The 54,859-nt window shown below is 37.6% G+C and overlaps 1 protein-coding gene and 1 non-coding gene across 2 annotated transcripts; both read left to right on the top strand.

Moving 5' to 3' along the window:
• Window positions 1-1,367: 1,367 nt before the first annotated feature.
• LOC128286789 (zinc finger BED domain-containing protein DAYSLEEPER-like) lies at window positions 1,368-29,778 on the top strand. Its single transcript, XM_053024503.1, has 2 exons — window positions 1,368-1,893; window positions 28,865-29,778. Exons 1-2 carry the CDS (start codon window positions 1,368-1,370, stop codon window positions 29,776-29,778), a joined length of 1,440 nt encoding a protein of 479 aa, XP_052880463.1.
• Window positions 29,779-45,057: 15,279 nt separating this feature from the next.
• On the top strand, window positions 45,058-45,164 carry LOC128287734 (small nucleolar RNA R71). The gene has a single exon (XR_008278434.1). It is a non-coding gene; the product is annotated as a small nucleolar RNA R71 (small nucleolar RNA).
• The last annotated feature ends 9,695 nt before the right edge of the window (window positions 45,165-54,859 follow it).

Genomic DNA, 54,859 nt, shown 5'->3' with positions numbered 1-54,859 from the left:
TTAAAAAACGGGTCGGGCCTCGGGTAAGATTTTTTTGGCCCGGGCCTGGCCCGGCTCGGCCTGAATTTTATATTAAATTATTTTTTAATTTTAACTTTAAGTCTTTTAACTTTATTCTTCTTCTTTTTTCACTTTCATTTTATCATGCTGCTGCATTCCTCCCCTTTTTCCCATTTCTAAAACCCAAATCCCACTCACCTCACCACCACCTCCACCGATCCACCCAAATCCCGGTTTTACATCCACCACCTCCACTAGCCTTAAGCTCATCGACTTAGCTTCTTCATTTTGCTACTTCATTTGCGTCTCAGTAGCCTTTTCTTTACGGTAAGCTTTTTCCTCTTCTTCACTGCTGTATCTTCTTCTTGCAGGTTTTTGACAGTGCATCTTCTTCATACTGTAATTATTTTGGTGCTCTCTTTCTTATAGTTCTTATATTTTCTCACCCGCACCACCCGACAAAAATGAAAATGAAGAAAAATTAATTTGGTTTGGCGAAAAGGCATGGGAGTTAGGCATTTGTCTAAGAATAGCGAACATGACCCAGTCAAAGTACACATTACATTACTATTTTTGCACTTTCACATTTTATTCTTTAGTTAATGGCATGGATCAATGTTAGGATTTTCTTTTGGTGTTAAACCTAACTTAATTCGTTTGGGGTTATAATTCAATCCACCTAACTAATAATAAAAAAAAAACATTTTATTGAAAATGCCTATTTCTTTTCTAAAAATAAATTCACCTTTTTTTTCTTAATTTACTCCAAATATGAATATGTATTTAAATAAAATGTTTTATTTATTTTAAGAGTACCTTCAATTTAGAAGTTGAAAATTAAGCAAACCCCATTAAGATTTTAATAAATGTAGTATTTTAATTTAAATAACATGTGGTGGGGAAATTATTTTAATAACATGTAGATATGTGGTGGGCGAAAATTATAAATGGTAAATTAAATAGAGAAAAGCGAAAAGGGAAAATTAGTCACAGAAGCCATGTGTTAACATATTTTCTTGACTTGTGAAATAAACATGCTCTGTTCACATATTTTCTTTGCTTGTGAAATGAGGGTAGCATTCGTATGCTTTTAACGTGCAAATCATGGCTTTTCTTTAAATGGGGATATTTTTTTATAATTATTTTGAGTGTACTAAATGTATTAGTTTGTAACTTGGGTACTGTCTTTCACATTTATCCACTTCCTACATACATAGATGTGCTTTCTCTTAACTACCTAATTACAATTACCATTAATTTAATTGCCCTAAATTATTTAAATTGTATCATAATTATTAAATATTTTTAGTATGAAAATTAATAATCTTTTGATTTATTTGGATTTTAGGACTTGAGTTTTTATGACTATGGCTAGTTCGAACACTCCTATACCTGTGGACGATGGGTTTAATGAGTATGAAAGTGCTGTCAAACGTCAAACGTCTACCACTTCAAAGGTGTGGGATGAAATGACAAAACTTGAATGCGAGAACAAAAATGAATTGAAGGCACAATATAATCACTGTAAGACTGTCTTCTCTGCTAAATCTTCTAGCGGAACCTCTCATTTAAGACGTCATTTAAATAGTTGTTTGAAAAAAGCTAATAAGGACATCACTCAATACACCATAGCTAATCAACCATCATTAAGAGGTGTTCCATTTATAAAAAACTACAAGTTTGATGCTAATGAGTGTCGTCAAGCTGTTTCTATTTTTCTTGTGTGTGGCAAGCATTCATTTAGGACAGTTGATGAAACAGGATTTAGGCACATGATGAGAATTTCTAGTCCTAATTTTAAGAATATAAGTAGACATACAGCTGCTAAGGATGTCCTAATGTATTATGCAAAAGAGAGAGATTGTGTTAAAGAAGAGTTGGCTAAAGCACCTGGTTTAATTTGTCTAACTTCCGATAATTGGAACTCGGAGCATACTTGTGACAGCCCTAAAGTGACCCTAGTCGGAAAGCGGTTTCGGAACCGCTAAACCGAGTCACCAAATTATTTGAATATGATATTTATTGTCTAAAATATGTGATTATGAATGTGTGAAAGTTTTAAGCTTTGATTTAGTAAATTGCATGTAAATTTAGTCAATAGGACTTATGTGTGACACTTCTGAAATGTGATAGGCTAATCTATAAGGATCTAATAGTGCATGTAATCAAAAGGGAGGACTTGCATGTCAATTTTCCCCCCTAATTAGTAGTGGTCGGCCATGAGCATGAGGGTGGACAAAATGTTATGGCTAAAACATGTCATAAACATGTGGGTTGATGCTTTATGTTAGGAATAATAAAATAAAGAGCATGGGCAATAAAATATTAGTGTTAGTAGGAGGAGAAACAAAAAAAAAAAAGAATGTGTGTGGTTGTTCCCGCCCCCCCCCATTGCCGTGAGTTGAAGAAAAGAAAACAAAGAAAAAAAAGTGTCCATCCTTTTTCATTTCTTTTGGCCAAAAGTTCTAAGGAAGAAGGAAGGAGCTCTTGCTTCATGATCGGCTTGGAAGAGGATTAGGAAGAGGTTTGGCCATACTTGTATCTAGGTTAAGGTATGTTTGATGTTGTGCCATGAGATTCATGCATGTTTTTAGTAGTTAGCTTGAGTTCTAACTAGCCCATGGTTCAAATCTTTACTATGTCATGGAGATGATATTCGGCTAAGGTGGATTTGTGTTGATGTCAATTGCATGCTAAAAGTGAAGCTTTGTAATGATGCATGTGATGGTGGATTGATGACTCTTGAATCTTCTTTTTAGCATTTTTGAGTGAGACATTAAGTTCTTTGTTTAACCATGACCAAAATTGAAATGGTATGGTGTTGTGATACATTCGCCATGGTGGGAAGTAGAAGAGAAATATGGTTGTTGTTCACGTTATTTGGATGAGAAATGGTAGTAAGGTGAAGTGCAAATGTTAGTGTTTGATTTACTAGTGTATATATGTGTATTGGCCAAGTTTTGAACTTGAAACAAAATGATGTTTAGTCAATACAAGTGACCATACTTGTAGAATGTATTAAGTGTTGCAATCGGCCTCAACATAGACATGCATGTTCGCCACATGAATGAGTACATAAGTTGATGTGTATGTTCGGCCATAGGTAAGCATATTGATGGCTTTATCTTGACTTAGAAAATTCGCTAAGGGAATATTAGCTAATATGTTGAATTCGATTCGTGATTTCGTACATATGTGACTCTAATGTCTAATGTATATATGGGCTAAGTACCTTGAGCTTCTCTTTTGATGTTCGAATGAATTGTATTAAATTGCTTAATGTGATTAAAAATGCGTATGACCATTTTGTATTTGAGCTAAAGGTGGCCATATGACCCATCAAATTCATTGTCATGTTCGGCCATAAGCTAGCATAATGAGACTTTAATAAGTTAAATTTGTTTGAATTAGCTCAAGAGCTTAGAGGACCAAAGTTGGATAAGGGAAAGGAAAAAGTGATCGAATAGCCGCCGAAATCGTTCGACAACATCCGAGGTAAGTTTTCGAGTAATGGAGCTTAGATTATGATTCGATTAGATTATGTCTTAAGTAAATCAAAATCATGCTCTTTGTATGTGGCTATTGAGCCAAATTTGTAAGTGTGATAAGTGTTTTGTGTTTGAGCTTTGGTAATGAAAATGAAATATGGATGTGTCATGATTTATTGATATATGTGCATGGTTATTCGAATGATATCCGGCTAAGTCCCAAGGCTTTTGTGCTAGGTGACTATAACCGGACTAAGATCCGAAGGCATTCGTATGCGAGTTGCTATATCCGGCTAAGACCAAGGCATTTGTGCTAGTGATTATACCCGGCTAAAACCCAAGGCATTTGTGCTAGCGACTATATCTGGGCTAAGTCTCGAAGGCATTTATGCTAGTGACCAAATCCGGGCTAAGACCCGAAGGCCTTGTGCAAGTAGTTATATCCGGCTAAATCCCAAAGATTTCTTGAGTTTGGGAATGAGCGATCTGCTGGAATAATTTCAATTAATACGCTCGTAAAATCTCAACAACGAGGTATGTGTTGTACATGCATTGGATTAATTGATTCCTCTTAAATAGCATTCGCCGATCGATTAAGGAGCTTAGGTTTTGGTTAAGTTGATCCCTTATGTATGAATATAAGGGTTGGAAATGTGAAGTAGGACTGATTTTTGAGATTATATGTGTATATGAAATTATCCGTTTAGCTATATGAATGCTATACTTCAGTTGAGCCTAATTCCATTGCTCAAAACTTACTAAGCATTAAATGCTTACTCCGTTCTTTGAATCTCTTTTTATAGATTTTGGTTAAATCACCATCGGACTCGGGAGTGTCAAAGTCGAAGTCGCCCACACTATCAAAGCCCCTTTTGGTACACTTTTGGTTGAACCTTGAAATGGCATGCATAGGACTACCCGTTTTGTTGTTGGTCATGGACCCTTTGGTTTTGTGTAAATTTGGATAGCCATGCGAAAATGGCTTATATACACTTTGAGCTTAGTATTATAATCGTCTTGTATGATGTTTATTAAGAGGTATGGAAATGTTTGGGAACGATTAGCCGTTGGAATGGTTAATCATGATCATATTTTGTGCTATATATGCTAAAAGGCTAATTGAATCATGGAAACTATGTAATAGGTAAAGTCTACCTTAAAAATAGATCTTGACAAGATGCGATGGCGTGAATGTGAAAAATCACTAAAAATAGTAGGAATGGAATTAAATAGTGAATAAATTATGTAATCGAACCTTGATGAATCTATTTTCATAGGAAAGTAACTAAACGATCCTATGAATAGTATATTATGAGATATTTAAGTTTTTAAAAAGGGCGAGAATGGTTTCGGATTCCTGTTCGACTTTGGAAATTTATTATAAATTAACCAGAGATAATTAAAAGTCATGCCATATATGTATATATTCCTTTGTCTAGTTTCCATAGAAACAAACGGCATCAATATTGAAGCCCCAGATAGGGAGATATCTAGGTCGCAATGCGGGAAGGTCGGGGTAGTCGAGCCTGTAATGGGGAGACTTTAACTAATAAACTGTACTAATTGGCTCGACCAAAATTCTAGAAAAAATTTGTAGATGGATATATGAGTCTAGTTTCAGGGAAAAATTACGAAACTGATTTTCGAGTTTTGGAACTCAAGATATGATTTTAAGGTGACAGTGGCGCGCAGCTTAGTCACCGTCTGAAATTTTAAAATGGACTATGAAAATAAGTGAATTAAGTCTCATTAACCCCTCGTGTCCGACTCGGAAGCGGTCTCGCACGGGTGTTACAATTAAATTGGTATCGAGCTACGGTTTAGTCGATTCTAGGACTACCGTAATACGTGTGGGTCTAGCTATACATGCCATTTTGTGATTATTTGATAGTGTGGTGATTTCTGACATTTGCAAATGTGTTTATTTATAGTAATGGATCCCGATCCCGATCGAGTGGTAGCTGATGATCTTGAGAGTGTACGGCTGTTCCACAACCTCCATTCCCGACTAATACCACCCCCGCACCTACAATACCTCCGGTAACTGACCAAATAAGGTCGAATAAGCCCTAGTTGATGAATCAAAACACGGCTCTTGAATTTAAAGCTACGGACAGCGATGATGCCAAGCAAGCGGAATTTTGGTTGGACAACACTATCCGGGTACTCAATGAGCTATCTTGCACACCTGATGAGTGCCTAAAGTGTACTATCTCCTTGCTACGTGATTACGCCTACTATTGGTGGAATCGTTGACTTTTGTTGTGCCCGAGAGCAAGTAACTTGGGAGTTTTTCCAAACCGAGTTTGAAAGAAGTATATCGATCGAGATTCATTGATCAAAAGCGGAAGGAATTTCTTGAACTTAAATAAGGTTCCATGTCGGTTCACCGACTATGAACGAAAATTTGTAAGGCTTAGCCAGACGCGTGCGGAATGCATTTCTTGAAGTCGTGATGTGTAAGCGTTTGAGGATGGGTGAATGATGATATAAAGTTGTATGTTGGCATTTTGGAAATCGAGAATTTGTGGCACTTATCGGCGGGCTTGCAAAGCCGAGGAGCTCAGTATGGAGAAAAGAAAAGCTGAGGTGGAAGCAAAGGAGTTTCGTAAGAGGTCTTCGGGGAAGCCCTTCCCACAGTCATCGAAGAAATTTAGAGATGGCTTAGGCCGATCTAGAGACACTTCGGGCTTATCTAGACGAGATCGCGATCGACACCCTCTGAGTGCACGAGTCACTTCGGTCGCCAGTGTTGGAAATGATCGTCGAGACAGAACGGAGTGTTAGTATTGTGGTAAATGGCACTCGGGGAGTTGTAGATTCCATGACCGCTCCTGTTACAAGTGCGGGTTAGTTGACCACTTCATTAAAGATTGCCCGAGGTTGTCTGAACAGAATGCAAATCAGAGTGGGAAACTGGGTGCTACCACTGCTCGAGGTAGACCATCTAGAAATACGGGCAATGCTAGTAGTGGTCAGAGAGGATCTAGGGATGCTACGACCAGATCTGAGGCTTATGCTCCTGCTAGAGCTTATGCTATACACGCACGCGAGGATGCTTCCTCGCCAGACGTTATTACCGGTACTTTTACTCTCTTTGATTCTAATGTGATTGCTTTGATTGACCCCAGTTCTACTCATTCTTATATATGTGAAACCTTAGCATCCAGTAAGACTTTACCTATTGAGTCTATTGAGTTCGTAATTCGGTGTCAAATCCCTTGGGTCGTTCGTGCTTGTCGACAAAGTGTGTAAGAAATGTCCCTAGTAATTGAGGTTCTGTTTTCCGCGGACTTGATGCTTTTTCCGTTTGATGAATTTGATGTTATCCTCGGTTTAGATTGGTTGACCGTGCATGATACGGTTGTGAATTACAAAAGCAAGACTATTGATTTGAGGTGCGCAAATAACGAGATAATCCGAGTTGAGTCTACGGACTTAAAGGGGTTGCCAGCTGTAATATCATCAATGTTGGCCCAGAAATATGTAAGAAAGGGTGCGAAGCATACCTTGCGTATGTACTTGATGACAAAGAGTTAGAAAAGAAACCCGAATCTGCTGGGTGGTTTGTGAATACCGGATTTTTTCCCGAGGAATTACCGGTTTACCACCGTTCGGGAGGTAGAGTTTGGTATTGAGCTTGTACACGGGACTACGCCGATTTCGATAGCTCCGTATCGTATGGCACCAACCGAGTTAAAAGAGTTGAAAGCTTCGGTTGCAAGAATTGACTGATAGAGGTTTCGCTCGACCAAGTTTCTCTCCTTGGGGTGCACCAGTATTGTTTGTGAAAAAGAAGGACGGAACCATGAGGTTGTGCATCGACTATCGTCAGCTGAATAAGGTGACAATAAAGAATAAATATCCGATGCCACGTATTGACAATTTGTTTGATCAACTAAAGGGAGCCTCAGTGTTTTCGAAGATAGATTTGAGGTCGGGTTATTACCAGTTGCGAGTTCGAGATTCGGATATAACCAAAACTGCTTTCAGAACGAGATACGGCCACTACGAGTTCTTAGTGATGCTGTTTGGGCTCACTAATGCCCCTGCGGTATTTATGGATTTGATGAATCGGATCTTTAGACAGTATTTGGACCGGTTCATAGTTGTGTTTATTGATGACATTTTGGTCTATTCAAGAGATGAGACCGAACATGCTGAGCACCTGAGATTAGTGTTACAAATTTTACGGGATAAGCAGTTATATGCTAAGTTCAGTAAGTGTGAGTTCTGGTTAAGAGAGGTGAGCTTCTTGGGCCATGTGGTATCCGTATCGGGCATTCGAGTTGATCCGAGCAAAATTTTAGCCATACTTAACTGGAAGCCTCCGAGAAATATTACTGAGGTTCGGAGCTTTTTGGGACTTGCCGGTTACTATCGACGGTTTGTAAAAGGTTTCTCGATGATAGCCACACCAATGATGAAGCTACTTCAAAAAGATGTTAAGTTCGAATGGACGGAAAAATGTCAGAAAAGTTTTGATCAACTAAAAACTTATTTGACTGAAGCTCCAATTCTAGTGCAGCCCGAATCAGGCAAAGAGTTCGTCATTTATAGTGATGCATCCCTACTTGGGTTGGGTTGCGTATTGATGCAAGAAGGTCGAGTTGTGGCCTATGCGTCGAGATAATTAAAGCCACATGAGAAAAATTATCCGACCCATGATCTCGAACTAGCTGTCATCGTATTCGCTTTGAAAATATGGCGACACTACTTATTTGGTGAGAAGTGCCATGTATTTTCGGATCACAAAAGTCTCAAATATTTGATGACTCAAAGAGACTTGAATCTGCGACAAAGGCGTTGGCTTGAGTTGTTGAAAGATTATGAACTTGTCATTGACTATCACCCGGGAAAGGCTAATGTGGTTGCGGATGCCTTCAACGTAAATCACTTTGTTTGCTTCTGACGATGAATGTACACTTGTCTGTTCTATCCGATAATGTGTTAGTGGTGGAATTAAAGGCCAAACCATTGTTGATCCATCAAATTCGTGAAGCTCAGAAAGTCGATGATGAATTGGTTGCAAAACGGGCTGAATGTGTTCCGAATATGGAATCAGAGGTTCAAATTGATGATGACGATTGTTTGAGGTTCAGAAGTCGTTTGTGTGTTCCAAGAAATTCAGAACTCATTTCGATGATTCTGAACGAAGCTCATTGTAGCCGAATGTCAATTCACCCGGGGAGTACAAAAATGTACAACGATCTGAGACGTCAGTTTTGGTGGCATGGCATGAAACGAGACATTTCCAATTTTGTCTCGAAGTGTTTAATATGTCAGCAAGTGAAGGCAGAACATCAAGTGCCTACGGGTTTTGTAACACCCCTAACTCGTGACCGACGCCGGTGTCGGACACGAGGGGTTAACAAGACAAATCCTCTTAAAGTACCGACCAATTTGGCAATTCTGGACAGGCTGGAAAAATGCGTCACCGTCGCCTTAAAAATCATATCTCGAGTTCCAAAACTCGGAAACTGGTTTCGTAAATTTTCCCTGAATTTAGACTCATATACCCATCCATGGATTTATTTTTAGAATTTTTGGTTGGGCCAATTGGTACAGTTTATTAGTTAAAGTCACCCATGTAACAGGGATCGACTGCTCTGACCTCCGCGCGTTACAACTTGAATATCTTTCTGTACAGGGCTTTAATACTGGTGCCGTTTATTTCTAATGAAACTAGACTCAAAATGGAATCTTTACATATAAGGCATGACTCCTAATTCTTTCTGGATAATTTATGGTAAATTTTCAAAGTCGCGACAGGGGACCCAGAAATCGTTCTGGCCCTGTCTCACGAGAACTTTAATATCTCCCAGTATACTGCTCATATGGTCGTTTCGTTTCGTCCATATAAAAATAGATTCATCAAGGATCAGTTCCATAATTTATTCACTATTTAATTCTACTTCTACTATTTTTAGTGATTTTTCAATCTCATCTCACTGCTGCTGTCCGCAACAGTTACTGCAGTAGACTATGCCAATTTCATGAATTTTTCCTTGGCCTTAATCATCCATCATACATGACACAAATTATGGCCACCTTAACAAAATTTGAGTTTCTAAGACTCGTGGCTAAAGGTTCTAGCATCCCACTCGACGACCACATAGGCCATTTTCACATGGCTTAAAGTTTACAACCCACAATTCGACAAAATATAATAGCCTATACATGCCAAATGTTCTTCAACAACAAAAACAATACCACAAGATTTCAGCGGTGTGATGACTTCAACGACGGTTCCGAGCACGCAACAATACAAGTCCAAGAGACCTAAAATGGGTGACAAGAAAACACCGAGTGAGTTTACAACTCAGTAAGTCATAAGCATTCGTCAATCCATCGATAAAGTTACTACTACATGTACAACAAATGAGGCTAGGTACTCGTCCATATCGAATCTATACCATAATACCTCGGACCTTTCGGTCCAATCTCGCACCAATCCATACATCCACATTTCATATTCTACACAACAAGATAATCAAGCATTTTACACATTAACTCATTTTCCAGCACAACCATACAATTTCAATCATCACATAGATTTAAGGCTTACCAAATTCAACCCCAAGCATGAACGTATTACCTATTCGTCATGAGCTCAAGGTACTTACCCGATCCGCTGTCCATACTCAACTCGATGGAGACACACCCTCCATATAATTGTTCGATCGGAGATATTTATATATATACATAGAGTACGCACACAGTGCTTAATACTCGATTTCGCACACTTAGTGCCATGCGATTTAAGCCCGCACACATAGTGCCATGCCCTTCGAGCTCGCACACTTAGTGCCATATATTTCCAGCATGCACACTTAGTGCCATATATTTCCAGCACGCACACTTAGTGCCAATCTCGTCACCGCACACACGTATTGCCCAAGACACTTAGTGCCGAAAGCAAACTTTCTACACATTTCACTATTTCTTTTACATTCAACAATTGTCATCACTCCATACACATACATTTTCATTTATATATATATATCATCCCATTAAACACAATTGCATAAATTTTACAATCATTTAAGCAATATCAAATACGTGCTTAATGACTTACCTCGTGTTGGGTAAAATAGTTCCAAGTCGGCTACTCGATGACCTTCGTCTTTCCCTTGCTTGATTCTCCTTCTTTAACTCCTTGAGCTTAATCAATAAATCACTAGTTTAACCATCTTGCTAAACATTCATAATTCAACTACACATGCATATGTATGCTTGTATATTCGCAACCATTCTTACTAATCGCCCATTTGGTCGATTACACACCTAACCGAATATGCACCAAAAACTTGATTCAACATTACCTACATACTCACTTTAATGGCGAATATATATATATGTACAATGTCAACTAACATCTTTTAATCACCTAATTTCATCTCATGAACATTTAATCAAATTTTCCCAATCTAGCATATATTTTCACATCCATTTGTAACATCATGTACAAACACATATACACATATATCAAAACACAAATTTTTACCTATCATGCAACAAGCATAAATCGCACTTATGAGCATGCCATGGCGAATACATCCCACACCATCCCCTTTCAATTTTTGGTCATGGTTAAACAAAGAAAACTCCATGTCTTACTCAAGAATGCTAAAAGAAATTTCAAGAGTAGTCAATCCATCATTACATGTATCATCAACAAGCTTCACATTTAGCATGCAATGGCTTTAACACAATATCAACCTTGGCCAAATACCATTTCCATGGCATAACAAGGATTTGAACCATGGGCTAACATGAACATCAAGTTAGCAACTAAAACATGCATGAATCTCATGACACAACCTCAAACATACCTTAATCTTGACACAAGTATGACCAAATCTCCTTCTAGTTCTCTTCTAAACCAAGCATGAAGCAAAAATCCTTCCTTTTTCCCTTAGTATTTTCAGCCAAGATTTTGAGAATGGATGAACAATTTTTTTCCTTTCTTTTTCCTCTACTCACGGCAACAAAGGGGGGGGGCATCCATGCTCATTTTTTTTTTCATTTCTTTATTTTTTCTACATAATCCACTAACTAAACATGTTGGAAACATGTTCCCTTGCCCATATTCTTGTCATGGCCGGCCACTCACCTTAGGAAGTGGGTTATTTGACATGCAAGGACAACTATTTTCCCACATGTATTAATAGGCCACCTTACAATTGCCTAGCACATTTCTAAATTTTCTCACATAAGTCCTATTTGATAAAAATTCACTTACTATTAACAAAATCCAAACACGAAATTTTCACACATGCATATATACATATAATGAGCATCAATTATGATGGTTAATTATTATTATAACTCGGTTTGGTGGTCCCGAACCACTTTCCGACTAGGGTCGATTTAGGGATGTCACAACTCTCCCCACTTAGAAATTTTCGTCCCCGAAAATCTTACCGTAAATAGGCTCGGTATCGCTCTTTCATAGAGTCCTCAAGTTCCCAAGTGGCTTCTTCCATTCCGTGTTTATGCCACAACACCTTCACTAACGGGATTTTCCTATTATGCAACTCTTTTACTTCACGCCTCATAATGCGAACCGGTTCCTCTTCATAGCTCAAATTAGGTGAATCTCAATCTCGAGATGGAGCAATTACGTGCGATGGATCGAGACCTATATCGTCAAGCATCGAGACATGAAAACGTTGTGAATCCTTTCGAGCTCGGGGCAAAATTAATCGATATGCGATCGCCCAACTCGTTCGGATACTTCATATGGCCCGATAAATCTCGGACTCAATTTGCCCTTACGACCAAATCTAAGCACCTTCTTCCAAGGTGAAACTTTGAGAAAGACCTTGTCTCCAACCCGATATTCAATATCTTTTCTTTTCAAATCCGCATACGACTTTTGGCGATCCGGGCGACTTTCAAACTTTCACGAATTACTCGAACTTTTTGCTCGGCATCCTTAACCAAATCAACCTCAAGAATTTACCTTCACTAAGTTCGATTCGAATAATGGGGTACGGCATTTACGACCGTATAAAGCCTCGTAAGGCGCCATCTTAATACTTGATTGAAAGCTATTGTTGTAGGCGAATTCAATCAAAGGTAAATACCGCTCCCATGAACCACTAAACTCAAGGATGCAACATCTCAACATATCCTCGAGTATTTGAATTATCCGTTCGGATTGACCATCGGTTTGGGGATGAAAAGCGGTGCTAAAATGCGACTTGGTACCCAAAGCATCTTGCAATTTCTTCCAAAATCGCGACGTAAATCTTGGGTCTCTATCCGACACGATAGAAATAGGCACCCGTGTAATCTCACAATCTGAGAAACGTACAATTCCGCTAATTTGTCCATTGAAAAATCCGTGCGTCGGGGATAAAGTGAGCCGACTTAGTTAGTCTATCGACAACGACCCAAATCGCATCCTTCTTACTCATCGACAATGGCGGTCCGGATACAAAGTCCATTGTGACTCGATCCCATTTCCATTCGGGTATCATGATCGGTGAAGTAATCCCGATGGCACTTGATGTTCCGCTTTCACTTGTTGACATATCGGACACCTTGAAACAAATTGAAATGTCTCGTTTCATACCGGCCACCAAAATTGGCGTTTGGTCATTGTACATTTTAGTACTACCCGGTGGATTGACATTCGACTACAATGGGCTTCATTTAGAATTATCGAAATAAGTTCAATTCTTTGGAACACACGACGACTTCCGAACCTCAAACAATCGTCATCATCAATTTGAAACTCGATTCCTTGTTCGAACACACTCACCCGCTTTGCAAGCAACTCCTCATCAACTTTACGAGCTTCCGAATTTGATGAGCCAATAATGGTTTGGCCTTCAATTCGCTACTAACACATTGTCGGGTAGAATAGACAAGTGCACATTCATCGTCAGAAAAAAGCAAACAAAGGATTTCAGACTTAAGGCATCCACAACCACATTGGCCTTTCCCGGTGATAATCAATAACGAGTTCATAATCTTTTAACAACTCGAGCCATCGTCTTTGTCGCAGATTTAAGTCTCTTTGAGTCATCAAATATTTGAGACTTTTGTGATCCGAATACACTTGGCACTTCCCACCAAATAAGTAATGTCGCCATATCTTTAAGGCGAATACGATGGCAGCCAATTCGAGGTCATGGGTTGGATAATTTTTCTCATGTGGCTTTAATTGTCTCGACGCATAGGCCACAACTCGACCTTCTTGCATCAATACGCAACCTAACCCAAGTAGGGAGGCATCACTATAGATGACAAACTCTTTGCCGATTCGGCCGTACTAGAACCGGAGCTTTCGTCAAATGGGTTTTCAATTGGTGAAACTTTTCGACACTTTTCCGTCCATTCAAATTTGACATCTTTACGAAGCGGTTTGTCATGGGTGTGGCTATCATCGAGAATCCTTTCACAAACCGTCGGTAGTAACCGCAAGCCCCAAAAGCTCCTAACTTCGGTAACATTCCTTGGAGGTTTCCAATTGACTATGGTCGAAATTTTGTTCAGTCCACCGACACACCGATCACGGACACCACGTGCCCCAAAAGCTAACCTCTTTCAACCAAAATTCACATTTATGAACTTTGCGTATAATCGCTTATCTCGTAAGATTTGCAACACTAGCCTCGGTGTTCAAGATGTTCGGCCATCTTCGAATAGACCAAAATGTCATCGATAAATACAACTACGAACCGATCCAAGTATGGCCTGAAAATTCTATTCATTAAATCCATAAACACCGCAGGGCATTAGTGAGCCCAAACGGCATCACCAAGAATTCGTAGTGACCGTACCTCGTTCTAAAAGCGGTTTTGGGTATGTCCGATTCTCGGACCTCAACCGATAGTACCCGACCTCAAATCTATCTTTGAAAACACCGAGGCTCCTTTAATTGATCAAACAAATCGTCAATTCGTGGCAATGGATATTTATTCTTTATCGTCACTTTATTGAGTTGACGATAGTCGATGCACAACCTCATGGTTCCGTCCTTCTTCTTCACAAACAATACAAAGGCCCATGGAGAAAAACTCGGTCGAGCGAAACCTCTATCCGTCAATTCTTGCAATTGAACCTTCAATTCCTTTAATTCCGTTAATGCCATACGATCACGGGGCTATTGAAATCGGCGTAGTACCGGTACAACTTCGATGCCAATTCCACTTCTCGAACCGGTGGCAATCCGGTAACTCCTCGTGAAAACATCTGAATACTCACAAACCATTGGTACCGATTCGAGTTTCCTTTCCGTCTCTTTACTCCCAAACACATACGCAAGGTATGTTTCACACCCTTTTCACATATCTTTGAGCGGTCATAGAAGATATTATTCTTGGCACTCCTTTTAAATCGAGAGACTCGACTCGGACTACCTCATTATTTGCACTCCTCAAATTAATGGTTTTCCTTTGCGATCCACCATGCATCATGTACGGTCACCAATCCATACCAAGAATAACATCGAATTCATGAAATGGTAGAAGCATCAGATCGGCCGGAAAACAGGATTCTCGAATTATTAGGGGGCATCTCTTGCACACTTTATCAACAAGCACGTATTGACCCAAAGGGTTTGACACTCGAATTACGAACTCAAGAGACTCAACGGTAGAGTCTTCTTGGATGCTAAGGTTTCACATACATATGAGTGAGTAGAGCCGGTCAATCAATGCAATCACAATAGTATCAAAGAGAGTAAAAGTACCGGTGATAACGTCGGGGAGGATGCCTCCTCTCGTGCGCGGATGGCATATGCTCTAGCAGGAGCACGGGTCTCGGATCGGACGGCCGTATTAGAGGCTCCTCTCTGATTACCACCCCTACCTTCAGAGATTCTCGGGGGCCTACCTCCAGCCGTCGTTCCACTAGGTCTTGCACCTTGCGTCTTATTCCTCTCATCTAGCTCCGTGCAATCTCTAATGAAGTGGTCCTTCGAACCGTATCCATAACAGCCCTATTAACAGACTTACCCCAACATTCACCTAGGTGTCGTCTTCCACATTGGGGCATTCAGGTCTCTCTTGACGATTATTGCCCACACTAGCTACTGAAGTAGCTCGGAGTCCGTCAATGGTCGGGCTCTAATGGAAATTCCGCAGTCTTCCTCGACTTCTTGGTGTCCTCCACGAACCTCTTTACAGCCGAGAACGGAGCTTTACTCGTCGATCTTTTACGGTAATCTCTTGCTTCAAATTCAGCCTTCTTCTTCTCCTCCCAAGTTCTTCCGCCTTGCGTGCTCGTTCGACTAGTGTCACGAACTCCTTTATCTCCAAAATTCCCACTAGTAACTTTAACTCTTCATCAATCCTTCTTCAAATCTTTTGCACATCGCAACCTCATCAGCCACACACTCCAGAGCATACCGACTAAGTCTTACGAACTCATGTTCAGATTTAGATCTGATCATCCGCCTTGCTTGAGTTCCAAGAATTCCTTACGCTTCGATCGATGAACCGTTGACTAATGTATTTCTTTCCAAATTGGATTGGAAGAAATCCCAAGTAACTCGTTCATTTGGGACTATGGAAATTAAAGTCCTCCACCAATAGTAAGTGAGTCTCATAACAAGGATATAGCACACTTAAGACATTCGTCGGTGTGCATGGCGATCATCTAACACTCTAATGGTGTTATCGAGCGAACTCGGCCTTTTCGGCATCATCAAGAACTATGGCCTTGAACTCCTCGGCCCCACGCTTCCTAATCAAGTCCACAGTGGTTTACTCACCTCACAGGATCGAGAATCGGAGGCATTGCGGGATCTTGGGGTGGAGTATTTAAATTGGAATGGTTGGACAGCCGGGTTGGTTCGGGCATATTGCGCGACCCACTCATTCATCATAGTGAAGAAGGCTTGTTTCGCCCTTCATTTTGATTATTCGCGGATGACCGAGGCTCAACAGCGGTGTCCCTTGCGCAGAGCAGCCGCTACACTTTCAACGTCATCCGCCAAGGGTCTCTCTACCCGGGTTCCATCGCTAATCAAAACAAAAATTTCAACCGTCGAAGTCATCACATTATTAAGCACTATCAATTTGGCATGTATAGCTAGACTCACACGCGCTATGGTAGTCCTAGAACCGACTAAACTATAGCTCTGATACTAATAAAATTGTAACACCCCTAACTCGTGACCGACGCCGGTGTCGGACACGAGGGGTTAACAAGACAAATCCTCTTAAAGTACCGACCAATTTGGCAATTCTGGACAGGCTGGAAAACTGCGTCACCGTCGCCTTAAAAATCATATCTCGAGTTCCAAAACTCGGAAACTGGTTTCGTAAATTTTCCCTGAATTTAGACTCATATACCCATCCATGGATTTATTTTTAGAATTTTTGGTTGGGCCAATTGGTACAGTTTATTAGTTAAAGTCACCCATGTAACAGGGATCGACTGCTCTGACCTCCGCGCGTTACAACTTGAATATCTTTCTGTACAGGGCTTTAATACTGGTGCCGTTTGTTTCTAATGAAACTAAACTCAAAATGGAATCTGTACATATAAGGCATGACTCCTAATTCTTTCTGGATAATTTATGGTAAATTTTCAAAGTCGCGACAGGGGACCCAGAAATCGTTCTGGCCCTGTCTCACGAGAACTTTAATATCTCCCAGTATACTGCTCATATGGTCGTTTCGTTTCATCCATATAAAAATAGATTCATCAAGGATCAGTTCCATAATTTATTCACTATTTAATTCTACTTCTACTATTTTTAGTGATTTTTCAATCTCATCTCACTGCTGCTGTCCGCAACAGTTACTGCAGTAGACTATGCCAATTTCATGAATTTTTCCTTGGCCTTAATCATCCATCATACATGACACAAATTATGGCCACCTTAACAAAATTTGAGTTTCTAAGACTCGTGGCTAAAGGTTCTAGCATCCCACTCGACGACCACATAGGCCATTTTCACATGGCTTAAAGTTTACAACCCACAATTCGACAAAATATAATAGCCTATACATGCCAAATGTTCTTCAACAACAAAAACAATACCACAAGATTTCAGCCGTGTGATGACTTCAACGACGGTTCCGAGCACGCAACAATACGAGTCCAAGAGACCTAAAATGGGTGACAAGAAAACACCGAGTGAGTTTACAACTCAGTAAGTCATAAGCATTCGTCAATCCACTGATAAAGTTACTACTACATGTACAACAAATGAGGCTAGGTACTCGTCCATATCGAATCTATACCATAATACCTCGGACCTTTCGGTCCAATCTCGTACCAATCCATACATCCACATTTCATATTCTACACAACAAGATAATCGAAGCATTTTTACACATTAACTCATTTTCCAGCACAACCATACAATTTCAATCATCACATAGATTTAAGGCTTACCAAATTCAACCCCAAGCATGAACGTATTACCTATTCGTCATGAGCTCAAGGTACTTACCCGATCCGCTGTCCATACTCAACTCGATGGAGACACACCCTCCATATAATTGTTCGATCGGAGATATTTATATATATACATAGAGTACGCACACACGATGCTTAATACTCGATTTCGCACACTTAGTGCCATGCGATTTAAGCCCGCACACATAGTGCCATGCCCTTCGAGCTCGCACACTTAGTGCCATATATTTCCAGCATGCACACTTAGTGCCATATATTTCCAGCACGCACACTTAGTGCCAATCTAAATCACCGTACACACGTATTGCCCGACACTTAGTGCCGAAAGCAAACTTTCTACACATTTCACTATTTCTTTTACATTCAACAATTGTCATCACTCCATACACATACATTTTCATTTATATATATATATCATCCCATTAAACACAATTGCATAAATTTTACAATCATTTAAGCAATATCAAATACGTGCTTAATGACTTACCTCGTGTTGGGTAAAATAGTTCCAAGTCGGCTACTCGATGACCTTCGTCTTTCCCTTGCTTGATTCTCCTTCTTTAACTCCTTGAGCTTAATCAATAAATCACTAGTTTAACCATCTTGCTAAACATTCATAATTCAACTACACATGCATATGTATGCTTGTATATTCGGCAACCATTCTTACTAATCGCCCATTTGGTCGATTATACACCTAACCGAATATGCACCAAAACTTGATTCAACATTACCTACATACTCACTTTAATGGCGAATATATATATATGTACAATGTCAACTAACATCTTTTAATCACCTAATTTCATCTCATGAACATTTAATCAAATTTTCCCAATCTAGCATATATTTTCACATCCATTTGTAACATCATGTACAAACACATATACACATATATCAAAACACAAATTTTTACCTATCATGCAACAAGCATAAATCGCACTTATGAGCATGCCATGGCGAATACATCCCACACCATCCCCTTTCAATTTTTGGTCATGGTTAAACAAAGAAAACTCCATGTCTTACTCAAGAATGCTAAAAGAAATTTCAAGAGTAGTCAATCCATCATTACATGTATCATCAACAAGCTTCACATTTAGCATGCAATGGCTTTAACACAATATCAACCTTGGCCAAATACCATTTCCATGGCATAACAAGGATTTGAACCATGGGCTAACATGAACATCAAGTTAGCAACTAAAACATGCATGAATCTCATGACACAACCTCAAACATACCTTAATCTTGACACAAGTATGACCAAATCTCCTTCTAGTTCTCTTCTAAACCAAGCATGAAGCAAAAATCCTTCCTTTTTCCCTTAGTATTTTCAGCCAAGATTTTGAGAATGGATGAACAATTTTTTTCCTTTCTTTTCCTCTACTCACGGCAACAAAGGGGGGCATCCATGCTCATTTTTTTTCATTTCTTTATTTTTTCTACATAATCCACTAACTAAACATGTTGGAAACATGTTCCCTTGCCCATATTCTTGTCATGGCCGCCACTCACCTTAGGAAGTGGGTTATTTGACATGCAAGGACAACTATTTTCCCACATGTATTAATAGGCCACCTTACAATTGCCTAGCACATTTCTAAATTTTCTCACATAAGTCCTATTTGATAAAAATTCACTTACTATTAACAAAATCCAAACACGAAATTTTCACACATGCATATATACATATAATGAGCATCAATTATGATGGTTAATTATTATTATGACTCGGTTTGGTGGTCCCGAAACCACTTTCCGACTAGGGTCGATTTAGGGATGTCACAGGTTTACTTCAGCCGATCATGATACCTGAATGGAAATGGGATAGAATCACGATGGATTTTGTGTCTGGGTTGCCATTGTCGACAAGTAAGAAAGATGCGATTTGGATTGTTGTTGATAGACTGATCTAAGTCGGCTCATTTTATCCCCGTACGTACGGATTTTTCATTGGATAAACTAGCTGAATTGTATGTTTCTCAGATTGTGAGATTACACGGGGTACCGATTTCTATTGTGTCGGATAGAGATCCGAGATTCACCTCGCGATTTTGGAAGAAATTGCAAGAAGCTTTGGGTACCAAGCTGTATTTTAGCACCGCTTTTCATCCACAAACCGATGGTCAATCCGAGCGGATAATTCAGATACTTGAGGATATGTTGAGATGTTGCATCCTCGAGTTTAGTGGTTCATGGGAACGGTATTTACCTTTGATTGAATTCGCTTACAACAATAGTTTTCAATCAAGTATTAAGATGGCGCTTTACGAGGCTTTGTACGAGCGTAAATGCCGTACACCATTGTTTTGGACCGAGCTCGATGAAAGTAAAATTTTGGAATTGATTTGATTAAAGATGCCGAATGAAAGTAAAAGTAATCCGTGAAAGTCGAAAGGCGACCACGATCGTCGAAATCGTATGCGGATTTGAAACGAAAGGACGTTGAATATCGTGGGAGATAAAGTGTTTCTTAAAGTTTCACCTTGGAAAAGATACTCGATTTGGCCTTAAGGGCAAGTTGAGTCCGAGATTCATTGGGCCGTCATTTAAATCTCCGAACGAGTTGGTCCATTCGAAATAGATTGATTTTGCCCCGAACTTGAAAAGATTCACGACGTCTTTCATGTTTCGATGCTTCGACGTTATAGATCTGATCCGTCACACGTAATTAATCCATCAGAGGTTGAAATTCAATCCGACATGAGTTATGAAGAAGAGCCGATCGTATCCTAGCTCGTGAAGTGAAAGAGTTATGAAACAAAAAGGTTCCTTTAGTAAAAGTGTTATGGCTCAAACACGGGATAGAAGAAGCTACTTGGGAACCCGAGAACTCTATGAAAGAGCGATACCCCAACCTATTTACCGGTAAGATTTTTGGGGACGAAAATTTCTTAAGTGGGGGAGAGTTGTGACAGCCCTAAAGTGACCCTAGTCGAAAAGCGGTTTCGGGACCGCTAAACCGAGTCACCAAATTATTTGAATATGATATTTATTGTCTAAAATATGTGATTATGAATGTGTGAAAGTTTTAAGCTTTGATTTAGTAAATTGCATGTGAATTTAGTCAATAGGACTTATGTGTGACACTTCTGAAATGTGATAGGCTAATCTATAAGGATCTAATAGTGCATGTAATCAAAAGGGAGGACTTGCATGTCAATTTTCCCCCCGAATTAGTAGTGGTCGGCCATGAGCATGAGGGTGGACAAAATGTTATGGCTAAAACATGTCATAAACATGTGGGTTGATGCTTTATGTTAGGAATAATAAAATAAAGAGCATGGGCAATAAAATATTAGTGTTAGTAGGAGGAGAAACAAAAAAAAGAATGTGTGTGGTTGTTCCCCCATTGCCGTGAGTTGAAGAAAAGAAAACAAAGAAAAAAAAAGTGTCCATCCTTTTTCATTTCTTTTGGCCGAAAGTTCTAAGGAAGAAGGAAGGAGCTCTTGCTTCATGATCGGCTTGGAAGAGGATTAGGAAGAGGTTTGGCCATACTTGTATCTAGGTTAAGGTATGTTTGATGTTGTGCCATGAGATTCATGCATGTTTTTAGTAGTTAGCTTGAGTTCTAACTAGCCCATGGTTCAAATCTTTACTATGTCATGGAGACGATATTCGGCTAAGGTGGATTTGTGTTGATGTCAATTTCATGCTAAAAGTGAAGCTTTGTAATGATGCATGTGATGGTGGATTGATGACTCTTGAATCTTCTTTTTAGCATTTTTGAGTGAGACATTAAGTTCTTTGTTTAACCATGACCAAAATTGAAATGGTATGGTGTTGTGATACATTCGGCCATGGTGGGAAGTAGAAGAGAAATATGGTTGTTGTTCACGTTATTTGGATGAGAAATGGTAGTAAGGTGAAGTGCAAATGTTAGTGTTTGATTTACTAGTGTATATATGTGTATTGGCCAAGTTTTGAACTTGAAACAAAATGGTGTTTAGTCAATACAAGTGACCATACTTGTAGAATGTATTAAGTGTTGCAATCGGCCTCAACATAGACATGCATGTTCGGCCACATGAATGAGTACATAAGTTGATGTGTATGTTCGGCCATAGGTAAGCATATTGATGGCTTTATCTTGACTTAGAAAATTCGGCTAAGGGGAATATTAGCTAATATGTTGAATTCGATTCATGATTTCGTACATATGTGACTCTAATGTCTAATGTATATATGGGCTAAGTACCTTGAGCTTTCTTTTGATGTTCGAATGAATTGTATTAAATTGCTTAATGTGATTAAAAATGCGATGACCATTTTGTATTTGAGCTAAAGGTGGCCATATGACCCATCAAATTCATTGTCATGTTCGCCATAAGCTAGCATAATGAGACTTTAATAAGTTAAATTTGTTTGAATTAGCTCAAGAGCTTAGAGGACCAAAGTTGGATAAGGGAAAGGAAAAGTGATCGAATAGTCGCCAAATCGCTCGACAACATCCGAGGTAAGTTTTGAGTAATGGAGCTTAGATTATGATTCGATTAGATTATGTCTTAAGTAAATCAAAATCATGCTCTTTGTATGTGGCTATTGAGCCGAAATTTGTAAGTGTGATAAGTGTTTTGTGTTTGAGCTTTGGTAATGAAAATGAAATATGGATGTGTCATGATTTATTGATATATGTGCATGGTTATTCGAATGATATCCTGCTAAGTCCCAAGGCTTTTGTGCTAGGTGACTATAACTGACTAAGATCCAAAGGCATTCGTGTGAGTTGCTATATCCTGCTAAGACCAAGGCATTTGTGCTAGTGATTATACCCTGCTAAAACCCAAGGCATTTGTGCTAATGACTATATCCTGCTAAGTCCAGAAGGCATTTATGCTAGTGACCACATCCGGCTAAGACCAAGGCCTTGTGCAAGTAGTTATATCCGCTAAATCCTCAAGATTTCTTGAGTTTGGGAATGAGCGATCTGCTGAATAATTTCAATTAATACCTCGTAAAATCTCAACAACGAGGTATGTGTTGTACATGCATTGGATTAATTGATTCCTCTTAAATAGCATTCGCCGCTTGATTAAGGAGCTTAGGTTTTGGTTAAGTTAATCCCTTATGTATGAATATAAGGGTTGGAAATGTGAAGTAGGACTGATTTTTGAGATTATATGTGTATATGAAATTATCCGTTTAGCTATATGAATGCTATACTTGATTGAGCCTAATTCCATTGCTCAAAACTTACTAAGCATTAAATGCTTACTCCGTTCTTTGAATCTCTTTTTATAGATTTTGGTTCGTCACCATCGGACTCGGAGTGTCAAGTCAAGTCGCCCACACTATCAAAGCCCCTTTTGGTACACTTTTGGTTGAACCTTGAAATGGCATGTATAGGACTACCCGCTTTGTTGTTGGTCATGGACCCTTTGGTTTTGTGTAAATTTGGATAGCCATGCGAAAATGGCTTATATACACTTTGAGCTTAGTATTATAATCGTCTTGTATGATGTTCATTAAGAGGTATGGAAATGTTTGGGAACGATTAGCGTTGGAATGGTTAATCATGATCATATTTTGTGCTATATATGCTAAAGGGCTAATTGAATCATGGAAACTATGTAATACGTAAAGTCTACCTTAAAAATAGATCTTGACAAGAGATGGCGTGAATGTGAAAAATCACTAAAAATAGTAGGAATGGAATTAAATAGTGAATAAATGATGTAATCGAACCTTGATGAATCTATTTTCATAGGAAAGTAACTAAACGATCCTATGAACAAGATATTATGAGATATTTAAGTTTTCGAGAAACAGGGCCAGAACGGTTTCTGGATTCCCTTTTCCGACTTTGGAAATTTATTATAAATTAACCAGAGTGTGACAGCCCAAAATTGACCCTAGTCGGGAAGTGGTTTCGGGACCACCAAACTGAGGTATAAAAATAATCTAATATTCATTTTGATGCCTATAATATGTGTTAATTGTGTGTGACATTTTGATGTTTTGATTTAGGGTTTTAAATGTGAATTTCACTAAAAAGGACCTAGTAGTAAACTTTAAAAATAAGATAGGAAATGTGTGATGACTAGTTGATCATGCATGCAAAATGAGGGGTTTGCATGTCAAATTTCCTAAACTAAAGCCTAGTGGCGGCCATGACAAAGATTATGGGCAAAACATGTCATAGACATGTTTTGTTGGTGCATCATGGGAGGAAGTAATAAAATAAAAAGTTAGTAATAAGAAATGAAAAAAAAAAAAGATCATCATTCATGTTCTTGCTAGCCGAAACTAGGAAGGAAAAAGAGAGAAAGAAAAGCTTCATTCTTGGGTTCTTCTTGGCCGTTTTGAAAGGAGAAAGGTTGAAGATATTCGGCCATACTTGCATCTAAGTTAAGGTATGTTTGATGATGTTCCATGAGATGCATGCATGTTTTAGTTGTTAGCTTGAGCTCTACCTAGCCCCATGGTCTAAATCTTGCTATGTGATAGAGATGATACTCGGCCATGGATGTATCATTCTTTCTTGGTGTTGATGTTATGTTGATGAGATATTAAGTGATTTTTGAAAACCATGTTGAAATTTGATTAAGTGGGGTGAGTATGGTTTTCGGCTATAAAAGATTAATAAGGGTGATAGTTGTGTTTCATGCTAAACTTAGATAAATAATGGTAGTTTGCTTACATCTTGATATCTATGAGTTCCTTTCTTGGTTCTACCATAGACCCACGAAGTATATGTTTATGTGGTGTTGTTGGAGATTATGATAGAAGCTAATGAGTGAGAGTTTGATAGATACTATGAGGTTAAACTTCATGAGATTGTAAGCTTGTAAGTTGGATAATGAAATCCATGCTTTGTGAAGGTAAATGGTGTGGAAGGAGCATTCAGCCATGATGAAAATATATGAGATAGTTATAATCAACTTGAGATTCGGCCCTTGCACCTACATGTATATATGTTGCACATGATGTATTGGTATGACATATATACTATCTCAAGGTATATATTTGCATATGATGATGTTTCGGTTATGAAATAAATGATGGATGCGTATTGAGTTACAATATGGAATGCGTTAGTTAGTAAAATGTATGCTGTTTTTGTGTGGTATTAAGTGTATAATTGGCCTCAACATGGACATGCATATTCGCCACATGAAGGGGGGTGGTGTGCATGCATTCGGTTAGAGGCAAGCATATTGATGCCTATTCTTGGCTTGGAAAATTCGGCTAAGGAGAGTACTAACTAATGTGTTGAATTCGATTCGTGATTTCGTACACATGTGACTCTAATGTCTAATGTATATAAGGGCTAAGTACCTTGAGCTTCACTTTGATGTTTGAATGAATTGTATTGAATTGCTTGTTGTGATTAAAATTGTGCATGACCATTGTGTATTTGAGCTAAAGGATGGCCATATGACCATTTAAACTCCTTGTCATATACTGCCATAAGCTATCATAATGAGATTTTAATAAGTTAAATTTGTGTGAATTAGCTCAAGAGCTTAGAGGACCACAGTTGGATAAGGGAAAGGAAAAAGTGATCGAATAGCCGTCGAAATCGCTCGACAACATCCGAGGTAAGTCTTGAGTAATGACCCTACTTGAATTATATTGAAATGATTTGTCATATTATGGCGGACAATAGAATGTGCGTAGGGACTAAGTTATAAAGTCAATTGAAATCATGCTCTTTGTGTGTGGCTATTGAGCCGAAATTGGAAAGGTTTGATAAATATTTTGTGTTTGAGCCTTAGTAACGAGAATGAAATATGGATGTGTCGTGATTATTGATATATGTGTATATGAGCATTTGAATGATACCCTGCTAAGTCCGAAGGCATTTATGCTAGTGATTATATCCGGCTAAGACCAAGGCATTCGTATGAAGTTGTTATATCCGGCTAAGACCCAAAGGCATTTGTGCAAGTTACTAAATCCGGTTAAGACCAAGGCAATTGTGCTTGTGGTTATATCCGGCTAATTTCCGAAGAGACTCGGTTTGAAGGTGAGCATTTTGGTGCTGTAATAAATTCAATTAATACGCTCGAAAAACCCATACGATAAGGTATGCTTACATGTGCATCGGAAAAGTCGATCCGTTTGAAATAGTATTCGTTCAATTGACTAACGAACTTTCGGCTCTTAGATAGGTTGATACCTTGTGTGTATATGTTGATGAAGTGTGAAGTAAGTATGATTATGAGAATGTGTATTAATAAAGTGATTCATTTAGCTATGTGAATGTAATACTTTAGTCAAAGCTGATTTCTTTACTTGAGACTTACTAAGCATTAAAATGCTTACCCGCTGCTTTGGCTCTCTGTTTTATAGATTTTGCTCGTTAGCTATCGGATTCGGGATCATCAAGTCAAGTCATCCACACTATCAAATCCCCTTTTGGTACAAATTTTGGTTGAACTTTTAAATGGCATGTATAGGACTACTTTTTCGTTTGTTGGTCATAGACCCCTTTGATTTTGTATAAATTTGGATAGCCATGCGAAAATGGCTTATATACACTTTGGCATGGTATCATAATCATTTTGTATGTTGTTCATTAAGAGGTATGGAAATGTTTGGAAATGATTAGCCATTGGAATGGTTAATCATGATCATTCCTTGTGCCATGTATGCTAAAAGGGCTAGTTGAATCAAAGAAATTATGAAGTACGTAAAGGTTACCTTGAAAACAGATGCTGACAGTAGCAGTGATGTGGATGTGAAAAATCACTAAAAATAGTAGAAATGGAATTAAATAGTGAATAAATTATGTAAATGAACCTTGATGAATCTACTTTCATATGGAAGAAACGAAACGGTCATATGAGTTATATGTTAAGAGATATTAAAGTTCTCGTGAAATAGGGCCAGAACGGTTTCTGGATCCCCTGTTCCGACTTTGGAAATTCATTTTAAATTAACCAGAGATAATTAGGAGTCATGCCATATATGTGTAGATTCATCTTTGAGTATAATTTCTATAGAAACAAACGGCATCAGTATTGAAGCCTTGTACAGGGAGATATCCAAGTCGTAATGCGCGAAGGTCAGTGTAGTCGATCCCTGTAACAGGGGAGACTTTAACTAATAAAATGTACTAATTGGCCTGACCAAAAATTCTAGAAAAAAATTTGTGGATGGACATATGAGTCTAATTTCAGCGAAAAATTACGAAACTGATTTTTGAGCTTTGAAACTCAATATATGATTTTTAAGGCGACAGTGATGCAGTAACCAGCTTGTCTGGAAAATTTTAAATGGACTGTGAAAATGATTAAGTCAAGTTTGTGTGCACCTTGTGTTCGACTCCGGTAACGGACTCGGGTACGGGGTGTTACAATTTTATTGGTATCAGAGCTACGGTTTAGTCGATTCTAGGACTACCGTAATGCGTTTGGGTCTAGCTATACATGCCATTTTATGTGATTATTTGATAGTGTGGTGATTTCTGACGTTTGAATTTGTGTTTATTTATAGTAATGGATCTCGATCCCAACCGAGCGATAGCTGATGATGTGGAGAGTGTGGCGCCTGCTCCCACACAAGGGACAGCGCCGGCGGACTTTCAACCTGTTGCTAGCAATCCGAATGATGAGGCTAGGCAAGCTTTCTATAGCGTGATGAATGATTGGTTCAACCAATACATTCGAACTAACACGACTGTTCCACAACCTCCATTCCCGACTAATACAACCCCCGCACCTACAATGTCCCTGGTAACTGACCAAATAAGGTCCAATAAGCCCCCAGTTGACAGAATCCGAAAACATGGTGCTACTGAATTTAAAGCTAGGATAGCGACGATGCCGAGCAAGCTGAATTTTGGTTGGACAACACTATCTGGGTACTCGATGAGCTATCTTGTACACTCGATGAATGCCTAAAGTGTACTATTTCCTTGCTACGTGATTCTGCCTACTATTGGTAGTGTACTCGACTTCACAGTGCCCGAGAGCAAGTAACTTGGGAGTTTTTCCAAACCGAGTTTGGAAAAAGTATATCACCGAGATTTATGGATCAAAAGCGGAAGGAATTTCTTGAACTTAAACAAGGTTCCATGTCGGTTCTGACTATGAATGAAAATTTGTGAGGCTTAGCCAGACGCAGAGAATGCATTTCTTGAAAGTCGTGATGTGTAAATGCTTCAAGATGGATTGAATGATGATATAAAGTCGTATGTTGGCATTTTGGAAATCCGAGAGTTTGTGGCTCTTGTCGAGCGAAGCGCAAAAAGTCGATGAGCTCAAGATGGAGAAAAGAAAAGTGAAGTGGGAGCAAGGGAGTTTCAGAAGAGGTCTTGGGAAGCCCTTCCCACAGTCATCAAAGAAATTTAGAGATGGCTTAGGCCGGTCTAGAGACACTTCGGGCTTTTCTAGACGAGATCGCGATCGACCCCCTGTGACCACACGAGTCACTTCGATCGCCAGTGGTGGAAATGATCGTCGAGAGAGAACGGAGTGCCAGTATTGTGTCAAATGGCATTCTGGAAGTTGTAGATTCCGTGACCGCTCCTGTTACAAGTGCGGATCAGTTGACCACTTCATTAAAGATTGCCCAAGGTGGTCTGAACAGAATGTAGATCAGAGTGGGAAACCGGGCGCTACCACTGCTCGAGGTAGACCATCTAGAAATACGGGCAATGCTAGTGGTGGTTAGAGAGGATCTAGAGATGCTACGACCAGATCCGAGGCTCGCGCTCCTGCTAGGGCTTATGCCATACGCGCACGTGAGGATGCTTCCTCGCCAGATGTTATTACCGGTTTGGAAGCTACAAAAGAGAATCATAAGGTTTAGAGCTTTATTTCCTCCGTATGATGGTTTGAACATAGCGGATGAACTTGTTTTGTGCTTATCTCAATGGGGTATAGACAAGAAAATTTTTAGCATCACTTTGGATAATGCTTCTTATAATGATGTTATGGTTTCTTGTCTTAAAAATTGTTTTCGTGCAAACCAAGCTATTTTGTGTGATGGTGCTTTTTTTCAAGTTAGATGTTGTGCACATATATTGAATCTTATAGTTAAAGCTGGTTTGGATCTTGCTGATGATGTTGTTGTTGTTGGTAAGATTCGAAATGGAATTAAGTACATAAAAAAGTCGGGAATTCGTAGGAAAAGATTTTATGATGTGGCCGACAAAAGTTTTCATTTGAATGTGACCAAAAAGTTGCATCAAGATGTGTGTGTGAGATGGAATTCTACTTATTTAATGCTTGAATCTTCTCTTTACTATAAATATGTGCTAGATTATTGGGCCCAACGGGATAAAGATTATCAAATGTTTGCACTTTCTAGCGAAGAGTGGAGAAATGTTGCTATTCTTTGCAAATTTTTGAAAGTCTTTTATGATGTGACTTGTGTTTTTTCTGGTTCTAATTATCCAATGGCTAATCTTTATTTTAGAGGGGTTTGGAAGGTTCACAAGGTCTTGCTTGATAAAGTTAAAGGTTCTTATTCGTTTTTAACTCTAATGGTTAAGCAAATCCAAGAGAAATTTAATAAATATTGGGCTGAGTATTCGTTGATATTGTCATGCGCTGCAATTTTAGATCCTCGTTACAAGTTGAATTATGTGCAGTATTGTGTTACTACAATCTATGGTATTCATGCTTCAGATTTTGTTGAAACCATTATTAGCAATCTTAGACTCTTGTTTGACGAGTATGTTAAGAAATCCAAATCCACGTCTTCCTCTTTGGCTGGGCGTTCTAATGTTTCGGATAAAAATCTTGTTGATTCTAGTTTGGATGAACACAATGTTAATAGTGCTGATTTTGGGGGAAATTTTGATGAGAGTGATGATTATAAACGGTATTTAAATGAATCTAGCACTAGGAGTGAAAAGTCACAGTTGGACATTTATTTGGAAGAACCGGAGCTTGAGTTTAATAGTCAAATAGATGTTTTGGATTATTGGAGCAAAAGTTCAGTTTGATACAATGAGCTTTCATTATTGGCTCGTGATCTTTTGGCAATTCCAATATCGACTGTAGCTTCCGAATCGGCTTTTAGCATGGGTAAGAAAGTTATCACACCTTTGAGGAGTTCACTTAAGCCAAAAACGGTTCAAGCCGTTGTTTGCTTGGATGATTGGATGTGAGCTAAGGGATTTTCAACAGGTAATTATTATTCGTGTTTTATTATTGCAATTTTATATTATTTTTTATCAATTTGATTATCTAATTATTTATCCTTATTTCATGTTAGAAATTGGTTGCAAGAATGATGAGGACAATAAGGATGATGTTTCTTCGATTGCTTTTTAGGTTACCTTCCTTTGTAATTGTTGACAATTTAATTTAGCTTACAATTTATAGTTTGTTATAAAAGTAAATATGTTGATTGGTTAATGTATAGGTACGTTGGTTGGTTGATTATATTTTGCAGGTTTTTTGTGCTATTTTAGTGTTTTTGGTGATGCTATTTTTGTGCTGTTTGGTGCTGTTTTTTGTGCTATTTTTATGCTATTTTGGTGCTGTTTTGTTGTTGTTTTGGTGATGTTTTGGTGCTATTTTTTGTGCTATTTTTATGCTGTTTGGTGCTGTTTTGTTGCTGTTTTGGTGCTGTTTTTATACTTAGGTATAGGTACATGTTTGACATGAATATAAGCTTTCCCCTATACTATACAACAAAGGTCATATTCTCACATTAGTATCTTCTTTGAAATGACTATCATATATTTGACATGAATATGTTAGGTAAAAAAATGTAGACTAATCCATTTATGATGCAAATGTCATGGTTTAATTAAAACTAACATGAAACTTTTTAAGTGGTATTTCTTTAGGTAGAATAAGTTAAGTTAGGCCAAAAGAAAAATCATAATAGAACCTATGAGGTGCAAAAAGTATAGCTTTTAAAGGTATAATTTTTTCTAAAATTCTTGTAAAATGATTTATTCAAGTACATGGAAGATTTGGCATTCACACATTCTACTTTCAGTTGAACTGGTATTTCATCTTAATTATAGAGTTTTAGTAGTAATTTTATGATGTTATAGTCTTTTCTCTTTCTTTTCTTTTCCTTGTGTATATGAACATGGGATCTCTTTCTCTTAGACGTGTAGGTTCTATTGTTTCTTATATTTTCCTTTTAATTGTACCCCTATTCCAGGTATGAAGAATTTCTTTTAATGGGGATCAGTGTGGGGATGAAGATTCTTTTGATATTGGCAGTCAACCGAAGGACTTGAGCCTTGCCCTTCTCTCTCCTAAACTTGCTTTGGTGCTATTTTGGTGTTGTTTTGGTGTTGTTTTATTGTTCTTTGCAACTATTTTATTTTGGTGCTACTTGCTTTGGTTACAACATAATTTATGTTGTCTGTTGTCGTTTTTAACATTATTTCAATATTGTAAAACTTTAGTTTTATTATTAATTTGGTTAGTATTTTAGACTTTTAGTTCTAATTTGTTTCAAATTCAATATAATCACTTTTTATTATATTTTCAATTTGTGTATTATTTTAAGAATTGTTTTAGTCTCATTTTTATTTGTTTCTTGTTTTAATATTTATTTTAAATTTTTTAATTAATGAAACAAACTAAAAAATAGTTCTAAAAAATATTTATTTTAAATTTAAATTTTTTAAAAGTTTTTATTTGTTAGCTCTAAAAAATTAATACTGGTAGGCTGGGCAGCCTCTGCTTTACTTTATTCCGTCAGTAGGGCTTGAACAAAATTCAGCCCATATTTGGGGCGGGCCAGCCCTGCCTAGAAAACTGCCTAAATTTTTTTCTCGAGCCGGCTGACCCGGCCCATGATCACCTCTACACATAGGAGGAGTAAGAAATTACTCGAGGAAGCCGATTGATCCATCTCGAAGCCGTGTTCATCATCAAGATCAAGATCTCTCCTCAATTTCCCTTCAGAGTTTTGGGTTTTCTTTATGTTTTGTATTCTTTATTATTCGAGATGTTTTCTTATTTAGTTATGAACTAAAACCCTAAATACCTAAGGGAATGAAACCTAAGACGAATCTTGTTATTATTTTACGAATTGTATGATAAATATTTAACTTGTTCTTAATTATGTGTTCTTAATTCTTGTTTTGATATCCCGGATACTGATTCAAGATAAGCTCTTATTCGAGGAGGAATAGACCTGCCTAAGAGTACATTTGTCATAATTAAGCGGAGTTGTTTGCGCGCCTAGACATAGGGTGACAAGATTTTGCCGGATTAGGTTGAAACCTAATAAGGGGATCCATAGATCGAGTTAATGCAACCCTAGGGTGTTAATTAGAGAAAGGTCTCAATTATTCAATCTAGGGATTAGATGTTATTAGTCTTGAATAGGATAACTTAGGGATCTCTATGGAACAAGTTCAATGAATAAATCGTCCGATTCAGAGCCAGAATAACAAGTACAGTCTAGGTGGATTTTTCCTTAGGTATTGTCTTAATTCAATCAATTTTCCCAAAAAAATTACCCAATTCTATTCTCTGTGAGTTCTTAGTTTAGATAATTAGTTAGTTAAAACAAAACCTCTTTATTCTTAGGCAAGATAATAAAAAGACAGTCATTACTAGTACTTTTAGTTCCTTTGGGTTCAACAATCCGGTCTTGCTAAAACTTTACTACTGTTCGATAGGTACACTTACCTACATCACGATAATAGTTAGTTTCAAGAACGATTAATTATAAATATTTAAAACCTATCACGAAATCACGAGATCAACGGGCAAAAACTGGGGAACACGGGCGTGTCCCTTGGCCGTGTGTCCCAAAATCTATAAATACCTTTCACTATTCATCATCTTCTTCACCTAAAATCCCTAACCCTAGCCGCTGCAAGTCCACACGGCCTCCCTGCCATGCCGTGTGCCACCTCTATCTCTATTTTCGACACCCATTCTCATCTTTTTAGCATTTGTTTACTCTTTTCTCTCTATTTTCTTCATCACTTTTACTAATTTTTTGATTCTTATGGTTTTATTTGGCAGATTTTTCATTTGTATTCATAGTTCTCACTATAGTCATACTTATACGTTTATTATTTTTCATTTTAGTCAATGTTTTCTGATACATTCATTCTTTTTGTGTGTTCCCACAAGAGTCTAGTTCAATCATTTTATGTTGAAAATAATCATGCTTTTATTATGTCAATTTCTATATAAACTTCTATCATTTAGATTAAACTGCTGAGTATTGTTAGTTAGACTGGTTAGTTTAATTATATTCATGATTACTTCTTGAATTAGTTAGTTATGTTATACTTTTTGTTCTTCTTCCAGGTATACCATGTCAAGCTTACGTGGAAAGAAAACTGCCGTTCCCGCTTCAAAAAAGCAAAAAGGGGCGTCTTCCTCAGGCCCTATTGTAGAAATTTGCCACCCATACCTCCAATTTCCACCCGGTAATCAGGAGGAACTATTCCAAATCCTATGGGCCCGACCTTTAATTGTAGGCCGCTGCATTGACTGGACAGTGCTTGAACAAGTCCAATTGGCTGACGATGTACGAGCACTCCTGACAACCGATCCATGAGACCTCTTCTTTACGATCATCAAGCCGACGTACCTTGAGCTTACACTTGAAATTTGCTCGACATTCCATGTTCAAGACGTCATGACCAACTTTGATGATCCTGGAACAGTCCAGTTCCGTATCGGCGGTTTAGTCCGCCAGTTGAGTGTGCCCAGTTTCGGTATAGCTTTGGGCCTGTACACAGAGGAGTTCATGGATGAGAACAACCTCGACACTCTCCGTCACCACATCCACTACTTTCCCTCGAAGTGCTGGTATGCTTTGGTCCCCGGTTCAGCCACCTACGACCCGATCCGCTCCAAGGCATCGGCTCTCTCCCCTTCCTTGAGGTACCTACATGCCATCTTGGTACACATTTTGACAAGATGTCGAGAGAGCACCGACGTCGTCAACACTCACGACGCCTACTTTCTATGGAGCATGGCAAATGGGCATGTACTCGACCTCGCCTACATTATTACACTTGCCATTCACCACCAAACTAAGCGGCATTGGAGGAGGGTCATCTCCATTGGCCCCTACGTGATACGACTGGCATGGCACTTCGGGCTCCTCAACACAGCAGCCCAATCATCCTCCCTTACTCTTATTGGCCAGATGTCCCCACAAGGCATCTCGAGCATGCTTAGTATGAGGATGATTGAGAAGCGTCGAGGAACCCACCCTCCTCAATATCGCCTCGCCCAATCAGCCGAGGAGGGAACCCCTAAGGACATTACTGATGATGTCTCTCCATGTCATGAGGACCCACCGTCTCAGCCACCACCACCCTCTCGTCCAATTTATGCAGCGGCTTCATACGCTGACATCTCTGAGCGCCTTACCCGATTCGAGCAATAGTGTTTTCAGCGCTTCGATAACATTGATGCTACTTTACAATAGATTTGTCAACACTTCCACATCTCATCGTCACCCCCACCTCGCAAACCACCTAGCGATGAAGATGTTTAAAAACTTTTATTTATTATTTTATGTTTTTATTTTTATTCTATTTTAAGACTACTTTTTGTTTTTTCTTTAAGCTTATTTCTATTAGATTTTATAATTTTTATATTTCTATTACAAGTAATTATGCTTTCTTATATTTCCTAAAAGTTCCTGATTCTGTCACAATTATAAAGAGTTCCTCAAGCTCATCATCACATAGGAACTAAAAACTCCACTGGGAAAGATTCTCCACGACTGCCATGTCCTGCCCGACCACGACAATAGCTACCACCAGATATAATATTCTTTTGACGCAGGACTTATGGACTAATGAACCTCTAACACCACCGGAGTATCCTCCTTCACTCTCACCCCGATTATTCTCCAAAACTCTAGTTTAAGGAATTCATTCATCATTCAGGAAGTTTCACTTCTCTCCCTATCTTATGATTATAAATCTATCTTTTTCAATATATCTACCTTTGTACATTGAGGGCAATGTACATCCTAAGTATGGGGGGTCTTTTATATCAGAAAAATCCCTGAATTTTGTTTTATTCTCATGCGATCTTCTCATATCATTATTAGAATGAATTCCAATTAGTCTATAATGTTTATTGATATATCTTGAATTAAAACATAGGCATTTATGCATTGATTGTTTAAACTTTAAGATATTAGGGAATCAAGCATGATAAGTTGATTTTTGAAGAATTAAAAACATTTAGGTTGTTTCCCCAATTTTAGGTATTATTTTGAGTTGGAATTCATAAGTTTAAACATCAAAAAGCCATAAATTTTGTGAGATATTGAGCCTTTAGAGCATCTATTATTTCTTTCATGCTCACTTTCATTATGAGTGCGTCAGTATTGAATTGTTATTCTAGAGCTTGCTTAATTATGCATGTCAAGACAACACCATTTGTTTTGATATGTCAAAATGATAAAGGCACTTAGGTTTAACCCACTCACTCCATAAAAGCTTACCTTCACAATTAACCCTTAGTGAACCCCCTTAAGCCTAACAACTCATTCATTAATTTACCTTCAATATTAACCCATAACTCATTATTGTTGAAATCCCCAAAATTAATTTGATCCCTATTTTTGTCGAGATTTGAGTTGGAATAGTTGCTTAGCTATGTTTTATTCTATTTTGTAATTTGACTTTTTCTTAAAAAAATAAAAAAATAAAAATAAATGTATCCATATTAGTAGTAGTGATCTTACGAGCTAAAGTTAAATTCCATATTCGAGAAAAAGCTCATTATGCATAAATGATGACTAGTCATTTTTCTACTTAGGAAATTTTTCGATTCAATCTCGATTCTAACCCTTTCTTTCAGCTTGTGACCACACCCTCTAACCAAAGCCACGTTACAACCCTCTAAAGACCATTTGATTGATTTTTCATATCAATTTATGGTGGTGGAGATTTGATTTTCACGCAAGCCAATGGTAATAACTTTTCATTATTGACTATTGAGTGCTTCATTCATTTTCCTTAAACACCTCGAGTGATGTGAGTGAATCTCTAGTGAGGATGTCAAACTCTGTGATATTTTGAATAAAAGGTAATTACTTAGATGAGGGGAGACACCTATGTTTTCATAATAAAATGCTCAACTTGGAATATTTGAAACTTTGATGTTCTTTCAGTTGAATTTTCAATGTATGATTACCTATAGATTATTTTGAGATATTATCGATAGAAATTATAAGTTGAGAAGAATTTATTTTGATTATGAGTTGAGGATTTTGCTTGAGGACAAGCAAATGCTTAAGTGTGGGGGTATTTGATAAACCGTAAATTATACATATTTCTATCCCATGCTTAGCACATTTTATGGATGATTTTTCCTTAAAATTGGTGAATTCGATGCTCCTAATGCCTTAATTTCATGTTTTATACTTAGGTGAGCATAGGAGAGTGAAAGGAAAGAGAAACGGGCCAAAAACGGAGAAAATGGACCAACATACAAAATCAATACGGCCTGGACTTCCTTACACGGGCAGACCACACGGCTGTGTCCTTTTGGCAAGGTCAAAGAATGATTTACACGGGTAGATCACATGCCTGTGCCCATTTAATAGCCTTGACCACGGCCTTAAGCAATCGCACCCGGGCGTGTCACACGAGCGTGTCTCTACCGAGCCCAAGTTTAGTCCAATTCGAAAAAGGCCAATTTTAAGGGCTCTTAGGCATTCCAAAGCCTATTTAAACACCTGAAGAGGCACTTAGACGAGGGACGCACAGGAGGAAGCAAGGAATTGCTCAAAGAAAGCGATCGATCCATCTCAGAAGCTGGATTCACCATCAAGACTGAAGATCTCCCTTCAGATTCCCTCAAGAGTTTTAGGTTTTCTTATGTTTTGTTATTTTTATTCTTTTGAGATGTGTTCTTTCATTAGTATGAACTAAAACCCCTAAATACCTAAGGGGAATGAAACCTAAGACGGATCTTGTTATTATTATCTGAATTGTATGATAAATATTTGACTTGTTCTTAATTATGTGTTCTTAATTCTTGTTTTGATATTCCAGGATATTGATTCAAGTTAAGCTCTTATTCATAGGAGGAATAGACCCTGTCTAAGAGTAAATTTGTCATAATTAATCAGAGCTAATTGGACGCTTAGAGATAAAGTGACAAGATTTTGCCGAATTAGGGTGAAACCTAATAAGGGGATCCATAGATTGAGTTAATGCAACCCTAGGGCGTTAATTAGAAAGAGATTTCAATTATTCAATCTAGGGTTAGATGTTGTTAGTCTCAAGAGAGATAATAATATAACTTAGGGATCTCTACGGAACAAGTTGAATGAAAAAATCGTCCGATTTAGATTCAAATAACAAGTGAAGTCTAGGTGGATTTTTCCTTAGGTATTGTCTTAATCAATCGAGTTTTCCAAAAAGTATTTTCCCCAAATTTCTTTTCTGTGATTTCTTAGTTTAGTTAATTAGTTAGATAAACAAAACCCTTTTATTTTTTAGGCTAGATAATAAAAAGAAAGTTGATCTAGTACTTTTAGTTGCTTTGGGTTCGATAATCCGGTCTTGCTAAAGCTATACTACTGTTCGATAGGTACAGTTGCCTTCATCGTGATAATAGTTAGTTTCAAGAACGATTCATTATAAATATTTAAAACTTGTCATGAATATCACGTATCAATGTATATACTTAGAATGGTGTTATGTTTTATTGTGTAGGTTTGGGCATGGAAGGGTGACAATATGGCTTGGTAAATAGCATTGTTTTTGTCCACATGGGTAGACACATGGGCGTGTGTCTAGGCCGTGTGTGACACACGGTGATACGTGATATTCGTGATAGGTTTTAAAAATTTATAATTAGTCATTCTTGAAACTAACTATTATCAAGATGAAGGCAAGTGTACCTATCGAACAGTAGTATAGCTTTACCAAGACCGGATTGTCAAACCCAAAGGAACCAAGAGTACTAGTAATTACTTTCTTTTTATTATCTAGCCTAAAAATTAAGGGGTTTGTTTATCTAAACTAATTAACTAAACTAAGGATGCACAGAGAGAAAATTAGGGAAAAGCTTTTGAGAAAACTCGATTGATTAAGACAATACCCAAGTGAAAATCCACCTAGACTTCACTTGTTATTTGACTCTAAATCAGACGATTTATTCATTTGACTTGATCCATAGAAATCCCTAAGTTATATTATTATCTCTCTCGAGACTAATAACATCTAACCCTAGGTTGATTAATTAAAATCTCTTTCTAATTAACACCTAGTGTTGCATTAACTCGATTTATGGTCTCCTTTATTAGGTTTCACCATAATCCGACAAAATCTTGTCACCCTATCTCTAGGCGTAGTCAACTCCGCTTAATTACTACAAATTTACTCTTAGACAGGGACTTTTCCTCCTATGAATAAAAGCATTAACTTGAATCAATATCCTGGAATATTAAAACAAGAATTAAGAACACATAATTAAGAACAAGTCAAATATTTATCATACAATTCAGATAATAATAACAAGATCTATTTTAGGTTTCATTCCCCTTAGGTATTTAAGGGGGTTAGTTCATAATTGTGAAATAAAACATCTCAAAAGAATAAATATAACAAAAGATAAAGAAAACCCAAAACCCCTGAATGGAAATTGAAGGGAGATCTTCAGTCTTGACGATGAATCCGGCTTCTAAGATGGATCAATCGGCTTCCCTTGAGTAATTCCTTGCCTCCTACTCTGTGTGTGTGTCCTAAGTGCCTCCTCGGGTGTTTAAATAGGCTTTAGAATGCCTAAGAGCCCTCAAAAGTAGCCTTTTCCGAATAGGACTATATTTGGGCTCAAGATGGACACGTCTGTGTACGATTGCTCCAGCCCGTGGTCAAGACTGTTAAATAGGCACGGGTGTGTAGTCTACCCGTGTAAGTCATGCTTTGATCCTGCCGAATGGACACCTCCGTGTGGCTTACCCATGTGAGGAAGTCCAGGCCGTGTTGATTTCCCATGTGGGTACATTTTCTCTGTTTTCGGCCCATTTTTCGCTCTATTTACTCTCCTATGCTCACCTAAGTATAAAATATGAAATTAAAAAATTAGGAGTATCTAATTCACCAAATCTAAGGAGAAACCATCCATAAATGTGCTAAGCATGGGATAAAAATATGTATAAATTACGGTTTATCAAATACCCCCACACTTAAGCATTTGCTTGTCCTCAAGCAAAATCCTCATCTCACAATCAAAATAAATTCTTCTCAATTTATAATCCCTATCAATAATATCTCAAAATAATCCATAAATGATCACACATTGGAAATTCAACTAAAAGTACATCAAAGTTTCAAACATTCCAAGTTGAGCATTTTATCACGAAAACATAGGTGTCCCCCCTCATCTAAGTAATCACATTTGATCAAAATATCATAGAGTTTAACATCCTCAAAGATTCACTCAAATCACTCGAGGTATTTAAGGACATCAAATAAAGAACTCATTAGTCAATATGAAAAGTTATTACCATAGGCTTGCATGAAAATCAAATCTCCACCACTATATATTGAGATGATACATCAATCAAAAAGGTCTTTAGAGGGTTGTAACGTGGCTTTGGTTAGGAGGTGTGGTCACAAGCTGAAAGAAAAGGTTAGAATCGAGATTGAATTGAAAAAAAATCACCTAACTAGAAAAATAACTAATCATCAGTTGAATACAAATGAGCTTCTTCGCAGAATACCTCAAAAATGACGAATTACTACTAATATGTGTGTAAGTATTTTTTTTAAGAACAAGTCAAATAACATAGAACTTAATTATTGCAACAAAGAATAAAACATAGCTAAGCAACTAATTCAAATCAAATCTCGACAAAAATAGGGATCAAATTAGGGGATTTCAACAATAATGGGTTATGGGTTAATATTGAGGGTAAATCAATTAATGGCTTGTTAGGCTCAAAGGGGTTCACTAATGGTTAATTATGAAGGTAGGCTTTTGTGGAGTGAGTGGGTTAAACCTAAGTGCCTTTATCATCTCGACATATCAAACCAAATGGTGTGGTCTTGACATGCATAATCAAGCAAGTTCTAGAATAATAAAAGTGAGCATGAAAGAAATAACATATGCTCTAAAGGTTCAAGATCTCACAAAAATTATGGTTTTTTGATGTTTAAACTTGTGAATTTCAACTCAAGATAATATCTAAACTTGGGGAAACAACCTAAAAAAAAATTTAATTCTCAAAAATCAACTTATCATGCTTGATTCTTTAATGCCTTAAAGTTTAAACAATCAATGCATAAATGCCTATGTTTTAATTCAAGACATATCAATAAAAATCATAACTTAATCAAAATTCATTCTAATAGTGGTATGAGAAGATCACATGAGAACAAAACAAAATTCAGGGATTTTTGGTAATGATATAAAAACCCCCCACACTTAAGACATACATTGTCCTCAATGTACAAAGATAGATATATTGAAAAAAATAAATCTATAATCATAAGGTAGGGAGAGAAGTGAACTTCCTGAATGATGAATGAACTCCTTGAATTAGAGTTATGGAGAATAATCGGCCAAGGCAATGATAAGAGTGGAGGAGGATACTCTGGTGGTGGTAGAGGTTTATTAGTCCATAAGTCCTGCGCCAAAAGAATATTATATCTGGTAGTAGCTATGGTCGTGGTCGAGCAGGACATGGCAGTCGTGGAGAACCTTTTCTAGTGGAGTTTTTAGTTCCTAAGTGATGATGAGATTTGGAGCTCTTTATAACTGTGATAAAATCAAGAACTTTTTAGGAACTATGAGGAAGCATAATTATTCGTAATGAAATAGCCAAAACTATAAATTATTCAATAAAAATTATAGAACCTAAAATTAAAATAATATTAAAGGAAAACAAAATAAAAAGTACTTAAAGAAGATAAATAAAGATAAAAGTGGAAATAAAAATAAAAAATAAAAAGTCTTTAAACATCGTCATCGCCGGATAGTTCGCGAGGTGGTGGTGGCGATGAGATGTGAAGGTGCTGACAAATCTGATGAAGAGTAGCATCAATGTGATCAAAACGCTAAAAATACTGATGCTTAAATCGAGTAAGGCGCTCAGAGATGTCAGAGTATGAATCTGCCGCATGAATTGGACGATGGATGGGTGGTGGCTGAGACGATGGGTCCCCATGACGTGAAGGGACATCATCAGTAATATCCTCTGGGTCCTCCTCCTCGGTGGACTGGACTAGTCGGTATTGAGGAGGGTAGGTTCCATCTCGTTTCTCTATCATCCATATGTAGCATGCTCGAGATGCCATGTGGGGACATCTAGTCGATGAGAGTGAAGGAGGATGATTGTGCCACTGTGTTGAGGAGCCCAAAGTGCCGAGCCAATCGAATCACATAGGGCCCAATAGAGATGACTTCTCTCCTATGCCACTCTGTCTGATAGAGGATGTCGAGGGCAATGAAATAGGCAAGGTCGAAGACATGCCAGTTCGCCATGCTCCGTAAGAAATAGGCGTTGTGAGTGTTGACGATGCCGGTGCTCTCTCACCGTCCTGTCAGAGTGTGGGCCAAGATGGCATGTAGGTATCGCAAGGATGGGGCGAGAGCTGATGCCTTAGAGCGGCTAGGATCATAGGTGGTCGAGGCAGGAACGAGGTCCTTCCAGCACTTTGAAGGAGAGTAGTGGATGTGTCAACAGAGGGTGTCAAGTTCATTATCGTCCATAAACTCCTCTGTGTACAGCCTTAGTGCAATTCCAAACTCCAGTACGCTCAACTGGCGCACTAGACCACTAAGGCGGAACTGGACCGTTCCAGGATTGTCGAAGTTTGTCATGATGACTTGCAGATAGAAGGTCAAACAGAGTTCCATTGTGAGCTCGAGGTACATCAGCTAGATAATCTCAAAGAAGAGCCCCCACGGTTCAGTAGTCAAGAGGGCTCAGACCGCGTCAGCCATTTAAATTTGTTCAAGTGCGGCCTAGTCAATGGAGCAACCCACACCTAGGGGTCGTACCCGTAATATCTGAAATAGTTCCTCTTAGGGCCCCAAGGGAAACTGGAGGAACGGGTGTCTAATCTCTGCGGGAGGACCAGAGGATGATGCTGCTCCTTTCCTCTTCTTCGAGGCAGGGACAGCGGTATTCTTACCACTTGAGGTTGACATTGTATACCTGCAATGAAGAGTCAAAGTTAAATACTCCCCAAGAATGTACGCGTGTTAAAACTGAATAAGAATATTTCATGGGGCTCACATACTATACTAAAACAACCAAAGCAGAAATATCAAGTCATTATTATGAATAGGACTACGAGAGTAATGCAAACGGAAATATCTAGTGAATGAATGCATGTGGGTTTGATAATATGAAATATGGTGTGGGTAAGCATGAAATCCATGGAAACACAAAAAGAAATGGATGAATGTATCCTAATGTATTGACTAAAATGGCAAAATTCTTAACAAAAAGCATAAGTATTATTATAACTATGAACATTTACTCAAGATAATCAAATAAAACAAAAATAATCATGAAACAAGTAAAATATTTGAAGAGAATAGAGAGGAAATAGTAAACAAACGCAAGAAGGAAGAGCTTTGGGTCGTCGAAGGTGGTGCTGTGGTCAGCGCACGGGTGTGGCAGGTAGGGCCTGTGAAGTTGCAGCAGCTAGGGTTAGGGATTTTAGGGAAGGAGGTGATGAATAATGAGTGGTTTATATAGATTTTGGGGCACACGGCCGTGGGGCACGCCCATATGCCCTCATTTTAGCCTGTGTGTTTCGCGATTTTGAATTTGGGCGCATCTAAAATTCGTCACACGCTTGTGTTCTTTGGGCGTGTTGATGCACACGGCTGTGTCGCACGGCCGTGTTCTACTTCGTTCGCTTTTCCCACACCTGTGTGTATAGGTGTACGCCCGTGTTGTTTTATCAGTCTTGAGCACGGGTGGTGGGCACGGGCGTGCTGCTAAATTTTCAGTTTCAACCATGGTTTTTAGACACGGGCGTGTCGCACACCCGTGTTGTTTTGACAGACTCGCCTACAGCCACGTCGCACGGCCGTGGTAGCTTATCGCATCTCGTGTTGGGGAAAAAATTTTCTCTGTTTTCTCACAGTCGTGTTGCACGGTCGTGTCTCCTCCCGTGGGGTGAGCACAGCCTAAGGCACTCCCGTGTTCCTGGCTGTGTGGGTTAGAAAACACGTGTTTCAAGGACTCAGTTAGTGAATAGATGTTAAAAACTAAATTTTTAAAGAAATCAATACTGTTAGTGCTCGGGTTACCTCCCGAGAAGCGCTTATTTATAGTCTAAGCTCGACTTATCTCTCTTGTTGCGTGGTCATACTGGTTCGAGGAGTTTACACTCCTCATCCCTACTATCAGTTTTATCAACATAAGGTTTAAGACGAGTACTATTTACCTTGAACGTGCCAAATTTAGGATGAATTGCCTCGACTGTACCGTATGAAAAAATACTAAGTACCGTAAGAGGGATTTCTTCATTCGGTTCAGAAGTGGTAATACGAGGGTCTGTTGCATCTAATAGCACTTTGTCTCCAACCTTAAGTTGATTTGGGGAAAAATTTAGCTTGTCTTGGCGCGGTTTTGGTTTATCGTGTGTTTTCAGTTTATGTGTCCGCTATTCATCTAGCTCCTCAATTTGTAGCCTTCGTTCTTCATAGATAGGTCCTTTGTTGTTGCTTGAACATTGCTCATGTATGTTCTTAGAACCTATTTCTTGTAAAGTAGGTTGCACCACATGGTCAGTTTTAGTAGGATGATTTATACCACCACCTTCAATTTTCGATGTGTTACTTGAATTACGAGCTTGAAGGGTGATTATTTCGTCTCCCACATGAAGCGTGAGTTCACCTGTGCGAACATCAATTATTGTTCTAGTAGCTACTAAAAAGGGCCTCCCTAAAATTAAAGGAACGTTACTATCCTTTTCTATGTCTAGAACAACGAAATCAACTAGGAATATAAATTTGTCAATTTTAACGAGTACATCTTCAATAATACCCCTAGGAAATCTGATTGTTTTATCGGCTAATTGAATACTCATCCTAGTTTGTTTGGGTTTCCCAAGACCTAGTTGCTTAAACATTTTGTAAGGCATGACATTGATACTAGCCCCTAAATCAGCCAAAGCATTATTAACATCTAAGCTACCAATTAAACAAGGAATCGTAAAACTCCCTGAATCTTTTAATTTGTTGGCCAGCTTATTCTATAGTATGGCTAAGCAAACCGCATTTAGCTCTACATGCGACACTTCATCCAACTTTCGCTTATTTGTTAAAAGCTCCTTTAAGAATTTAATTGCGTTTGGCATCTGTGAAAGAGCTTCAATAAACAGTAAGTTAATATGTAATTTCTTTAATAATTTAAGGAATTTACCGAATTGTTCATCTATGTGATCTTTTCTTGTCACATTGGGATATAACACACGAGGTCTGTACTCTTTACTTATCGGTGTTTGTTCACTGTGGTCTTCCTCACCTCTACTTTTACTTACCACAATTCCTTGCCTCGGTTCTGGTTCAGGTTCCACTAACCCTTCCTTGTCTTGGATGGTAATTGCATTGAGTTGTTCCCTTGGGTTAGATTCAGTGTTACTCGGCAGGCTACCTTGTGGTCGTTCAGAAATTAATTTGGCGAGCTGTCTTATCTGAGTTTCGAGCCCTTGGATCGACGCTTGTTGATTCTTAAGTGCTGTCTCAGTATTCTGAAAATAAGTTTCTGACACCGAATAAATTTTGTTAGCATCTCCTCAGGGTTCGGCTTTTTCTCTTGTTGGTAGGGTGGTTGTTGGAAGCCTAGAGGTGGTGGTCTCTGATTCCCTTAGCCTCCCCATGAGAAATTTGGGTGGTTCTTCCAACCTACATTGTAAGTATTACTATAAGGATTATTTTGAGATCAAGGATTATTACCCATTTAATTTAACTGCTCGCTCTCCATGTTGTAGCCATAAGGTTGGTATTCTGAATTGCTTGATCCACCTCCACTTGCTTCGCACTACATTACTGGGTGAACCTGTGAAGAACCAAGAAAACCGTCAATTTTTCTATTCAAAAATTCTACCTGATTAGAGAGCATGGTGACCGAATTGACGTTAAAAATGCCGACTATTTTCGTTGGCTTTATCCTCATGACTTGCCACTGATAATTATTTAGTGACATCTCTTCTATAAATTCATAAGTATCCTTAGGTGTCTTATTATTGATAGTTCTACCAGCAACTGCGTCAATCATCTGTCTAGTCAAAGGATTCAGGCCATTCTGAAACGTTTGAACCTGTAGCCAGAGTGGTAACCCATAGTGAGGGCATCTTCGTAAAAGGTCCTTGTATCTCTCCCATGCATCGTAGAGTGTTTCTAAATCCATCTGCACAAAAGAAGAGATATCATTACGTAATTTAGCTGTTTTAGCCGACAGAAAATATTTTAATAAGAACTTTTTGGTCATTTGTTCCCAAGTAGTGATTGACCCTCATGGTAACGAGTTCAACCACTGTTTAGCTTTGTTCCACAATGAAAAAGGGAATAACCGAAGGTGAATGGCATCATCAGAAATGCCATTGATTTTAAATGTATCACAAAGTTCCAAAGAGTTCGCCAAGTGACTGTTGGGATCCACGTCCTGGAAACTACCAAATTGAACGAATTTTTGTGCCATTTGAATTATGTTAGGTTTCAATTCAAAATTATTTGCAGCAATAGCAGGCCTAACTATGCTTGACTCAGTTCCCGCTAAAGAAGGTTTAGCATAATCATACATAGTGCGCGGAGCAGGATTCTAATTAGCAGCAATCGTAGGAGGTAGCAGATTTTCCTGATTTTTAGCCATCTCCTCGGTTGTAGTTGAAGTATCGTCCTCTTGCTCTTCCTCTGTGTATCTTCAGCTTCGCCTTATTTCTCTTTGATTTCTGCAAACTATGCGATCGATCTCACTATCAAATAGTAATGGTCCTGACGGGTTTCTTCTAGTCATACACTAGAAAAACCTATCAGAAGTGAATAAAAGAGAGAATTAGAAAAGAAAAGAAAATTGAAAATTGAAAATAAAGTAAAATGGATAAAGTAATAAAAATTGAGTGTTCCTAATATCGTAGTTCCCCGAAAAAAGCACCAAAAACATGATACGTGATATTCGCGATAGGTTTTAAACATTTATAATTAATCATTCTTGAAACTAACTATTATCACGATGAAGGTAAGTGTACCTATCAAACAATAGTATAGCTTTAGCAATACTGGATTGTCGAACCCAAAGGAACCAAGAGTACTAGTAATTACTTCCTTTTTATTATCTAGCCTAAAAATTAAGGGGTTTGTTTATCTAAACTAATTAACTAAACTAAGGATGCACAGAGAGAAAATTAGGGAAAAGCTTTTAAGAAAACTCGATTGATTAAGACAATACCCAAGGGAAAATCCAACTAGACTTTACTTGTTATTTGACTCTAAATCAGACGATTTATTCATTTGACTTGATCGATAGAAATCCCTAAGTTATATTATTATCTCTCTCGAGACTAATAACGTCTAACCCTAGGTTGATTAATTGAAATCTCTTTCTAATTAACACCTAGTGTTGCAATAACTCGATCTATGGACTCCCTTATTAGGTTTTACCCTATTTCGGCAAAATCTTGTCACCCTATCTCTAGGAGTGCAATCAACTCCGCTTAATTACGAAAAATTTACTCTTAGACAGGGAATTTTCCTCCTCTGAATAAGAGCATTAACTTGAATCAATATCCTGGAATATTAAAACAAGAATTAAGAACACATAATTAAGAACAAGTCAAATATTTATCATACAATTCAGATAATAATAACAAGATCTGTCTTAGGTTTCATTCCCCTTAGGTATTTAGGGGGTTTAGTTCATGATTATGAAAGAAAACATCTCAAAATAATAAAGATAACAAAACATAAAAAAACCCAAAACCCCTGAATGGAAATTGAAGGGAGATCTTCAGTCTTGACGATGAATCTGGCTTGTAAGATGGATCAATCGGCTTCTCTTGAGTAATTCCTTGCCTCCTACTCCGTGTGAGTGTTCTATGTTCCTCCTCAGGTGTTTAAATAGGCTTTAGAATGCCTAAGAGCCCTCAAAAGTAGCCTTTTCTGAATAGGACTATACTTGGGCTCGACAGGTACACGCCCGTGTGTGATGGCTCCAGTCCGTGGTCAAGGTTGTTAAATAGGCACGAGCGTGTAGTCTACCTATGTAAGTTGTGCTTCGATCCTGCCAAATGGACATAGCCGTGCGGCTTACCCGTGTGAGGAAGTCCAGGCCGTGTTGATTTCCTATGTGGGTCCACTTTTTCCATTTTCAGCCCGTTTTTCGCTCTATTTACTCTCATATGCTCACTTAAGTATAAAACATGAAATTAAAGAATTAGGAGCATTGAATTCACCAAATCTAAGGAGAAACCATCCATAAATGTGCTAAGCATGGGATAAAAATATGTATAAATTACGGTTTATCACACGGCTTGCCCTATAGAAGTGTGTTCTGGCCGTTTGTCCCCTGGACCTTAATTGTTGCAAAACAGAATGCTAAGTATTGAGCACACGGGCAGAGACATGGGTGTGTGTCTCAGCCGTGTGGATGACACGGCCTTAGGCACGGGCGTGTGCCCTGGGCGTATGAAGTCTACCCCTATTTTATGAAAAAATTATGAAAATTAAATCGACCTCACGGCCTAAGCACACTAGCGTATGCCTTGGCCGTATGACTTCAGTTTGTTCATAAGTGACAAATAGAGAGTTACATGGGTTAGGGACATGGGCGTGTGTGACCACACGGCCTGCCTACACAGGCGTGTGGCTCTTAAAACATGAAAATTTTCTAAATATTGTAAAAATTTTCCAAAGTTCTCAGTTTAGTCCCGAACTTCTTCCAATGCATGTTTTGGGTCTCGTAGGTTCGTTATAGGGACAAAATGAATGTTTATAAAAAGTTTTAAATTTGGATGCAAATTTATGTCTCGGTTTTGTATGATTGCATCTGTATAATTTTAGTAATGCCTCGTACCCTATTCTGGCATCGAATACGGGTAAGGGGTGTTACATTTTCACTTCGAAAGACTGGTATGAAATTGGGGTATGGTGTGTTATTACGGTATAAATAATACATTTGGTATAGTGTTATGTCTTAATAAAACCTAGAAAGTTCTCTTAAAATCTTCTCATATTGATATTGTTTATAGTGATGTCTTTGTATAGAATACTCAACGTTTAGTGGTTTCCATGCATAGGTTAGATTAACTATGTGATCTTGTACATCGACTTCAACATTTAGTGACCATCTCAGACTCAATAATGTTGGTGAAGTTTTGTTTAGTTGAATGGCATGTACCTAGTTATGTGCTTGTATATGTTATGTTTGGATGAATTTGGCATTTTGGATGTTATGTGAATACGTATATAGCTATAAGTTTGGTAATGATCCTTGTATTCAGTAATCTTTTGTAAAATCCCAACCTCGACCTAGATGCTATGGTTGAATTTGGAAAGCTACATTGGCCATCGAAATGGCCCAGAAAATCTTTCGTAGTTTTTAAACGTACTTTTCTAAACCATTCACGTAAACCATATCAAACTAGTGAATTCAAGAAATTTTAGAAATCGATGACTTTGGTATTTTATTTCTAAAAGTTTGATCGTTGTTTAAAACTTTTGTAATTTTAATCATATTTTAAAATCATTTATTCAAAACTAAAGAACTTGACTATTCGTCACTATAAAAAAAATATGTTAAATTCATAAAATCAAATGTCTTTAGAAATCTCATTTGTAAAGATTATAAATTTTGAAAATAAGTCTAATTTTATTAAGAACTTATTTATCGTATTTGTAGTATATTTTTACAAGAATCGCAACAAACCATTTTGCTAAAACCATATTTTGCTAAAAATCAATATTTCATGCATAATCTTAATCAAATATTAATTTATGCAGTTTTCATAACTTAATGTCATGCAAGTAATTCATGCAAAGCAAAATGAAAAATCCCCAAAAGAAAGTCTCATACCACAGTTTATAATCAAACTTATTACAAATCCAAAATAACAAAATATCAAAATAAAATTTAATTACTTTAATTTTAAAAAGAATTCTGAGAAACTCCTCTAAATACCGTCATCACATCCTAACCTCGAGGTTATCTGTAAAATCAAAAACTAAAGAGTGTGAGCTATAAAGCTTAGTGTGAGTCTTATAACAAGTTAAATAACAATAAGAACATACATATCGTACAACATAATCAATATTATGCATATGATCATGGTAGTGCAACTTTTGGAAAATAATTATGCAAATTTTTATAAAACATCCTACCCATCACCGCTACACTCCAAAAAGAGTTCCCAAAAACTCATCCTTCCAAACACTCTAATATGTGGAAGAAGCCAACAATATTCGCAGACCTGTAGGTTGTGAATAAACTACCATGTAGGTTGTGGATGAAGCCACCAATATTTGCAGACAAGTTGCCATGTAGATGGTGGACAAAGCCACCAATTCTTCCTTCTTACAATATCCCACCCCATGCATGTGATATGGCCACAATGAACATATATATATTTTTCATTTCAAAATATCACTTCTCACATTGGGCATATTGAAACATGCAGATCGAATCATATAATATCATATAGGGCATATTTAACATGTGTTTCACGTATTGTTTCAAGATATCGAAATATCACCATTTATTTGTCATGTAAAATCAATTATGCCATAATATCACATAACATGAGAATAAGAATAACATGCTTTTAAATGGTGAAAATCACAACCACACAACATACTCTTCACAACATTAGTTGGTTCCAAATCACTTACTTGTATAACCCGTTTCACTGGATTTAGTCTCTCATTTTAGAATAATTAAAGTATTCACATAAATCAAAAATCAAATAATAATATTTTGTTCAGCCATTATTAACATTATATATACATAACTTGTATCGATTCAGACCCACACCTAAATTCGTATGACCTGATAATAATGATTTGATTTCCCAACTCTAAGAAAGGAGATCAACCCTTGAATCTTAATCAATGGTCCCAATAAAGAACACCTTTAAAGGATGGAGAATGGATTCAAGGCTTCAAATAAACACTGCATGCACAAACAAGAAATACCCTTGTTAGAATTTTTCATAAATGAGAATAAATAAAGAAATAATCTAATCGAAATATTTAAAAATACTTATGTAATCTCGAGGGTAAGGAGACTCAACGATCCTTACGGTGACTTGATTAAAGGGGAGGATTCTCAAGAAGGAGAGTAGAAGAAAAAAAGAAAATGGTGAAAAATAGTGGTGGTCGATGGCGACGGGATGACAATAGTACGACGAGGTGAGGTGGTGGTGTGATTGGCTAGGAATGGAGGAGATGTGGAAGAAATGTGGAAGAATTAAGGAAAAAGGCTTTGTTGAGGAGGTGAAATTGAAGAAAAATGAAAATGAAAGGGATGAGCAAAAGAGGGGGTGGCAAAAATGGAGAAGAAGGAAAAAAATGAACATCAAAAGGTGTAACTCACCTTGTCTAGGTTCAATGTATGTCACACAAGGTAAGAGTGAAGAAAATAGACATGTTGAGAGGACAAATGAGCAAAAAGAGGATCATGGGAGTGAAAAGTGGGGGTTAAGAGGGAAAGTTTACTAGTTAAAAGAGGAAAGAATCTTCCTTTGCACGGTAAATAAGAGTGGATGATTATAGAAGCTATTTCCCAAGCAAAAGTTTCCAAAAAAAAATTAAATAAAATATGGAGAGTATAGAGACTTAAACCTAAGACCCTTAGGAAATTATTTAAGCTCCTAACCATTAAGCCAACTTACTTCCTTATTCACAAACTACAACATTTATTTAAAAACATGGTGTGACATTTGCTAAGGTTTGAAGCAAAATTGCACCATATAGAAAATGATGTGATGGAAGGGATTTGAACACAGATCATTAAAGACAACTCCACCACTACTCAATTACTATACTTGATACTTATTTATTATCAAATGACCAAAGGTCATCTAAAAATAATTTGGGCATGACCACTCTTGATTCATTAACCCAATTTCTACTAACCCTGTTTTTGGGATGTGACATCTTTCTTGGTTGTTTAGGTATGTATGTTATAAAGCTTATATAGTGATAAGGTAACACATTCTGGAAATAAGCTTAGTAACTGAATGGTGTGCATATGCTAGGTTTGAATGAATTTAATAAATTATAATTGAATCATAAGTTGTTGAATGTTATAAGTCATGTAAATGGAATTGTGGTGCCTTGGAAGGCATATTGGATTGGTTTGATTATGGTGTTATGTATGAACTTAAATTGTTGATTGAGCTGTCAAATGTGGCATATTGGTTAGACACTTAAGTTGATTGTTATAAGTGATATTTTTGGCATAATGTTGATGCTTTTAAACTAGTTGACAACTTGGTATAAAGTGTTGCTTGTGGTATAAGTGATTTAGGGTTAAAAAGCTTGTTTTTGAAGGTATCTACAGGTAGACATGGAAAGCAACAAGACCTGACACATGACCATGTGCTGTACACACGCATGTGGCATAGTCATATAGTCTATACATTTTGGGTGTTAATTGTAACACCCCTAACCCGTGTCTATCACTGAAACAGGGTTACAAAGCGTTACCAAGTACTTTTGAAACACTTTCAGATATTTCATGTAAATTAATATTCATTAACCGAGATCATCTCAAATGTCCCTTAATTGGACTCTTGATGCCCAATACGAGTATTGGAATCGAGTTGGGACTTAATCGGGAACTCTGAGAATTTTTTGTGACATTTCAAAAATTTTCCAGGTACAAGGCTCACACGCCTGTGTGGTACAAGGGACATGCCCGTGTGACCCTAGGACACGCATGTGTTAGAGGTCGTGTTCGACCCCGTGTAACTCTTTGACTTGTGCACACAGTCGTGCCACACGTCCGTGTGCTAAGCCGTGTGGTTAATTAATTCGTTTTGAATTTAGATGCAGGTTTCACACGGCCAAGGCACACGTCCATGTTCAAGGCTGTGTAGCACACACAGCTAAGACACAAACCCGTGTCTCTGCCCGGGTACTCTATTCTGAGCATTCTATTTCTCAAAAATTAAGGTGCAGGGGACACACGACCTAACTACATGCCCGTGTGCCCGGCCGTGTGTCACACACGGTCTAGACACATGCCCATGTGTCTGCCTGTGTGGACAAAATAAAGCCATTCATAGCTTCATATCTCACCCAAAATCACACCCATGACCTGCACTTGAATCACACATCCAAATACCAACCATTTCAAGCATTCAAATCAAGCAAATTCCATCATTCATCATGGCATATCATTTCATGCAAACATGTCTACAATCTTACCTTAGTTCAATCCATGTATTAAACATGATTTGATCAACTACTTAACATATATGTAGCTACCATAGTTTGGCATTACAAGTATATTTAAACAAACCATTACTAGCTATTCCAATGGCTAGATTACAACCATCATTTACATTTACATGCCAATATGGTGAATATATCCTATACATGTCATTACAACCATAATTGATTTATCATTTTGTGCCGGCATGGACCGATGGATACTATGAGTGATCTCCATCGAGCTTCCAATCCAACGAGCTTCTGATTTACTCTAAAACAGAGAAATAAAACTAAGTAAGCATAAAATGCTTAGTAAGTTCGTAAAACATGGTTATAACTTACCATTCATTCTATTTTGAGGTAAGTATGTAAGGCATAATCAATCAGTTTGATCTCAAGCCCTACACACACTCTCATTGCTCTTGTTAGTCATATATTCCATAATAACATCAAAACATATATGGGCTCAACAAAAATCAAGTTTCCAAGCACATATGCTTTCCACAACATGTATTTATTCAACATGCATAATTCATCTCATTATTTCAAGTGTAATTTCATAATAGTTCATTTCGAGTTCTGATATGAAATGATCTGAACTTTACTCATATTACTCAAAACATCAAGGTCAAGATTAGTACACCCAAGGTGTACAAGTCTATAATCAAGAATGAACATATATTTATCAATTAAAGCCCATGTACTAATATCATCATCTCATGTTTTCATATATCATATGTCATGTATCATCATTTACTTGTATTTCAGCCGGATACATGTAATAACTCATTCTTATCCATATATTTTCATATCAAGATTTTTACCCATTGAATTTATTTGAAATATCGATGGTTACACAGGTAGTACACTCGAGGTGTACGAATCAGAATTCGTCAATTCATGTCCAAGGGTACCCATAGGATACTTATCGAAGAGTACACTCTCGAGCTACACATGTATACGACAGGATTACCAGTCCAGGCTAAATCCTTTTTATGACATATGCTTTAAAGAGCTTGATCTAGATTACCTGTCCGAGCTAAATCCAATTCATACCATATGCTCAAGAGGATTTATATCAGGATTACCCGTCCGGGAGGCTAAATCCTTTCATAAATAAAGTCAATAGGATTACTCATCCTAGCTAAATCCCGTCAACAACAAATGCAAGACCTCATTCATTTCGAGAAATCACATATCCATCAATAATCATTTATTCAATGAGATTTAACATTTTTATGCATTTCCCAACATGTAATTATTTCATACATCTATAACATTAATATAATTTAAATGATCACATTCCACATTCGTTCCAAGCATAAAAGTAACATTTTCCTCGTTTATTCTTTATCATGCATTTTCGTTAATCGGGCTTTGTCAGGTAGATTTTCAACGTCATATATATATATGATATTTATACAATTCACAAACACAACATTTAATTCAAGCATAAAAACATATACAATATAGTTACATGAACTTACCTCGACAAATGTTCGTGTACATAAATCTACTAATCCGACATTTTTCTCTTTTCCTCGTTCTAACTCCGAATTTGGACTATCCGGATCTATATGAGTAAATTTAACATCAATTTATCATATTTTATATTCAAGTGGACTCAATTTTTATCCTAGGAAAAATTATCATTTTGCCCTTAACTTTTCCAAAAATTCCCATTTAGTCCTTAGGCTTGGAAAATGAAATTTATGCAATTTACTCCCTATTCCAAGCCTAACCAAAATTTATATACTACATTTACAGCACATGCATTTCAAAAATTTTAGAATTTTCCATGGGTTTTATCACTTTTTCATTTTAGTCCCTAAATCAAGTTTCCATCAAAAATTGCTTTTTAAAAGTTATCTATCTATCAACAACCTTTCATTTTCTACCATAAATTTCATATTTATAACATATTCATCCTTGAACCAAATTTCATACTTTGATAACATTTCAAATTAATCCCCCAAATAGATAGATTAAACTATCCTGGTTTCAAAAATATTAAAATTACTAAAAACGGGGCTTGATTACTTACCCAAATAAAATTGATAAATATTCTTCCTCTCTTTTAGGTTTTCAATAGAAATAATTGGGGAAGATTATATGAAATTGTTTTCTTTTTCATTTAATTAAATTGTCATTTAATAAATTTTCATCTTTTCAATTTAGTCCTTAGCCTTTTTCTTATTTTTCCATGGATAAGTCATACCAAAATATCTACATACTTTCTTTAATGGTCTAATTACCATATAAGGACCTTAAGTTTTGAATTCCATAGCTATTTGATCCTTCTAGCTACTAGAATCTAACTTTTGCATTTTATGCGATTTGGTGCTTCTCGTAATTAAACACTTAATCAATAATATTTTCTTATCAAAATTTTCAAATGACATGTCTATCATAATATGGACCATATAATAAAATAAAAATAAATTTTATTTTTGGCTCGGATTTGTGATCCCGAAACCACTGTTTCGATTTCACCGAAATTGGGCTATTACATTAATAGAAGCACACGAGTACAGTCTCTCACATAGCTGTGTGAATGTTTGCAAGTTTATAGTTTGGTACACATAAGGCCATAGTTTGTTACACGATCGTGTGACTTGTATTACACAGTCTAGATTCCTACACACAGTTGGGCTACACAGTTGTGGGCTTCAAGCCCACACGACCTCAGTCCTTCCACATGGTCAAGGA

The sequence above is a fragment of the Gossypium arboreum genome, chromosome 13, assembly GCF_025698485.1.
Source record: "Gossypium arboreum isolate Shixiya-1 chromosome 13, ASM2569848v2, whole genome shotgun sequence".
Taxonomy (NCBI): Eukaryota; Viridiplantae; Streptophyta; class Magnoliopsida; order Malvales; family Malvaceae; genus Gossypium; species Gossypium arboreum.
The sequence above is the reverse complement of the archived record's forward strand: the minus strand, read 5'-3'. Positions and strand labels throughout refer to the sequence as shown.

Bases quoted from the DNA above. Each gene is read 5' to 3' on its own strand.
- LOC128286789 (XM_053024503.1), top strand. From the start codon at position 1,368: ATGGCTAGTTCGAACACTCCTATACCTGTGGACGATGGGTTTAATGAG. The intron at 1,894-28,864 runs GTTTAATTTGTC...TGAATCTTATAG, and splicing joins AGAGTTGGCTAAAGCACCTG to TTAAAGCTGGTTTGGATCTT.